This window comes from Bidens hawaiensis, unplaced genomic scaffold (genome assembly GCF_021521415.1).
Source record: "Bidens hawaiensis isolate Kalapana, Puna unplaced genomic scaffold, B.hawaiensis_p1.1 tig00001087_1, whole genome shotgun sequence".
Lineage (NCBI taxonomy): Eukaryota > Viridiplantae > Streptophyta > Magnoliopsida > Asterales > Asteraceae > Bidens > Bidens hawaiensis.
The window spans coordinates 558,578-630,666 of record NW_027491062.1 but is presented as its reverse complement, the minus strand read 5'-3'; the positions used below and the strand labels follow the sequence as shown (position 1 = coordinate 630,666).

The following is a 72,089-nucleotide window of genomic DNA, read 5'->3' as shown; positions in this document are numbered from 1 at the left end:
TCTGGAATTGTTAGAGACATCCGTTTTGAAGATATCATCAACAACAATGTGAATAACCGCGTGATTATCGATCAAGCATATTCTCCAAATAAGCATGCGCGATACGTATTATACATGATGAGGTGTTTGTGGTTATTTGTTTATTGCGTGTTGAAATAAGTAGTCAATTGGCAAAGGTTTATCCCTTACAACCAAATGATTTTGGGTTCTAGTCTCACTTGAGACATGTTGTGAATTGGTGAAAGTTGGAATAAAATGACTAGTTGTAAAAAAATGTATAACACGTACCGTGTATGCTTTTTTGGACAATATTCTTGATCGATAATCACGGGGTTTTGCATATTGTTGATGATGATATCTTCAAAATGAATGTATCAAACGATTCCTATGTGATAATTAGGCCAACTCTTAGTCCGTTTAGCTTTGTGATATAAATCTTGTCTGTATAGACACTGATTTCGGTGCATCAATGTTAGTATTTTCCAATCTGCTATTTTGGAACCCCGTAATTTTATGTGGAAGTTTTTGCTATTGATAGATGTCATGTCTTTAATTATATGTGGAAGTTTCGCATAGTAATTGTAAACAAGCATCTATCAATAGGAAAATTTCCACTTAACATTAAGGGGTTCTGACAACAGCAGATTGGAAAATATTAACACAGATTCACTGGAAAACAGTGTCAATACATATGAGATTCATATCGCAAAGCAAAATGGAATACACATCACAAAGTCAAAGATAGGAACATGTGATGATTGTATATCTTTTGGAAAAGGAACCAGAAACATTTATACTAAGAGAGTCTCGTGTGGACTAGGGCATGGCCACAGTATTGGAAGTTTGGGCAAATTCCCAAATGAAGAGACCATATAAGGAATCTTTTTGAAGAATTGCACAGTCACAGGAGCCATAAATGGAGTTCCGTTTAAGAGTTAGCCTAATTCTCACTATGGAATTGTTAGAGACATCCGTTTTGAAGATATCATCAACAACAATGTGAAAAACCGTGTGATTATCGATCACACGGTACTTTATTAGTTAAGTATCGAACTGAAGGCAAAAAAAATCTAAGCCATAAATTAGTTAAGTAATTAGGTTTAAATATAAAGAATACATATTCTTTTTCCAAATGTATATAATTTAAAAAAATGGGCCCATCGGGGTGTTTGTCAACCACCCGGCGTTGCCTCATAACTGACCGTGGGTACTTTAGTTGGTCTTTCGAAAGTTCTTATACTTCTAGCAAGTATGCCACCCATGCAAGCGAACTCATGCAAGTTTTTGGGTGACAAAAAAACTTAAGCTATCGCTTGCAGTTTTCATCGAACTTTATGGAGTTCGTTTGTAGGGTTGCGCACGGCCTAGAAGCAAATGAAGTTTCACGAACAACTCCAAATTCAAAACCATCTACAGATCCAGAGTATTTAGGCCTAATCACTTATGAGTAAACATATTGCTTTGAGTGAGCAATTTAAAGTTGGTTATAACAGACTTCTTATTAGATCAACACGCAATAAACAAATAATCACAAATACATCATCATGTATAATGTCGTGCAATAACAAGCTTAGTCTATTGGCAAATGTTTATCCCGTACAACCAAATGGTTTTGGGTTCTAATCTCATTTGAGACATGTGGTGAATTGGTAAAAGGTGGAATAAAATGACTAGTTGTTAAAAAAATGTATAGCTCGTACCGTGTATGCTTTTTTGGACAATATTCTTGATCGATAATCACGGGGTTTTGCACATCGTGATGACATATCTTTAAAATGGATGTCTCTAACGATTCATGTGTGATAATTAGGCCAACTCTTAAACCGAACTCCATTTATGGCTCCCGTGACGGTGCAATTCTTTAAAAGGATTTCTTCTACTGGCTCTTCATTTGGGAATTGGCCCAAACTTCCACTACTGAACCCATGCCCCGGTCCACACGACACTCTTTCAATATAAATGTTCTTGCTTCCTTCTCCAAAAGATATACAGTCATCGCCTGTTCCTATATTCGAGTTTGTGATGTTTAGTCCGTTTAGCTCTGCGATATGAATCTTGTCTGTATAGACACTGTTTTCGGTGCATCAATGTTAGTATTTTCCAATCTGCTGTTTCAGAACCCCGTAATTTTATATGGAAGTTTATGCTATTGATAGATGTTATGTCTTTAATGCTATGTGGAAGTTTTACACAGTAATTGTAAACAAGCATCTATCAATAGGAAAATTTCCACATAACATTAAAGGGTTCCGACAACAGCAGATTAGAAAATATTAACACAGATTCACTGGAAAACAGTGTCAATAAATATGAGATTCATATCTCAAAGCTAAATGGACTAAACATCACAAAGTTGAAGATAGGAACATGTGATGATTGTATATCTTTTGGAAAAGGAACCAGAAACATTTATACTAAGAGAGTCTCGTGTGGACCGGGGCATGGGTTCAGTATTGGAAGTTTGGGTAAATTCCCAAATGAAGAGCCAATATAAGGAATCTTTTTGAAGAATTGCACCGTCACGGGAGCCATAAATGGAGTTCGGTTTAAGAGTTGGCCTAATTCTCACTCTGGAATTGTTAGAGACATCCGTTTTGAAGATATCATCAACAACAATGTGAATAACCGCGTGATTATCGATCAAGCATATTCTCCAAATAGGCATGCGCGATACGTATTATACATGATGAGGTGTTTGTGGTTATTTGTTTATTGCGTGTTGAATAAGTAGTCTATTGGCAAAGGTTTATCCCTTACAACCAAATGGTTTTGGGTTCTAGTCTCACTTGAGACATGTTGTGAATTGATGAAAATTGGAATAAAATGACTAGTTGTAAAAAAATGTATAACAGGTACCGTCTATGCTTTTTGGGACAATATTCTTGTAACATCCCAATTTTTCGTTCGGATAGTAATAATAATAATAATAAAATATGATAGGATAAGTAGGCTTTTAGATGGACTTAATTATGGATCAAAAGGGAAAGATGGGCCTTAGGTCCATGGGCTTAAGGGAGTATAAATACCCCTTAAACCCTAATCCTTTCCATTTTTATCCTAATATACACACTAGCCTATACCTTAGAAAACACACACAACACCATCTTATAACCCGAACCAAGATCTGAAGGCGAAAACCCGAGCTTGTTGGTGCTCGAACGTCGTGACGGACCAAACAACATCAAGGCTTAACCGTGTTCGTAGTTCGACTAGTTCAAGGTACGTTTATAGTTAGAGATCGTTCGTATAGGTTCGGTTTGATTTGGGAAATCATAGATCTGTGTTAGTTTGTTATAAACGAACCCAAAACAACAAATATTACTGGAATTGATTAGCATTTGATAGGTTAATTGTTAACCTAAAAGAACCCGTAACCTATATGCCTAAATCGCACCCCTTAAACATCGATGTTAGGCCGATTTGATGTTTGGGGTTTGTAGGCGCTGTTCAGACAATTCCGTTGATACAAAAATCGTGATATTTGGTAAAGAAACGAAGGTTTAATCGCAGATCTAAGATCTGTTGACTATTTGCTGTTCTTGACGATTTTGACTTTGACCCTTGAGTCAAAGTCTGGATAAGAACTATGGGTGATTCGTTTTGGGTGATTCTTTAGCTAGTTCGTTATGGGAGCTTAGCGAATCAGAGGGTGATTCGTTAGCTAGTTCGTTATGGGAGCTTAGCGAATCAGAGGGTGATTCGTTAGCTAGTTCGTTATGGGAGCTTAGCGAATCAGAGGATAATTCTTTACCCAATTTGTTAAGGGCAAAGTAACGAACTAGGAGTTTAATATAAAGACAGAATGGTCCCTGGACTTAGAAAATTATTATATAATTACATAACAGCCCTTGGGGTTTGTCAATTTATGAAAGATACCTTTAAAGGTTAATGAGTAACGATTAACTAACTAGGTAATGATTTAATGAAGTAAAACAGCTTAGACGTGTAAGACTAATTAAGTAGCAAGGAGATGACTAGAGCGGTACTTAATACTGTAATTATTAAACAGTTAGATGTGCACAGCTCAAGAAGGAGTAACCGTTAGCAGAAGAAGTAACCGAGTTCAGGTGAGTTTCTAGCCCCATTTCCTTGTTATGTTTTCGGGGCTGTGTGCATACTCGATGTGATTAGTTAATACACTTACCTTAAGTGGTAAGTGTAAGCTATAGATGTTATACGAGGTAGCTATTATACAATGTTTGTCGGTACGTGAACGATCTTTGGATATTGCACGTATCGCCAAGGATAGTGATTGCCAAGTGGTTATTAGTGTGTATGAATGCCATGATGTGACTTGCTTATTATGTAAATGATATGAAGCGTGTTGTAGACAAGTAGAGGTAGTGTGTTAGAAGTGGCAAGAGTGTAGTAAGAGTGTTAGTGGCATGACGATAGTACGTGGTAGGGTAAGCCTATACGTGACTACGTCATTAAAGTGGCAAAGTGGTAGGTGTAAATAAGAGGCTAAGTGGTAAGGTAAGCAGGTTAGATAGTGGACTACGTGTCTTCGGATACGTATATGATGCATGTAGTGGTTGTATGATAAGTTGCTTGATTAACTAGAACTCACTCAGCGTAGCTGACTTTAGTATGCACGCAGGTGGTCAGACCAATGAACTAGCATGAGGATGGCACATGGCATGGATTGAACGGCTAGCATCTGAAGATGGAAGAAAAGATGTTTTAAATATAATGATTTGTTTTATGGTATCAAAGAAGAGATTGAATATTTTGTAACGAATGCTTCAAGTAAACGTTTTCGCGAAAGTTTTAATTAACTCTGATTAAAAGAACTGTGTTTATGAGTAAATCCGATGCTAAAGTAGGCTACCGGGAACAAGGCCTTACAATTCTTTATCGATATTCACGGGGTTTTGCACATTGTTGATGATGATATCTTCAAAATGAATGTATCAAACGATTCGTATGTGATAATTAGGACAACTCTTAAACCGAACTCCATTTATGGGTCCCGTGACGGTGCAATTCTTTAAAAAGATTCCTTCTACTAGCTCTTCATTTGGGAATTGGCCCAAACTTCCAGTACTGAACCCATGCCTCGGTCCACATGACACTCTTTCAATATAAATGTTCTTGCTTCCTTCTCCAAAATATATACAGTCATCGCCTGTTCCTATCTTTAAGTTTGTGATGCTTAGTCCGTTTAGCTTTGTGATATGAATCTTGTCTGTATAGACACTGTTTTCGGTGCATCAATGTTAGTATTTTCCAATCTGCTGTTTCAGAACCCCGTAATTTTATATGGAAGTTTTTGCTATTGATAGATGTTATGTCTTTAATGCTATGTGGAAGTTTCGCACAGTAATTGTAAACAAGCATCTATCAATAAGAAAATTTCCAAATAACATTAAGGGGTTCCGACAACAGCAGATTGGGAAATATTAACACAGATTCACTGGAAAACAATGTCAATACATATGAGATTCATATCTCAAAGCTAAATGGACTAAACATAAAAAAGTCGAAGATAGGAACATGTGATGATTGTATATCTTTTGGAAAAGGAACCAGAAACATTTATACTGAGAGAGTCTCGTGTGGACCGGGGCATGTGTTCAGTATTGGATGTTTGGGTAAATTCCCAATTGAAGAGCCAATATAAGGAATCTTTTTGAGGAATTGCACCGTCACGGGAGCCATAAATGTAGTTCGATTTAAAAGTTGGCCTAATTCTCACTCTGGAATTGTTAGAGACATCCATTTTGAAGATATCATCAACAACAATGTTAATAACCGCGCGATTATCGATCAAGCATATTCTCCAAATAAGCATGCGCGATACGTATTTTACATGATGAGGTGTTTGTGATTATTTGTTTATTGCGTGTTGAAATAAGTAGTCAATTGGCAAAGGTTTATCCCTTACAACCAAATGATTTTGGGTTCTAGTCTCACTTGAGATATGTTGTGAATTGGTGAAAGTTGGAATAAAATGACTAGTTGTAAAAAAATGTATAACACGTACCGTGTATGCTTTTTTGGACAATATTCTTGATCGATAATCACGGGGTTTTGCATATTGTTGATGATGATATCTTCAAAATGAATGTATCAAACGATTCCTATGTGATAATTAGGCCAACTCTTAAACCGAACTCTATTTATGGCTCCCGTGACGGTGCAATTATTTAAAAAGATTCCTTCTACTGGCTCTTCATTTGGGAATTGGCAATTGGCCTAAACTTCTAGTACTGAACCCATGCCCCGGTCCACACGACACTCTTTCAATATAAATGTTCTTGCTTCCTTCTCCAAAAGATATACAATCATCGCGTGTTCCTATCTTTGAGTTTGTGATGGTTAGTCCTTTTAGCTTTGTGATATGAATCTTGTCAGTATAGTCACTGTTTTCGGTGCATCAATGTTAGTATTTTCCAATCTGCTGTTTCAGAACCCCATAATTTTATGTGGAAGTTTTTGCTATTGATAGATGTTATGTCTTTAATTCTATGTGGAAGTTTCGCATAGTAATTGTAAACAAGCATCTATCAATAGGAAAATTTCCACTTAACATTAAGGGGTTCTGACAACAGCAGATTGGAAAATATTAACACAGATTCACTGGAAAACAGTGTCAATACATATGAGATTCATATCGCAAAGCAAAATGGAATAAACATCACAAAGTCAAAGATAGGAACATGTGATGATTGTATATCTTTTGGAAAAGGAACCAGAAACATTTATACTAAGAGAGTCTCGTGTGGACTAGGGCATGGCCTCAGTATTGGAAGTTTGGGCAAATTCCCAAATGAAGAGACAATATAAGGAATCTTTTAGAAGAATTGCACAGTCACAGGAGCCATAAATGGAGTTCCGTTTAAGAGTTGGCCTAATTCTCACTATGGAATTGTTAGAGACATCCGTTTTGAAGATATCATCAACAACAATGTGAAAAACCGTGTGATTATCGATCACACGGTACTTTATTAGTTAAGTATCGAACTGAAGGCAAAAAAAATCTAAGCCATAAATTAGTTAAGTAATTAGGTTTAAATATAAAGAATACATATTCTTTTTCCAAATGTATATAATTTAAAAAAATGGGCCCATCGGGGTGTTTGTCAACCACCCGGCGTTGCCTCATAACTGACCGTGGGTACTTTAGTTGGTCTTTCGAAAGTTCTTATACTTCTAGCAAGTATGCCACCCATGCAAGCGAACTCATGCAAGTTTTTGGGTGACAAAAAAACTTAAGTTATCGCTTGCAGTTTTCATCGAACTTTATGGAGTTCGTTTGTAGGGTTGCGCACGGCCTAGAAGCAAATGAAGTTTCACGAACAACTCAAAATTCAAAACCATCTACTGATCCAGAGTATTTAGGCCTAATCACTTATGAGTAAACATATTGCTTTGAGTGAGCAATTTAAAGTTGGTTATACCAGACTTCTTATTAGATCAACACGCAATAAACAAATAATCACAAATACATCATCATGTATAATGTCGTGCAATAACTAGCTTAGTCTATTGGCAAATGTTTATCCCGCACAACCAAATGGTTTTGGGTTCTAATCTCATTTGAGACATGTGGTGAATTGGTGAAAGGTGGAATAAAATGACTAGTTGTTAAAAAAATGTATAGCTCGTACCGTGTATGCTTTTTTGGACAATATTCTTGATCGATAATCACGGGGTTTTGCACATCGTGATGACATATCTTCAAAATGGATGTCTCTAACGATTCATGTGTGATAATTAGGCCAACTCTTAAACCAAACTCCATTTATGGCTCCCGTGACGGTGCAATTCTTTAAAAGGATTTCTTCTACTGGCTCTTCATTTGGGAATTGGCCCAAACTTCCACTACTGAACCCATGCCCCGGTCCACACGACACTCTTTCAATATAAATGTTCTTGCTTCCTTCTCCAAAAGATATACAGTCATCGCCTGTTCCTATATTCGAGTTTGTGATGTTTAGTCCGTTTAGCTCTGCGATATGAATCTTGTCTGTATAGACACTGTTTTCGGTGCATCAATGTTAGTATTTTCCAATCTGCTGTTTCAGAACCCCGTAATTTTATATGGAAGTTTATGCTATTGATAGATGTTATGTCTTTAATGCTATGTGGAAGTTTTGCACAGTAATTGTAAACAAGCATCTATCAATAGGAAAATTTCCACATGACATTAAAGGGTTCCGACAACAGCAGATTGGAAAATATTAACACAGATTCACTGGAAAACAGTGTCAATAAATATGAGATTCATATCTCAAAGCTAAATGGACTAAACATCACAAAGTTGAAGATAGGAACATGTGATGATTGTATATCTTTTGGAAAAGGAACCAGAAACATTTATACTAAGAGAGTCTCGTGTGGACCGGGGCATGGGTTCAGTATTGGAAGTTTGGGTAAATTCCCAAATGAAGAGCCAATATAAGGAATCTTTTTGAAGAATTGCACCGTCACGGGAGCCATAAATGGAGTTCGGTTTAAGAGTTGGCCTAATTCTCACTCTGGAATTGTTAGAGACATCCGTTTTGAAGATATCATCAACAACAATGTGAATAACCGCGTGATTATCGATCAAGCATATTCTCCAAATAGGCATGCGCGATACGTATTATACATGATGAGGTGTTTGTGGTTATTTGTTTATTGCGTGTTGAATAAGTAGTCTATTGGCAAAGGTTTATCCCTTACAACCAAATGGTTTTGGGTTCTAGTCTCACTTGAGACATGTTGTGAATTGATGAAAATTGGAATAAAATGACTAGTTGTAAAAAAATGTATAACACGTACCGTGTATGCTTTTTTGGACAATATTCACGGGGTTTTGCATATTGTTGATGATGATATCTTCAAAATGAATTTATCAAACGATTCCTATGTGATAATTAGGCCAACTCTTAAACCGAACTCCATTTATGGCTCCCGTGACGGTGCAATTATTTAAAAAGATTCCTTCTACTGGCTCTTCATTTGGGAATTGGTAATTGGCCCAAACTTCTAGTACTGAACCCATGCCCCGGTCCACACGACACTCTTTCAATATAAATGTTCTTGCTTCCTTCTCCAAAAGATATACAATCATCGCCTGTTCCTATCTTTGAGTTTGTGATGCTTAGTCCGTTTAGCTTTGTGATATGAATCTTGTCAGTATAGTCACTGTTTTCGGTGCATCAATGTTAGTATTTTCCAATCTGCTGTTTCAGAACCCCATAATTTTATGTGGAAGTTTTTGCTATTGATAGATGTTATGTCTTTAATTCTATGTGGAAGTTTCGCATAGTAATTGTAAACAAGCATCTATCAATAGGAAAATTTCCACTTAACATTAAGGGGTTCTGACAACAGCAGATTGGAAAATATTAACACAGATTCACTGGAAAACAGTGTCAATACATATGAGATTCATATCTCAAAGCTAAATGGACTAAACATCACAAAGTCTAAGATAGGAACATGTGATGATTGTATATCTTTTGGAAAAGGAACCATAAACATTTATACTAAGAGAGTCTCGTGTGGACCGAGGCATGGGTTCAGTATTGGAAGTTTGGGTAAATTCCCAAATGAAGAGCCAATATAAGGAATCTTTTTCAAGAATTACACCGTCACGGGAGCCATAAATGGAGTTCGGTTTAAGAGTTGCCTAATTCTCACTCTGGAATTGTTAGAGACATCCGTTTTGAATATATCATCAACAACCATGTGAATAACCGTGTGATTATCGTTTAGGAATATTCTCCAAATAAGCATGCGCGATACGTATTATACATGATGAGGTGTTTGTGATTATTTGTTTATTGCATGTTGAAATAAGTAGTCTGGTATAACCAACTTCAAATTGCTCACTTAAAACAATATAAACAATATATTTGCTCACTAGTGATTAGGCCTAAATACTCTGGATTAGTAGATGGTTTTGGAATTAAATGTGTTTTTAGAACTTCTTTTGTATCTAGGCCGCATCCCTACAAACGAACTCCATAAAATTCAATGACAAACTCTTAAGATATAGCTTAAGTTTTGTTGTCACCCAATCACTTGCATGAGTTCTCTTGCATGGGGGCACATTTGCTAGAACTATAAGAACTTTCGAAAGACCCCCTAGAGTACCCAAGGCCAGCTATGAGGCAACCGATAGGCCGATTTTTTTGAAAAAATTATTTATTTTTTGAAAAAAAGAAATACGTGTAGTTTGTATTTAAACCCGATCACTTAACAAATTTATGGCCCTAAGTTTTTTTCGCCTTTAGTTCAAAACTTTTTCATGATTATTGGAGACGGCCCTGAAAGTACCTACATGTATCCTAAACCATCGACTAAAATAAAAAGTCTACTAAAGTCCAATTAGTGAATACTCCACCGATTTAATAGTATTGAGCTAATTTAAATTCTTGTGATTACTAGAAAGGCACTCCTTCAAAGGTGAAGTTAACGAACGTGAGCTTTAGGAGGATCAGGGGAACATCTGCATCTAAGGTCGCGGTGAAGCTTATTTGCAGCATAGAATTACCGTGCGAAAATGTGGAGGTTGTTGATATCAACTTGATATTCAATGGAGGACCGACTAGCTCCTAGTGTACTAATGCCAAGCCTAAAGTTACCAGTCAAAATGTCCCCGAAGTTTGTGTAGCCTAAATCCATAAATAATAAATGTCCATTACAAAATATATAAACCATTTAACGCATAATATTATTTTTATCCCATACTATTTGTATTTTAGTTTTGAACTTACTATTCACATGGTATTGTATCAACTTTAAAGTAATATTTGTGTGCTTTACAATTATGATATTGGTTTTTGAAATTTTTAACAAAGGTGAACTTGTATCAAATCTAATTTATTCGAAATCGATACGTATTAGATTAAAATACGAATTGAATCAATCTTCGAATATGGTATATAATACAAATACGAATTCGAATCGAATAGTTCAACTTTTATTCGAATACGGATATTAGCAAAAAAATTAAATTATTCGGATTATTTGATTCAATTAACTTGAAAATTAGTTATTCGATTTGATAAACACCCCTAACTTAAACCATTTGTGGATGAAGAAAAGTTATTATTCAAGGAAAACCAGAAACTTACCTTGTTGCGTTGCGGCGGAAACCTGAAAATTCGCATATTATTTATTATTATCTCATACTATTTGTATTTTAATTTTGAACATACTATTCACATGGTATTTTAGCAACTTTAAAGTAATATTTATGTGCTTTACAATTATAATTTTGGTTTCTGAAAATTTTAACATAGGTGAACTTGTATCAAATCAAATTTATTCAAAATTGGCCCGTATTCGATTCGAATTCGTATTCGTATTAGAGTTCAAATACAAACTGAATCGAATTTGAATATGGTATATAATACGAATACGAATTAGAATCGAATAGTTCAACTTTTATTCAAATACAAATACTAGCAATAAAAAATAAAGTATTCGGATTATGTGATTCGATTAACTTGAAAATTCGTGATTCGATTCGATGAACACCCCTCCCAACACAATGTTTTAATTCTTACCGGTGGAGCCAACTACACAAATCTGGTATTTTGTAAGAACAGGAACCGATTAGGAACGGGTTTCGGGTATATCAACAAAAGTTAAAAGCGGGTCAGGTAAGAACCAGTTTCGGGTATAGTAGGGTATTTGGCCGAGTTTTTTCGGGTTTTGGGTAGGGTTTGGTGAGGTTTTGACCGGGTAAAGGTAGAACCATTCTTGCATATCCGGGGAGAAACCGAATACCACTTCGTACGCGTGGATTGGATAAGGGTAGTAACCAGTTTTGGGTCAGGTCGAGATCTGTGTATTTTATGCACTTCTAGGTGGAGGTATGTTTAGGCCTTTGGGTCAGGCAAAGATGAAAATGGTTTGGTCAAGTTTTTCATAAGAAATTTAATTATATATTTATTTTGTCTATTTATAAAAAAATATTAAATATCAAATAAATTAACTCAAAAGGTCACGAGCACTTTGAATACTTTTCTTGATAGTTCTTATGTTTTATTTTTGTCACCTCGATGATGTATTTAGTATTCTAGTTCTATATTCTTAGTTTCTTAAATGTTTAGTTCGATGAAATTCAATATAATTAAAATTTATTTTATGTTTTGTTTGATTATTTTGTAATTTGTTAGGATATGAATATGAATTCAAAGAATATCATATTTTGTTGTAGAATAAATGCATATTAAGATTGAATTTGAACTGAAATAAATTCTCAGATTTTTTAGTCATTCGTCGTTTCTATCATAGTCATCAACTACTTAATGACCACCCTTATTGTTGCCATCAACCGTGCAACCACCGCAACTACCGCCAACACTACTATTTGCTCACCGGTAAGTATTACCATCTCAAATGACGTTACACTCAATGTTGTCACGTCCTCACCGCCAACCCACCAAGCCATCATTACCCTCATACCATGTACTCATTACGACTTCTTTTAACAAAATAATAAACCAATCACAATCGAAGTTTTATATAATTTACTATAAAACGATTACAATAAAGTGGCAGGCAAACGGGCAACAAGCTGCGCCGCAACCCCCTTTTGAACAGCAAAGCCAATCCTGCTAAAAACGAAGCTTTGGGACCTAGAAGCTGAAGAGGTTCCGTGTACGACGCGCTGAACCCTACTAAAAAATTTCACAGCCTCTGGAGCCAGAAAACCAAATGTATCAAAGGCAAATGGTAGAAAGACATGTTGATTATCTAAACAAGCTTTCTCGGGTTTAACAACTTTGCCCGATTAAGCCTTCAACGCAGCCTGACCCACAACAAACCCACGGTCCCTGAGCCCAACAAGAGGAGACACTCCTGTAAGATCCACACAGGCGTGTTTCCCCCCTGCCCACCCGAACACAAGAATATCAGCTGGTCGTAAAGTAGACCTCCCTTCAATAGGATCCGTGAGAAAGTTAACAGGGGCCTCATTTTTAGCAGAAATCCCTGCCCGTTTAAGAACATCACACAGAACATCCCTAACCAGATCTTATCTGTATTTAAAGTCAGGCAATTCTTTGCAATGCACCGCATGGTCACCAAAAGAATCCAAACAGACCTTGCGACAAATTGGGCAAGGTTCATCCGTCGGGAACATAGGGATCATTAACCGGTACTTAAGGATAGCCCGATACTCCAAACCCGACATACGTTGGCCTATTCCTTCAATGGGGATGGCCGTTAGAAAATCCTGAGCCCGAGGAGCCCGAAGGCATTCAAACACCGCCTTTTGGCGAGGGGATAGATCAAACTTCACTTATAAACTCTTGACGATTCCACTAAATAAGGCACTCGCCACAACATGTTGGGTAGGGGTGGCGGTGTCCTTATTAGAGAACCCGCTAAGATCAAAATCTGGAAGTGAAGTACGTAAACGATCCATCGCACACCCATAATCAGAGTCCAACCCATAAATATCACAACCCCGAAGAATATGGTCTTGCAAACACCACGACTGTGCTCTCGAAGCCACAAAAGCATATGTAGATACATCCTCGGCCAAACAGAGACCCAACCCCCCATAACGGATCGGAAGTGATGCCAACCTCCATTGGAGATCCCCAAAAGAACGGACCTCCACAAACCACGATGTCCTCAATCGCCCTTCGAAGACCATTGTCAAATATAGAAACAGCTTCCCCCACATACATAGGTTGGCATGTTCTCAAACCGAACAAAAGCTTGGCGACTCCCATACATGAGCGAAGCAAAAGAAGCTCGCATTGAGGATCCCGAAGTCTTGGGAGACAGCTCATCAGTTCCACAGCGCTAGATGCCCTTTTCATAGTCAAACTGCAGATAAACCCCGCATCCTGGCTTACAGCACCACCAAGGAGTTTCACGCCAAGCACCGGCCTTCCAATCCCGCAAGGGAACAACCCCTCCTGTGCCTTCACCCCATTGCATGTTGGCCAAAATAACTCTGTTTTCTTAACGTTTAATTCAAGACCCAAACGAGGCCCCTCAGACCTGATAATATCTAATGCTTTGGCTACCTCTCTAGTATCCCCGATAATCGTGTCATCATCCAAGTACCAAGCATGAAAGAGAAGCTTGCACCGATCTCTGATTTGGTGAACAAGATGGTGCAAAGCTAAGGCAAAAAGGAGAGGCCCAAGAGGGTCCCCCTGTTGAACCCCAGTGGTGGATTTAATGAAAGTATCACCCACATATAACCTAGCCGACTGCCCATATAAAAAATCCACCCAAAGAGAAATGGAAGGACATCGACTCCGAACCTCATGTAGAAGGGTCGTCCTATCTACTAAGTTGAAGGCATTGGAGAAATCAACAGTAAGCATAGCCAATGACCCATCCGAATGAAACTGATTTAGAAACCTGTTCGCGCTATGAAGCACGGCCTCTGCCCCACTGGGGACTCCCACCCCAAATTGAAAGTCACCGAGGTATTTAACCATCTCCTTCCCGACACCCCTCATAGCCACCTTAGAGACCAACCGCCTCCAAATGGCCCCAACGGCAATAGGTCTAATCCCATTGTCCGGTTTAAGCAACGGCGTAAGTGGGGCAGACGCAACAAACTCTGCCAACACCTTAGGACACCTTCCCCCCAAAAATAAATTAACCACGGCAGAGATAGCCTTGAGCAAACCATCCGCAATCGGAGACCCCTCTCCGCACAACGCATCTAAAATGTGTTGGGCTCGCAAACCGTCCCGCCCACACGAAGTCCCTTTAGGGAAAGACCTAATGCACCCAAGCACACTATCGACGTCCACGAAAAAGAGAGACTCAGAAAGCAAGGAAGCAGGCATAAACCAATCATATTAAAAATGCTACTTCAAGTTCCTATTATTTTAAAATATCAATTCCTAGTATCATTCTTTTAATTTCTAGTTCTTAAAAGAAAAAATATTGACTTGTTTTTTAAGTTCCAACTAAATAAAAACATAAAATATAAACATCAAAACACGTTTAGCATGCAATGTTTTAAAATACCGAATACATCAAAACATTAAATATAAGTTCCAACTACCAGAAAACATCAAGAGGCAAAAACATATGCTACAAACACATGTTTAACACACAATGTTTTGAAAATAAGAAAAACAAGACAACTGGTACATGAAACAATAATCAATCTCCATTTGCACACCCCTTACAACCACAGTGCACACACTCAATCATCTTCTCTTCCCTCAAATGTTTCGACACTCTACAAGCACACGGTGTTGAAATTGTGATCGCGTGGTTGAATGCACCTTAAATAGCGAAGTCTTTCTACCTGGGCTGAAATTTAAACACCAAAACAAAATAATACATTACAAAATGTATGTTTGATTTATTGCAATTATATAAAAGAAGAAACAATAACTTACCTTTTTTACATTTGGCAATAATATTGCGATCAACATACCCTTGATCCAAACAAAGCTCGTATAGCTCGGCAGAAATTTCTTTCCGACGATGATAAAGATCTAAATTGGAACGACCTTTTTGGTGTGAAATTTTGAAGATTGGCCAAAAGGCCTCACGTTTTCTCTTTCCGTCGTGTGGATCATTCTCAGTTGTACATTAGAAAAAACAAGAATAAAACTTAATTACTCACTTCATCATATTAAATAAACCATATCATTTGATTTTAAACATTGTTTCATAATATAAGTTCAACTTACAACACAAATTGGGTTGACCCTAGGACTATAAATGAACCGCGTGTTCATTGAGCCGTTCGTCATGAAGTTCGTTATTTTCTTTCATCAATAAACGAACTAGCATGAATGTGACATTTGTCAAATTCAGGTCTCGATTGTATTCGTATTGGTGTTGTTTTATGTTGTAAACCGACCCGTTTTGTAAACCGAAACTCATGATATATAAAATATTGGATTTTTATGTTATCAAAACATTCCCATTTGTTTAATTTGAAAAACCCTTTTTACGTATTCGAAAACGGACTTAAAACGAGCAAAATACATCAAAAACGAACTTCCAGGCGCCCAAACGAACCACAAAAGACAAGCTGCCCCCCCCTGGGCAAGCCGCGTCGCACCATCAGAGGGCCAAGGGGAGGCCACGCGACACCTAGACACCCCTGTACACTATTTTTAGTTTGTTTGTTGTTTTGTACTTTGCTTGTTTGTTTAACCAATCTATTTTCATGCAAAACATAAAAGATAACCTTGTAAATAAGCTTTGACCCTTACCCTATATATACACACCCATCTCCTTCATTTTTACACTTTCTCTTACCCCAAATTCTCTCTCAAATCCTCCATAGATTCATGGTTGTTTATTTATGTATTCTTGAAGGTTTGACTTCTCAAGTCAAACTAACTATAGTCTTTCATTCTAACTTGTTCATCTAACATTACTAACACTTGAATATGGTGGTACAACGTATATATAATACACACCCCTTGTTCCCTTTGGTAGTTACTTCTCCGGTTTCGATCGGTTAAGTTTCGACCTCGTAAGGCAAGGCTTCATGGAGGACTTCGTGTTCTTGATATATACACACACTTATATAACTTGTTTGCACATACTAACCATGACTAACTTCTACTCTTTTTAGTTTACTTGTCATATTTATAAAGTTCCATGGTGGGGGGTTTGTAGAGACTAACCTCGGTTTAACCGTAAATAGTCACCGTGAACCGAACTTGTTACTAGTTTTGTTAAATAGTTGTTTAAACATGTTTAATGGTAAATTTGAGTTTCAAAAATCATTTTTACAAGTTCTTTGATATTAAGCATATGGAATCCATCTATGAACTCGTTGGGAGATGGAAACCAAACCAAACCGAAACTTTTGCATAAAAGACTTGTTGTTAACTTTTTAGTTGTAAAACTTAAATATTTCTCACTTATAAATTATTATACAAGATCTATGATATTTGGGCATGTAGAAACCATCAAGGAACATATTGTGATATAAAAACCGAACCAATCCGATTTTTACTCGCTTAAGACACACAAGTGTGTTTTTAGCGATCAATACTTGTATATTTCTTTAAAAATAGTTTACAAACTGATTTTAATTTTTATCTTAAGTACTTGGAATTGTTGCATCCAACTTGATCTCATAACATAGTTTGGACCGACAAAACCGAACACTCGCTTAACGTGCGTTGTTAGTTCTAAAACAATAGATCTACATACTTGGTTAAGTGTTATTGTATTTAGTGAGTTATATCATAACAATTAATATTTTGGAAAGTTGACTTTGGGTTTGACCATTTGTCAAGACCCGAACCGACAACCCGAACATTCGTCAAAACCCGTTTTAGTATCTTTGTCCCAAAGTAACTTGCATTTTTTCATTTTACTAACCTTATTACTGGACATAGGTTAAGTAAACATTAAGGTAGATACTTTAACCCGGTTTTGAGCAAACTTACATTTTTAAAGGGTTATTATTATAAACTCTTAAATAGTTATATTTTAAACCTTGAACTTTAATTATTTACTTTTTGCAACAATTATTTTAGTTAAATATCTTCAAGACAACCTTATTAAACTCAAGACTTTCTTTTATTTAGGCTTCATACGTTAAACTCGTCGTTCCGGCAAATCTCCAAATAATCAATCTTCCAAGTTTATTACTTGAACGTGAGTAATTTCATACCTCGTTTTTCTATCTTTTGTTTTGGGGGTGACATTTCATCTTATCTAAACTAAATGTTTTATACTTGGGTCTTAAACCACAAACGTTGTTGTATACTTTATTAAATAATTGCTCGATTTGGTGTTATATGCTTATATGTCTATGTGTTTATCGCTTTTGGATGGTGGAACTATAAATCTTAGACCATTTGGCAACCCCTCATGGCAAGGTGTCGTTAACGTAATGCAATTAACGATAACTATAAAATCCTAAACTATTTGGCAACCCCTTATAGTTGGGTGTCGCTAACTTGTTAGCGATAACTATTTTTTCCAAGTTTATATATATTATTTATGGTTTTGTATACTAGTTTTGTGGCTTTTCATACTATACATCTATTGTTCAAACTTATGAATTGCTCACCAACCTTTGTGTTGACAAATTTTATTTTATGAAATGTTACAGGTTTGCATCTAGGTTGATTTGATGATTGTGGAGGAAACGAAAGTCAAGACCTTTAAGTTATTAGCAAAAATGAACAATGTTTGATTTGCTATATTTTGTTATATCTTGTTGTTGACTATCTCTTGAATATTGTTATGTGACATTTTTGATGTTGTGAAATGAAATGAGTTTGTTAAATATAGTCGCTTTAAATTAGTGTCATGCGCTTATGGGCAATCGTTACACCTCGGCATTGTTCCGCCGCCTTTGGTCGGGGTGTGACAATGAAAATAACTTTTTTTTTCATTTAGTTAAACAAACAAACAAACATGAACACATGGCGTTTGTGAACGTTCCTTTAAGGTTGTTTGCTTATGTCTATTTATGTTCGTTACTTTACGTTTGTTTTATGCATTCATTTAAATTGTTAGGCCCATTAGAAATTAGTCTAGTTTTATCAATTCAAAATATCATCTATTAAATTCAGTCTAGTGTTATTAATTTTTTAGGCCCAACAGAATGACAGATTAATATTCCGGTTTATTTTTAACTGGTTTCGCTAAGTTATGTTCAACTAAATTCGTTCACCTATTTTCAGTCACACTAGTTAGTTTATGTTCATGAAGATGAAACCTTCATTTATACTATTAAAGAACAAACATAAACAAAAGTTTATTTTTAACTGGTGTTCGCTAAGTTATGTTCATCTAAATTCGTTCACCTATTTTCAGTAACATTAGTTAGTTTATGTTCATGAACCCTTCATTTATACTATTAACGAACAAACATTAACAAGTTCATTTTCTTAACGAGCAAATGCCAACAAAAAAACCCAATTCATTTAACCGTTCGTCATCGACCATTTGTTCGATTAAAGTTAAACGAGTTAACACAGAACTTGATTGAAAATGATTTATTTAGAATAGGGATTACTCCATAAAATAGTAACCAACTTTGAAAGTTGTTCCAATTAGGTCACTGATAAAAAATTTTGTTCCAATCAGGTCATTGAACTTTCATTTATGTTCCAATCCTAGATATTTTACCTGAATAGCAGGTAATCTAGGTTTTTTTTTAATTTTTCAATGTTTTTACTTTGCTTAATAACTTTTAAAGGTTGCGAAAATTAGTAAAAAATGCGAAATATAATTTTAAAATTCCGAAAATTTGCATAAAAAGTTCGAAAAATTGCAATAATTTGCAAAAATTGAAAAAAAAAATGCAAAAATGTTCATTTTTATTGGAAAATTGCAATAAATTACAATCCTTTTAGTTATATTGTTATTAGAGGTGGCAAATGGTTGGGTTGGTCGAAACGGGTCATGAGTCGGAACGGGTTAGGGTCAAAACGGGTCACTTAAAAAAAGTGTTGTTTTGGTTCCGGTCGGAACGGGTCAAAACGAGTTTCGGGTAAGTTTTTTTTTTGAACCAACGAATCAGCGCGTTTTCAACACGTTATAGCTCGTTTAAGCGATTTTTTCAGTTCGTTTAAGCACTTAACAGCTCGTTTAAGCGATTTTTCAGTACGTTTCAGCACCTAAGAGCTCGTTTAAGCAATTTTTTTAGTTCATTTCAGCACCTAAGAGGTCCTTTAAGCGATTTTTAAGTTTGTTTCAGCACCTAACAGCTCGTTTAAGCGATTTTTAAGTTCGTTTCAGCACCTAACAACTTGTTTAAGCGATTTTTCAGTTCGTTTCAGCACCAAACAGCTCGTTTAAGCGATTTATCTGTTCGTTTCAGCACCTAACAGCTCGTTTAAGCGATTAGGTGCTGAAACGAACTGAAAAATCGCTTAAACGATCTGTTAGGTGCTGAAACGAACTGAAAAAATCGCTTAAACGAGTTGTTAAGTGTTGAAACGAACTCAAAATCGTTTAAACGAGCTGTTAGGTGCTGAAACGAACTTTAAAATCGCTTTAAACGACCTATTAGGTGATGAAAGAACTGAAAAAATCGCTTAAACGAGCTTTTGCTGTTAAAACAAGCTGTAACGTGTTGAAAACGCGCCGGTTCAAAAAAAAAACTGACCCGAACCCGTTTTGACCCGTTCCGACCTTGACCCGTTCTAACCCGAACTTGTTGACCTTAACCAGTTCCGACCCGAACCAAACAACTCTTTTTTTAAGTGACCCGTTTCGACCCTAACCGTTTCGCAACCTTTAAAAGTTATTATGCAAAGTAAAAACATTGAAAAATTAAAAAAAAACTTAAATTACCTGCTATCCAGGTAAAATATCTAGGATTGGAACAAAAATGAAAGTTCAATGACCTGATTGGAATAAAAGTTTTTAAGAGTGACCTGATTGAAACAACTTTTAAAGTTGGTTACTATTTTATGAAGTAATCCCTTTATATCAAACCTTCTATCATATTCGCTTGCAATTTGTTAAGAGTGGCTTCCCAACCCTCCGGGTATATGAGCTGGTTCGTCTTCACCTTCTATATGGATCCAACTGCAATAATAAACCCAACTCATAAATAGTTTTAAGTATTTTATAACTTTAATCTTCAAAGTTTGAAACTTAACATTCTTAACTTAAACTTTATATGAGCTAATGAGATGTCAATATTTGTATCTCATAGTCTAACTTTTCTTCTCATTTAAGTAGTTAAATATCCCAATATTGGAAATATTCACTAAATGCCAAAAAATAAAAACAATCTCATTGCTAGAATTGTGTCCGCAAACCTTATGGGGTAAAGGGAAAAACAGTAACTACACCCTAACATGTTATGTAAATAATTAAAATTTTATATACTTAAATGAGTAATAGAGTATGATAATGCTGTATCTTTCACATACAAATACATAAAAACAAATTTAAATTGCTATCCCTTACCTAAGTTGACTTTTTTGCACCAAAATATGCCTAAAAACTAATAGAGATTCATTAAACATACTCATGAAAATACACCCACTTTTAAAAATAAATCCAAACCATGATTTCTTTCGTTTTCTAGCTACACAATCAGTTATTAAACCACCTTCATGTTATTCCATTCTTTGACTCGACCCATATTTCATCTCCCTGGATCAACCACTACATATAACCATTATCATGTGTATAATATACATGGGTTGATATTGGGGTGTTTTTCGGGTTAAATTTTCATATTATAGGTTTTTCGGTCAGGTTGTTCGGGAGAAAAAAAGTAACCCAATAACTGACACATGTAAAGTCGAGTTGATCGGGTTTGGGTTAGTTCAGGTCTGTTTGTTCGGTTTTCAGGTTTAAATGTAAAATAAAAAACAAATACTTTTATTTAAAATACATCATCATGCTACTAAATAAAATTTCATTTAAATACAACCATCTATAATATATATAAACGAAAACTCAAAAATCCTACATGTCGCGATGTGGTCGTTCCCCCCTTTTTTGGAAGCCACTAGATTGCTTGATTTTTAAATGGAGGCTTCTCATGCATTTGACCCGAATTCACGGGTATGGATCTTACCAAACCCAAATATTCCCTAACGGGTTATAACATCTCATTAAATTAAAAATCAATCTACCAAATTATTGATGTGAAAATCATATAAAATAGGGATATACATAAAATTATTATATGTTTTTTTAAAGATATTATTTATAATTAAGAAACAATTTTATAGTAAAAAAATAAACGAGTCTTGGAACTTACCAAACCCAAATACTCCCTAAGCGGGTTATAACATCCCATTAAATTAAAAATCAATCTCACCAAATTATTGATGTGAAAATCTTATAAAATAGGGATATACTAAAAAATATTATATGTTTTTTTAAAAGAGATTATTTATAATTAAGAAACAGTTTTAAGTAAAAAAAATAAATGGGTCTTGGATCTCACCAAACTTAGATAACTTTTACACTGGATTATTACATCTTAGTTATTTGTGAAACACTTTTATCATTAAACTCTAAGTATATTATTAATTTCCTTACAATAAGTAAAGTTAAACTCCAAAAATATATATAAATATTATAAACGAATAATGTAAAACAACCCCTATAATACGGGGGGACAAAAACTAGTTATATGATAAATATGATACGCTAATGTTTAAAAATTCAAAAACTAACTATAAAACACAAGATTTCAAATACCAAATACTCCAAAACCAAAACGCATCAATAAATGAAAAGAAAAATTTATGTTTAGCCACCTATCGTCATCCGACCAAGCGATAATGGAGGTAGAAAAAGATCGTATTCAGAAGGAAATGACAAAAAACGCTATTTTTATGTATTTTAAATTTATGTTTTTATTTTCCTTTTTATTTATGTATTAATGAAATATTTTAATTTAGTATTTTTGTGTTTAACCAAAAAAAATCAATCAAGCCTCGAATCACCTGAACCACTACACCCGGGGCTTGATCCTGTGCGTAGCGCCTACGTGTCGTAAATATATTAGATTACTTGGGAGTGGATCAAGCCCACTACCCTTAGAGCATCCACAACGGTGCCAATATGGCACCGTCCGAATCTAGCTGGAAACGAGCGGACAGAAGGTTGACGGACTTTACCGCTGTAGAGTTGGTTCTTGATTGCAGCGTGGAAAGTAAGTTTGCAGACACAAACTAGAGACGGACTCCATGTGGCAATTAATATTCTTTTTATATTTTATCATCCCTGAAGAAAAATTCCGGAAGGTCGATTTACAGTCAGATCCGAGTTACCTTCAAGGTCGATTTACCGATGGGAAATTCCGGAAGCAATACAGCTTTCCGGCGAAGGTAAAAAACGGATAGATCGGGTGTTGTATAATCAGATCTGACCATATTATTAGATTTGCGATGTTTGTTATTTCAGAAGAACACACCTGCAACCCAAATATTAATTTAATGCTTTTTTTCGACGAAGAATACACCTGCAGTTGCTTATTGCTTTGGTATGTACCAAAACAAAACCATTTGTATATATTAATAATTATAATTTAATGTTGCTGGAACCCACTAGGCCATGATGATAAATATATATATAAAAAAGATTTAGTTTGTTTTTAAAAAACGTACATTTTTCATAATGATTTTTTTTCATTTATCTATTAAAAACAATTTGTATACACACAAACTACACAATTTTAGAAGAACAAAAATTAGCAACGAGAAGATAAAAAAAATGTTTTGATTATTCATTAATTAAAAAAATGCTTTGTTAAAAAATTGTAAAAGTATATGATGATGTGGATAGTTAGGTGGAAGTTAAGAAAGTCTGAGTTTTTAAGAAAAATTTAGAATCTGATGTGACGATGATGTATCAGTTTGTGCATGTTTGTTGTTGTGGATGCTCTTAGCCTTGGAACGGATCGAGTATTCAGGTACATTTAAAAAACACACCCCGGGTTTGATTACATGATTTTATATCAAACTCCCACATTTCAAAACCCAAAATAAAAGAGCCAAATTTTAAGAGCGCAGCATTTTAAACTTCATCACACACACTCTCTCTCTCTCACACACATCATCGATGCAAAGTGGTAAAAGATCAGAAGTCCGTAAAATTAAAGACAAAATGGCGGAAATTAGAATGATTTGCGGTAAAGAAATCGAGATTCAGCAAACCAAGTTCAAAAACGCAGAGCTTTCGATCCAAAAAACCCTTCAATCAATCAATTCAATCGCACAAGAAACTGCGTTGAATGAAGGTATGGTTTTGTGTTACAAACCCTTAATTGAAACCCAAATTGGGTTTTTATTTGGGGTTTAATTGGTTTACTTGCTAAAAGTTAAGACCTAGGGTTTTGGTAGTCAAAATCAATGTTGTAGAACTAGTTACGCGCTAGTTGGGCGGTGGGGTACAGATTAGCGATTAATAGGTACTTGGTTAAAAATAACGCGCTTTAAGCGCACCGAAGCTTAGGCAAAGGCGCGAGAAAAAAGTGCTTATGAGGCGCATGCTTTTTGTACATGGGTTGTTTTTGTGATTTGTAATGTTGTACATCATGCTTTATAGGTTGTATTTGTGAGTAGAGGTGTACAAAACCGGTTTGGTCCAAACCGGTTTAGGAGCAAGAGAGGTCGACCTGGTCCAGCTCGGTTCGGTTTAAAACCGGTTTTTTCTCAAAATGGTTCGGTTTTAAAACAGGTTGGGTAGATCATAAGGGGAACCGGTCCTAGAACCAGCGGTTTGGGTGAAACCGGTTTTATTGTCAAACTGGTTTTTTTTGTAAACCTCTACTTGTGAGTCATTTTTACACTAATTCCTTATATAAAAAAAGTTTATATGAAAAAATTGCGCCTCACATAGGGAAATTGGTGCGCTTTTGTGCTTCGCTTTTAGACCACGTCGCTTTGTGCGCTTTTCGCTTTTTAAAACCAGGAATAGGATTAAGCGGGATTGATCGGATTGGAATTTTATATGTAATTTTTTCAAAATTATACACACACGCGCACACAATTTTTATATAAATTTTCAAAATTAGTATAAATTTGAAGTACTTTTAGACCGATTGTTTACCAATTTTGACTGAATTCACCGATTTGGCCCGGCTTTGAACTACCGCTTATAGGGTCCGATTACATGAAATCGAATTAGTGTATAGTTGCTGACTAATTACGAATTCTACAACATTGGTCAAACTTTGTATCCAATATCACAAAATCAAACAACTTATAATCTTAGTTAATCTGCACCTCTGCAACATTTGGAAAGTGCTTTCTAATTTTAAAGCTAAATTACGTGTCTTTCTGGATTGAATATACTCGAGTGAAGAACAACCATAACGTTGGTATATAATTTGGTTATTTCAGGAAAGATAGGGACGCTTAAAGCTCAACTAAGGGCGGTTGAGGACGACTTGGTGAAAGCTATTGCTGGTAATCCTTTATCATACTTCTTATTATGTGATATATTTCAACATGTAAAGTAACAAGTTTACATCAGCTTATATGTGTTTCTCTTTGCCAATGGATGGCAGCAAAGACTCGAAAGGAGTCACAAAAGATGGCTATTGCAGATTCCATTTCTGATGCAAAAGCTAGAGTTGAAGAACTTAAAAAAATTGTGGTCGACCAGAGGACCCGAAAGGAGCAATATGCAGAAATCATATCACACCAATCTGAGGGTATTCCCTATTACCCTTTATATTGTTCATTTACTGCGTAAGTGTCTGGAAATCAATTATTATTATTTTTTTTGTTAAAAGCTCTGAAAGAATGTGAGGAAAAACACGAGCAAGACGCAGAACGTAGAGAAGAAATAGAAGAGGCAATTTCATGGTACAACAAGGTGCTCGGTTTCAGAATTGAAAGGGGACGCGGTAAATAACTTACTTTATAATATTATTGTGAAAAATAAAAAATCTTACTTTTGATATTATTCTTTCAGGAATAAAATTTATATTCACAAATATAAATATGAAGAAACCGGTTGAGGAGTATTTCTTCACCATTCGCCTTGAGAATGATAGTTATTGTTGTAAGTAATACCACTCGCTTATTTTTTTAGCTTTGATTAAGGTTTATATTATTAACAAGATTCTAATTTCGTGCTTCTGTTTTCAGTGCTTGAATGCTATCCACATGTGACCGAAATCGAGGAGCTTAATATTACTAACGGCTTGTATAGTTTTGTTAGAATTATGAGAACAAAATTTCAAGAGATGGCAGCTGGCGGTATTGTCTTGTTCTCTCTTGCACTCTTTCCATTTACCAATACGGGTCGGGTTGGGCTGACCCGATACATTTTTTGTCTATTTTTGAAAATAAAAAAGTTTATATGTCAAATATGATTATATATATATATATGGGGCTGGTATCATTTAAGAACTCTAAAAAAGTTAAGAACTCTTAGGAACTCTACACAAACAAACATTTTTTAAATTTTTTTATATATATTAACATTATTTAAGATTAGTTTTATCATATTTTATATAAAAAATTTTGATTACATATAATAATCACAAGTTTACATACGCGTAAAATTTATGTACTAACAAATTTACATAGGTGTAAAACTAAACAAAGATATGTATAAAAACTAATTTTCAAAATTGTAATCGTAAATTTAGATATAAAAAATAATAAAACTACACTCAAATAACATTAACATACAAAATTTTTTATAAAAAACGTTAGTTTTCAAGGGTTCCTTCAAGTTCTTAAATAATTTAACAGTTCTGTAATGATACTCATCCTGTATGTATATATATATGTATGTATATATATATGTGTGTGTTACACTTTGGTTGACTTTTGACCCGTTTGGCCCATTTTCTTAGTCTGTTACTCTGTTTTGCAGGAAATTTACATGAAATTGCTTCGCATCCTCAAGAAACTATAATATCCATGTCAGCACCGATATCTTCAGTCTCCACTGACAGTGGAAGCGCGTCCTCTGCAAAGAAGAATAACCTTAGACAAGCGGATAGAGTTAGCAGGAAAGCTAGACATGTTCAAGGGGTACAATCGTTCATTCAGTCTCCTGCATCTGCTTCATCTTTTCGTCGATCGCCACGGTTTAAGGTACAACTATTAATTAATATAACGAGATTTGAACTATTAATTTATGTGTCTACTGCTGTGGTTGTGACAGGTAAAGAAATGAAGATGAATGTTGCTATTATGTCGTTGTAGTCTAACTTTTGCTTCTTGTTATGCGCGTTTTGCTATCGGTGGCAAACTCTCGTGTTTGCTTGTAATTAAGAATCTTTATGAAGATAATTACAATCTCAAGTGATCAAGTTCATTAGATGTGTGCAAAAGACAGTGTGAGCTAATATTTGATATCAATATTGATTTTTATTTATCTTTTTTTAACGGTTGCTATATTGTCAAGTCATGTCTGCTAACTGAAACTATCTATTCGGTTCGATCTAATCAAGCATAATATGATTTATGAGTTTCTTGATAATAAATAATAATGCTTTGTGCAGCTGTTTCATCTTCCATCACACAACCCACTAAACACTTGACTTGACCCACCAAGTGATGCTTCCCATTCTATAGAGGCCATCACAATTTGACCCAATATTGTGACCACATTGTGCATTTTGGGTCTATTAGCCGGATCTTCACTCATGCACTTTAAAGCCGTTTCAGCCATCTGACACGCGTGCAAATTTTTATGTTATTGGAAATTAATATACGGATTTAGTATACGGATTTACTTACCTTATATACTTCTTCTATAGGGTAGCTTCCTTTTAGATTGCTGTCAATTTGAGCTTCCAATGCAGCAGCTGAATCTTGATCTTTGAATATCGCACGAATCTGACCGATATGAAACAGAAAATGGTTAACCGTTACCAGTGAAAATCAAACATTTACCACTGTGCCACCCTAGAAGGGTTAGCGAAAATAACTTTTTTCACGCTAAAGACAAAGTTGTATTTTTTGAATCTTGCTTGGACTTACCACTGAAACTAGTGTCTTGAGCTTGTTTGGTTCTTGCTTATCGCGTGCAAGTGCGTGTTGACCGGTTATCAGCTCCGCTAGAACCACCACGAATGCAAAAACGTCGGTTTTTGATGTGGTTTGCATTTCACTTATTGACCTTGCATAAACAAAATTGAAGATAAAGTCATTCCAAAACACACATCCAAACACCACTAATATCCATTAGACACTAAGCAAAGATCACAAACATACTCAGGAGCTAGATAGCCAGGTGTACCCACAACTCGCGTGGCTATTAACTCGTCTTCATTTGCGCGTTCAATGAATTTAGTAAGTCCAAAATCTGCAATCTACACCACCATGAAAAGTTCAACTTCTTCGAATAAGAAAAATAATTAATAATTAATAAAAGCAAGTATATGTTCAACTAATGTTAATATGATTTAACACATACCTTTGCCTTGAGTCCCAAGTCAAGAAGTATATTACTTGTCTTAATATCTCGATGAACATAACGATCCTTTGTATGATCATGAATGTATTCAATTCCCCGAGCAGCATCAAGTGCAATATTTGCTCTTGCTATCCATGTAAGCGGTTGGTGACCTGATAACCATAATGGGCAGGTTAACTAACATGTCAAACTGAGTTTGGGTTAGAATAGGTAAATTTTAATACTGGTTGGCTGACACGCAAACACTTTTTGTCTTTTTTTCTTTAATATTGTACACAGTTAAGATTTTAAATATGATTCTAGTAGTTTGAAATAAAACGAGTTAGGATGAAGTATAACCCAAATCAACCCGTTTAGCTAGTTATCAGGTTAGATGGATTTTACCTTTTAGCAACGGGTCTTGAAGATGGTCGCTAAGCGTTCCATTTGGGACATATTCATAGACCAAATAAAGATGGTTGTCACCACTTGCATATCCAAGAAGTTGCACACCTACAAAGCAAATGGCATAAACTAATCATGCATTTTTTATAGTTGACAAAACTAAGCCTGACATTATAGACCGGTCAGGTTGGGTAACGTGTCAACTGGGTTCAAGTTAAAACGTGTTGGTTTAAAAAATATCAATATGGTTCGGAACAAAACGGTTCAAAATAGGCTCAGACTGAAACATGCCGTTTTAGAAAAAAGTTGATCAAAATGGGTTCACCCGCTATAGTTATGTTTATGATGTTGATAAAACCAACCAAATATTTTATTAATGATTTCCTGCAATGGTTAAATTCCTTAAGTTTTGCTAACATTAATCCTTGTTTTTAGAGTGAACTGCGGTTTTCGTCCCTGTGATTTGTTCAAATCTACGGTTTTAGTCCAATTGTTTCAGATTTGCGATGTTCATCCCCGTGGTTTCATTTCACTTGCAATTAAACCCGAGTTTACTAATCCCGTTAATTCTGGTCGTTAAACCCATCAACGTGCTCTTCACGTGAGAGACTGTCCCCCCCCCCCCCCCCTAACACACCCCAGCCTCTCACGTGAGGGGGCTTGCAAATTAGGGCTGGGGTTTATTTGGGGAGAAAAGGACAAAATTGTCCTCAAGTGAGGGGCACCCTGATGGTTTTAACGGCCAAACTTAACGAGGTTATTGAATTTGGGTTTAACATCACAAATTTGAAACTATTGGACTAAAACCGCATATTTAAACAAACTATAGAGACGAAAACTGCAGTTTACTCTTGTGTTTATTATAAAGTTCTTACCACATTATTATGGTGTATCCTACAATGAACCTTAAGTTCTGCAAAGAACTCCTTTGACTTGTTAGATCTCATTTTCTTTATTGCAGCTTCCTGTCAAACATATAATTCAACAATAATGTTAAACTAATGTATAAAAAAAGTTATATATTATTAGACATGTTATTATAACTCATACCCTTTCTCTTATTATGCCAAAGTACACACTACCATATCCACCTTCTCCTATTTTTCTAGCTTCATCAAAACTATTTGTAGCCTGCTCAATCTCCTCCAAACTGATTATAACCGGATTTTCCGACTCGATGTTTGATGCTGCCTCTGAATCATTGAAACACATTATCAGGTTTTTTAATATTTTTATTTCAGAAGCTACTAGCATTAAACTAACCTTCCATGTCCACATTAAAAAAATGATTTTCGAGTGTCGTCTTCCCAACATTTGTTGTCTTTCTGATGGTTTTTGATTTGCGAGCCCGTGTTTTTCTATGAAGTAACAAGACCACGAAAACCGTCGTGACCAAAACCAAAGCCAAGACTACAAAGAGGATTATCTTCCAAGTCTTCATATTTGCTGTTATACACAATCATAAAATTTAAGTTGATATGCAAAATAGTTAACAAAATGGGTAGGCCATGCGTCGAAAGAAACGGGTTGGATTGACCTGAAACACTTTTTTCCAGCCTTTTTATATAACCTTTTGTAAATAGTTAGTGTGATGATTACAAAAACCATATTATTAGTAATAATATAGTTTTTTCAACTAAAATAGCATGCATTAGATATGAGACATATGGGCCAAATGTACGATTTCTTGACTGACACATAAATGGCTGATGTAACCACTGACAGACCATACAGCCCGTATGACCTTTTTTCACCATGTCATATTGCCCATATGGTCTGGCCCATAAGATGTGACAGTTGGGCTAGTGTACACTAATGTGGTGGTGTATTTATAAAGTCACCCTTAGATATACACTTTGGACGCAATATGCTTCATTCGAACCGTTTCCTTATTAGCTTAACTTTTTCTTGATGCGGGCCATTTGACCCGTTAAAGATAAAACATAGCCCAGCATGGGGATACTCACATTTCTTTGATGCTCGAATCTTGTTATCCGCTTGAGGCACAAATAGTACCCACCCGACATCCATATAATTAGGATCCTTTAGTCAAAGCCTTGTTCATATTCTCAACTTCATTCTCTTTAGCAGAAAGAAGCTCAGAGATTCCGATTAAAGTATCTCCAGCTTGAATAGTATACGTAACAACCTTTTTAGATTCATCATCAAAACAACCACAAACAATATGCACATTAAGTTGTTCATCATCTTGTTCACTAGCATACCACACTTGTCCACTATAATACTCATTTGATATGTATCCAACACTCTCTCCTGGCTTCCGTTTATAAACCGAGTCATACAAATAATACGCGTTACTATTATTATTATTATCTTTCTCACAACGACATCGAATGGAAACTAGATAATCAATATTAGAATTGTGCATAATTGGTGTGATTCTTGAAGTGTTGACTGAGTAGAACGAGGCGATTTCTTCGAGTTGTTGGCCTTTGGATATGTGGTAAAGATATGAATCACATGTGTGTGTGTAATTGGAACAAGTTAATGGGTACATAAGTGATGATTTTATGACCTCATTAAGGGAAAGAACTTGTGTGAAAGATGCGATGAAGAGAGTAAGATAAAGAAGGTGAGTTGATGAAGCCATTAGCATCTTTCAAGAAAATATTGTGTTGTTTGATATGCAAAGTAGCATATAACTATATAAGTATACTTGGCTAGAGTTTGTACTTGCATGTTTGTTATCTAGTTAATAAAAAAGAGAACAAAAATGGATCTTTTTATTTAAAAACACCAACTTGAGAAAATAAAGGTGACAAAATGGACGGGTTAGATAGCAGACCAAATTTTTAGGATGGTCAATAGGGTTGGGTTGACCCGTGAACGCTTTCTGTATCTACACATATAATGGTGTATATTGGAAAACATTTGTAAGTCCCTCCGGGGCGTCGCTGATCGATACGAGATCCGCACGAGGTCTAGGAGTGCGGAATCCTCCTAGACTCGTTTAATGGTGTAGAAGACGAAGAACACGATTACACATAAGCAAACACACGAACAAACACACGAACGAGATAAACAAATCTGCAGATCTTTTATATAAAACCAAACCACGTTACAAACCGAACACAAACAAAGACACGACCGACCCGAGGTGAGCTCTACCTCGGGCCGTCTCACACGACTCTCCCTCGCTGTTTCTCTCTAGACAATTTAACTGATCACAAAACACTCTGACTTTTTTGATACTAAACCCTAAACAAGACACACATATATATAGTAAACCAACTTTGCGGGCTTGGGCTTGGGCCAGTAGGCGAAGTTGTTCTAACTTCGCCTATGGAGAAGTTGTTCTAACTTCGCCACTTCGTCTCCGCTGGTCAGAATTGCATAGCGACGGTCAAAAAATGCACCAACAGACTCCCCTTTGACCGTTGCTCTCAATTCTAACAAACACAAAAGATCATCTGTTACAAAACATGCACCAACAGACTCCCTCTTAACTGATGATCTTCTGTTTGCTCCTTCTTGTAGGACTCGATTGCACTGTGATCTTCAGACTGCAACATCCATCCTGTCTTCAACCAGCCGTGTCTGAAACTGTCTTGTAGCTCCACAAATCTACCAATCACCCAGCGTCTTCCATATCAGATCTCCCCTTCAGTGTAAGCTTCTCCGACAATATCGATCGAGGTCTTTGACATGCATGCATCCCTGTGCCTAATTGATCATCTCAACCAATCACGTGAAGTTCTTCTAACTTCACCAACACGTGAAGTTCTTCTAACTTCACCAACACGTGAAGTTGGGCTCCCTCCACAACTTCACCAACACGTCGGAATTGTATAGTAAGATAAGGTTCAATCTTCAACTACTCAACATCAAGTGATCAATTTCATCACAAAACCACCTTGACATAATCTAACACTCATGACCATTAATTAATCCGAATCATCTTCAATCACCATGGATAACGATCAAGAACATAAACAAATTAATTCCCGATTAAATCCAACTTGTTCCAAAATCGAAACAGGGTCCAATTCTCGAACGCCTTGAAAATAACATAAATAATATGCTCTGACCGCAATCCAGTAATGACGAAAACCTTCAGTTTGATTTGACTTTCTTCAGTTGGTCAACCTCGAACAACAACAATTTCTTTGCCCACAAACACCCAAATATGTGTCAATATCCAGTTTCAATCAATATCTCATTCACAACTTCAACTCCATATCCAGAGTCGACCCGTATTTGTTCACACGTAAGACCAAGAGATACCAAGTTTCACTCGTTATCGGAACAACACTTTCGGTCTCACAATAATCGTGTACACCTGGCCATACAGACGAAAACTCCAAACAACAATTTTTTTATTTTATTTTTTAATTTTTTTTTAACTTCGCCTAAAGTCAACTTCGCCCAAAAGTTAACTTCGCCCCTCATTAACTTCGCCTAAAAAGTCAACTTCGCCAAAACCCTAAAATTTTAGCGACAACTTCGCCTAAACCCAATAACTTCGCCTACGGTGGCTGTTCGGCCAAAAACTCATCAGAAACGTGCCAGAAACACCAAAACGCAGATCTCGAACCATAGCATAAGAGCCTAAGGCTCTGATACCACTTGTAAGTCCCCCCGGGGCGTCGCTGATCGATACGAGATCCGCACGAGGTCTAGGAGTGCGGAATCCTCCTAGACTCGTTTAATGGTGTAGAAGACGAAGAACACGATTACACATAAGCAAACACATGAACAAACACACGAACGAGATAAACAAATCTGCAGATCTTTTATATAAAACCAAACCACGTTACAAACCGAACACAAACAAAGACACGACCGACCCGAGGTGAGCTCTACCTCGGGCCGTCCCACACTACTCTCCCTCGGCATTAGCTTCATATCTCTATCTTCAATCACTTGTCTTGTAATCCCAAAAATCTCGAGTCACTCGTTCTCTGAAACAAACGGAAACTACTCTCTGATATTTCTTGGCTTCGTCTTTCCATGCAGGAATATAGAATATCTTTTTCTCGTCTAGCACCTGCAAGTCAGCTTGAGACAGATTTACCAAGTGCATAGGGTCATATACTCTCAGCACCTCTTGTTCATCTTCATCCTCCATAACCGCTTCAGCTGTTTGACTGTCGACATACCACCATTTCAGATTCTTTAAGACATCCTTGGGCATTTGTTTCATCGGCACTTCTTTTAAACACCGGATAGGCTTATACTTCATTACCATCCAAGGTTTGCCATCAGCTCTCATTCTCTGTCTTTATCTTCAACAAGCTTCCCTTTCTGCGGCTTTAACAACTCGAACTTTCTCTCTTTTATACTTTCTTTCCACACGATCTTCCCAATAATCCTAGCCATATTATCATCACTCCTGTTTATTAACCCCAACTTGGCCAAATCCTTCACCTCACATTCAGGTAAGGTATTCAACGATCTCAACAACCTCTTAAAGTACTGAATCCCATCAAAGCGTTTAATCACAAATAGCCTCAACTGCTCATCATATAACCAGCATATAATACCCTTTTTCGATTCAGCATACCCTTTGATATTATAACTCTTTTTAAACATAGTTGGAACCGCTGGCTTCTTTGTCTTTACGAACCATTGAGCGTAGCCTTCTTTCCATCTCTGCTTCTCTTCCCATTCAGTCTCATCACTTCCCATATCTTGACCCACATTTGACTTATCAACATCTGGAATTTCATGTTCTACATTATCCTCCACAATCTCTCCCTCTTCAATCTCACTGTCAATCACAATCTCGGCTCCTATCTTCTCAATCTCTTCAACCGGTAACACATCGTCGTCACCTACAATATCGTCATCCAACATCTCCTCATCATTCACTACCACCACATCATCACCCCCTGATCCACCTGCTGCACCAGCTGACTCCCCCTGAGATGTGGAAGTCCCAAGAGTTTGTTCAGTTCTTGGCAACTCACCACCTGCACCTTTCGATGCATTGGGATCATCGTCTCTATCATTACTCTTCTTCGTCCTCAACTCATCGCCCTTGCAGCTCGTCTCCCCCTGAGATGCTAAGAACTGTTTTAAAACATCAAAAAGTTTACCGTGCTCAACCAGGAGGGACGACTGAATCTGATTTTCTGCAACAAGGCGCTGAATGGCGTGAGTCTGGATCAAGTTGATTCTTGACTGTTCTGCCACGACCCTTTCAAAAGTTGCTATCCTTTCTGAGTCAGATAAAGTTGCATCAAAATCAAATCTCATATGAGAAAAGTCTTGAGCATACGGTGGAGGGATTCCCAAGGTAGCCGGAACATCAGAAACAGGCTGAAAAGTAACCGCAGGTGGTATTGTAACAGATAAACCCGCGGTGGCAACCAAAGTCGACTCAACAAATCTTGCCACAACCTCCGATGGAGTAAGAGTAGGAGGTGGCAAGGAAACAATTTCTGGAGCCGAAAACTGAAAAGTAGTGGGTGGAATGCCAAAGGAAGATGATGTAGATATCATGGGAACACCCGAGGTGATCGGTCCTGACACAGTCATCGATGCAGGGACCATAGTCATACCAGATAAGGCGGGTGGAGAGAAACGAACCACCCTCGAGCTTTCACCAGCTCCCGAGCCTTCACCTGTTCTGACCCTTTTCGATCGACGAATCAACCGATCTAACTCCTCCTCAAAGTCAGATTCACTGTCATCTGTGTCTTTCTTTCTTTTTCCATGAATTCTTTCTTGGGCGACCAGAATCTGTCTTGCTTCAGCAACATCATCAGCTGAGGAGTCAGAGTCGGTTCTTTCAGAATCAGCTACAGACTTAGCTACCATCGACACATCAACACCAGAAACCTCTGCTACTGAGACCTGAATCTCTGCCTCAGGATCAACTCGCTCTATATCAAAGAACCCTTGGCCACCAAAAGCAGCTTCAAGGTCTACCTGTTCCTCCGGTGCCACAACAGGAGCAGCAGGCAATGCTTGCTGTACCACAGGTGGTGGTTGAGAAACAACTGCCTGTTGCGATGCTAGATCCCGAAACTCGTCTCCACGAGGAGCAACATACGCCGGGTTTATCAAATAACCAAATAACGGAGTATGTCGTGGACGAAGCTCTGGTTTACTTCGAGCACTCGACGATCTGCATTGTGCGAATATCCTCTTGCTGACACTCTCTACATATCGAATTGGACGGCGCTGAGGTAGCGTAGGAGCCACATGATTCAAGATCATTTGTAAGAATCTTGGATACATCAAGAATCTTTCACGAGCTACCGCACGTCTCTGACGATCTATTTCATAAAACACTCTGACTTTTTGGATACTAGGTTCCCAGCCGGATCTACACGGAAGTATCTCGTACTACGTAGGTGCGGAATCCCTACGTAAAACGATACGAGCGTTAGATGCGATATACGTTAAAACCAAGCACAAATACACGTTACAATACCCAAAAGACACTTTGTATTGCAACCCTTCAACACGTGATGTTCAATCACAATTACACGTACTGGAATCACCTTACAATACAAGCCGTAACATAGGTATATAAATACTTCGACAACTTCGCCTAACAGACTAGGCGAAGTTGTCAATAACTTCGCTTGTCCACAAGTTCGCTTATCTCAGGCGAACTTGTGAGACAACCTATACAAACCAAAACAAAACACACTAACACGATTACAGACACTAGATACTGAACTACAGACATAATGCACCAACAGACTCCCCTTTGACCGTTGCTCTCAATTCTAACAAACACAAAAGATCATCTGTTACAAAACATGCACCAACAACATTCAAGCAACCATGAACCACGGTATAATATGTAGTTTATGTTAGCCCGAATCATGTAGTCTGTTAGAATACTTTTCATGAAATCGAGTTTGCATTCTGACTGTTATACAACCGTTTTTTTCCCACTATATGCACGATATGCACATATGCCATTATTTGAAAAAAGTAAATGCATCATTGACTTTTATGTGTTAAAATGTTCTATGTTTGATCATCTTGTTAATGACTTCTTTTACTCAATATCAGAAAATGACTTTATGATGTCAAAGTCAACATCTTCATGAAAGTTTTCTATTGAAGTTCTTTGGCTCTTGGCAGAAAGACATGAAGAAATTCCAACATATACATTTTTTCTGAAAGGCTCCAACATATGCATACATACATATACTACAAACACATATCTATATATAGATATGCATATTATAATGATCAACATGTCTATATGACTATTTATATTTTGTATATTATATGCATGGCCTGCTATATGTCTCCATCATCATTGGAAATTCCTCCTACAATCATGAGAATGTTGAGATCATACATATTTTTGGGCCCATGTTATAGGGCTGAAGGTGACAACATATTTGGGCCCATGAGGATTAAATAAGATAATTAGGGAAATTAGATATTTAATTTTTAACATATTGAGAATATTCTTTTTGGTTAGCAATATATCTGAAACACATATTAGATGTGATAATAATGTTTATTTGTCTCAATCAAGTACACCTTCTATATGATATCATTACTGAACCAAACGTTGAGATAGTTAAACTCGGTTCTATTGATTTTTGTACATAGATCGTATTGGTAGAATCGATCTTATCTACAACTGGGATTGACTCGAGGTTGAGACTGAATGTCACATTCAGTCTCAATCTCGAGCACTGTAAGGTAATTTATCGGTCTTGATGCAAGAACTCAATATTCTCAATTAAATTAACATGTTGAAATGCTGTGTGTGAGTATTCATAAGTAAAATATATATATCGAAATTTGACCTCATGCATGTGTGTTTTGAACAATATAGTGTTTTAATCATCATCATTCATCAATTGAAGATAACTAAGCAAAAATACTATGAAAATGAGTTGAAATAAAACATGAGTTTATGATGTCAAAATGATGATTTATACTGGAATTGTTTTTTTTATCGCCTATGCTAACAAATGATGAACCGGCAAGTTTTATTGATCAAAGTTAGCCTTAAAAGATCACTTACATCTATATAAGTTTGTTGAAAGTGTTGGTAGTGCAAGTGGAAGTGATAAAAAAAAGAGTTATGAAAATTTTGGATTAGGACGGGTCAAACGGGTCGAAATAAAAAAGAGATTCATATTCTATAATAAGTAATTCATTCGAAAACAAATGATGCTCAACGATAAGTAAATACTAATGTAGTATGTGTATTAACTAAAGATGTGAAAATGATCAAATGACAAGAACTTATGCTTCAAACTCAAAGAAACACACTAATGGTAAGCCAACTTTTATGAAATCGACAAGCGGAGGAAAGATGCTTGCAAATTGAAGATCGAAAAGGGAAAAGCGAGTTTACACATCATTGAGTTTGAAAGTATATATAAACTATCTGACTGTTTATATGGACTGTAAATTATGTCTTTAATTGTCGGTGTGAGTTGTGATTATATATGTATTAACTCATAGTGCATACATATGATAAATGGTTCATACTTGATAGTGAGATAAGTCAAGAGATCACAGAAAAGAGGTGATACAGAAATGAGAAACAATATTATATATACAAAGTACATAAGTAAAAATATGGTGTCCAAATTGTTTGAATGAAAATGGTGTGTGTCTTTAAAATCTATGAGTTATATATTGGCATGATATTGTGTAATGGTTCCCAAATAAAAGAACAAGAGATTTTAGATTGGTCCTTTTTTATGAAATTATTATGTATCAAATTAACACAAAAATTTCTAAGCAAATTCCTTCACCACATACTATATTTTAAAAAATCTGAGACCAATTTGTGAAAATATTATAAAAAGTGTTTTAACAAAAAATCAAGGTTTTTACACGTGTAGAAATAGTTCAATGGTCCCAAATACATAAGCAAATTCCAACTTGAAAAGTGTTATGATAGGTTTGTGAAACACTAAAATTCTATGGCCTCTATGCTATCCACATAAAAGGAGTGTAAGCCGTATAATTATCTATACTATATATAATGTATGAAACATGGACAAATTAAGACATCAACATTTTAAGTAATTCATAACTTGTAAAGCTTAAGGTATACCTTCTATAGCATGTAAGATAGGGACAAACTTGTCTATCTATACTATATATAATACACCAAACAATGGAAAATTAAGACACTTAGATTTTAAGTAATTTACAACTTAATTAACAAATGGTACAATTTACATAGCATATTGAAGATGGGCAAAATAGTAAACTACAACTTTTTAAATATAGTTACAATATTGTCCCCTCAACTTTAATCAAATTTTATAAATTTAAGTAATAGTTACAACCTTAGCCCTTTAACTTTTAACCATATATTATTTTTAATTTCACATTTAACCTAACTTCCACCCAAAACTTTTAAACGATCATAATTTTTTCATACATTTATATATATTTTTAAAACGACACCATAAAAACAAGAATTTTATTCTCTTTAATTAGAGTATGATATTGCCTTAGCTTTTATTAGTTAAACAAATTAACATTTACGTAGCGGTGTTTGCGATCCGGTTTTGATGGCCTTTAAATAAACAATTAGTAGCGGTTTTTGATCATGTAAACCAAAACAGAAAGGTTAAAAATTGAAACCAAATCACTATCAACGATATGTGTTCCCGCTGCATTGCGCGGGCACCCGTCTAGTTAGAAAATATAAATGAAAAAAGTTATAACATGCCCCCTCAACTTTACTCAACTTTTGTAAATTTAAAATAATTATTACAACTTTGAACCTTCATCTTTACCTATGTATTCTTTTTTTATTTTAATTGTAACCAACTTCCCACCAACGATTTTTCAACGGCCGTAACTTTTTCATACCTTAATAAATTTTTTTAAAAATTACACCATAAAAACGAGCATTTTATTGTCTTTAATTTGGGTATGGTATTGCTATAGTTTTTTTCAATTAAAAAAATTAACATGTTACATATTGCGTTCACAATTCGGTTTCTAAGTTAAATAGTGAGCTAAACAGTTGGTTTGATTTTTTTCATTGAAAACGAGAACTAAAGCGTCGAAAATTTAAACTGAATCGCTACTAATGGTTTGGTTTCACGCATTGAGTTTCAATAATAAGTTTACAGTCCGGTCCAGTTTTATATGGCCTATTTTTGGTATAAACCGTAAACCGAACTGTTTTCTATTGTTTGAACATTCAGAAACCAGCGAATCAAAAGTGGCAATTGGTTTAAACGTTTTCAAGATTTCAAACGAACTTTGAACATCCGTAATTGTTACATGATTACGGGGATTTTGGTTTCCCGCAACATCGCGCGGGCACCCGTCTAGTTTTTATGATAGATAAAATGGTAATGTTAAGGTTTACTATGAGTGAACCCGAAAAGGAAGCTTGATTGAGTTCATAAAAAAAGTACTTTTGTAACAAACAAATATAATCAAGACGCACGAGGTCTTTATAAACGGTAGGCTAGGCGGATGCATGTACACAACTTCCTTTAGTTCTCTTCGTAATAAACATTTTTCACATCAAGTTGATGTACATAATATGTTTTAGGGAGTCATGAGTGCTAAACTTTGATAAATTAAATTTCACCGCAATTTACGCTTACCTTTTGAGTCTTATCATCACTTTTGAAAATTTACACTTACCTTTTGATACGTTATGTGTCATGTTTTATGTCCGTCAGACACATTCTTTTTTTTTTCTAGAATCCACATTGATCGCATTTACACTAGGTGGACGGGACATGCACCAAAGCGTAAAACTTTATATTTGAAGGATTTTCCACTACATAAAAAACTTGAATCATATATACGAAATGATCAACTTTTTGACTTTGAATCCCTTCCTTTTGCAAGCTCTTTAAAATTCAATTTAGCTTTAGCTTCTTTTCATTTTGATAGGAGTAGGTGCTTGCTCCTCGCTCGTTGTCTAATAAATGAGTCTGGTAGGCAATGAGTAAGAGAATGAAGCCCCCACCGAGCCTCTGATGAGAAAGAGTCTGTTGCAGTGTTCTTGTAAGCAAATTCAACCATTTCTTCAGAAGAATGACAACCTGTAATAAAACACACGCCCCACCTCTTATTTTTGATAAAGAAAACGTTAAATTTGTCATTCATAATCTAGGTCATGAAGAATAGACACCAACATAAACACGAGTTTACATTATTCTTCTGCTTAATTATTAACACTAATCAAAGTTGTTTGAATGAACGTGACCAAGCCACATAAAATTAGGTCGAGTTAAACTTGAGTGTTTTATTTTCAACAATTTTTTTTAAAAGAAACATATTTTGAATTTTCTTCAAAAAGTTAGCTAACATTTAAAACAACTTATTTATTTATTTTCCAACAATTTCTAACAAATTAAAGTCGAAATCAAAATCAAATTTAACACTCCAAAACTCACCACCACATCTCATATTCTTGGGTTAATTTTAACCACGAATAACAATAAATAATCAAGTAATAATCAAGTGTTATCTTATGCATTATTGATTATTGAACACTTATCATGAAGGGAAATATATTGCTATAGTTGGATACTTGGATGCTTGTTTATAGTTACTAAAGAATTTTTTTTTGTAAGTGAAATCATAATGTGCTAATGTTGACAGGCTTTTAAAAAAGTTGTTTGAAAGCTTTTTGAAAGAGGAAAGTATTCATTTCGACGTTTAATTCTGGATTTTGTTTGTTTTTTTATGCCACAAACTATCTTGAGTTATCCTATGGTCTTGTAGTTTGTGATTGAAATGTGACGATAAGGGTTAACCTGCGTGTTGGTGTGTTATCTTATGTATTATTAAACAGTCATTATGAAGGGAAATATATTGCTATAGTTGGAAGATTGTTTAGAGTTACTAAACGTAATTTATTTTCATAGTTTTGAGGCTTGTGCACATTAACAGAGTTATGATATATTGCACATCATCAGATTTTCATGCAAAATTAGTACTAGAAGCTTATGTTTGGCTTTTAATATCTATTCTTCTGAATATTATAGAAATCTGTTGTTTTTGCAGAATTCTCTGGCTGCAATCATGGCAGGGGCTTTGGTGCAATCTACCAGCTTTCCTTCAGCAGTTTCAAGTGAAAGCAAGGTCCGTTCAAAGCGATCTGGTAATGCAAAACGAGCAGTCAAGAAATGTAACGATTCCGACAAAATTAGGTATACCCTAACCGGTATATACTATTTATGTGTTATCTAATAATGAATATATTAATTATAATGTGTTTATACGAGTATGTATGATTCACAGTACGGATTATACTCGATTATACAGTTAATCGTATTGGAAATACGATTAACCGATTAACGGTTATTGAAGCCCGAACGAATCGAGGATTACATTATAGACGAGATATATAATATTTAGTGATGTTTACGAAGTGTTAAAGCTTCGGGATAAGTGAATTAAAGCACAGAGAAAGAATTTCGATTTAATGGTACGTCGGTACGTTAAACGAAACCTTTAATACCAAACCAAGCAAGAGACGATCGATCAAGCCGAAAAAGATGCGCAATTATTAATAATATGATGTTTTAAGATAATAAATGTCATGGTTTAAGTTTTTAAAGTTTTTAAATCGGTTTTAAATAAATTTCTTTTTTTAAGCCGAAAACGACCATTTTAGCCTCGTTTTAAGTTAGATTAAACCTTTAACCGAAAAACGAACTGAACCAGATTATCCAAAACGTTATCCAGATTTCAGAAATCCAAATATGTGGCTAGAAATGGAGAGGTGGGTCCCACCCCACCCCCCTTGAGTTCCGATCGGCAAGGGGATATACCCCTTTGCCTTTGTTATTTTTTTTAACAACACATTCAACATTCTTCCACTTTCTCTCCAAATTATGAACTAAAACCTGAGTTTGTAGCAAGAAAATCAAGGTAAAAATCGTGTTATTTAAGTGTTCATCTTCGTTTCTTGAGTTTATTTGCAAGAAAATGAGGTTTCAAAGATGAAAACCGATTCTTGCATGATCAAGTGATGTATACGGGTTATACAAGGGATCTTGGTCCAAGAAAGGAGTTAAACGAGCCAAAAACGAATTTTTACGGTTTAAACTTTAGTTTTGAAACAATAACCGAAACTTGCTTGGTATTGTGGTATGTTGGTTGTAGGTTCTGTAATTAGTGGTAGATAAGGCGGAAAAACGAGTTTGTAGCTTGCAGTGGCGGAGATCGAAAGGTATATTCGGTTTTTATATAAGTATGAGTTTTTGGACAGATTGTGGTATATTTAGAGTTAGGCTACGAAATTTCACAGAGATGATCTACACATGGAAATATGAGATCTGTGAAATTTGGTAATTTTTGGACAAATGATGAATATTTGGTGAATTTAATGCTCGGTTTTGGCTAAAAATGGTGAAAAATAGTTAAATATCATGAAAATTCTGGAAAATTCCAGATAAGCTTTTTATAACATGTATAAGTCATACACAAAATTTTAGGTTTGTTGGAGAAGTCTAAGTAAGCTTTTCGGTTAAACGAGTTCTAGGATTTTCTAGCTCGGTTTTAGTGAAAATGGCATGTAAAAAAAGATTTTGGTTCTGGAAAAAATTACAGGGGACTATGGAGATGGCAGGGGTCATCCAGGAAAAATTTGGGATTTTTCTAAGGTCGTTTGGTAATTACGACATATTTAGTGTTTAAATGGTGTTTAAAAATAGATAAATAAATTTTACATATAAAAATTAATTCTGGAAATATTTTTATAAAATTCCCCACTGTCAAAAAGTGATTTGTGCAAAATTTCAAGATCCGAGATTAAACGGATAATTATTTGTGCTAAAAAGAAAATAAAAACAAACTTTTAAAGCTTAAAACGCGTAAACCGGTAAAGTTCGCCTAAACGAACTGACTGGTGTATAAAAACCCTAAAAATGAACTAATTTCATATAACTGAGTTAAATGTAAATCATCCGAAAATAATTCGGATGATTTGAGTAATTTTATTCGATTTAACAGTTTCCGGTACACTAAAGACGGAAACGGGTCCCACGGCCAATCGGGGCGTCTAAACCGAGCTCTAATTTCACAACTTTAATTAAATTATCAGTCAACAACTATCTTCGGGTCGTGTGTGACCAAACTTATTTTTGAAACGTAAAAACGGATAACCGTGCTGGGCACGCAAAAACGGGGAAAACAAACTAATAGTAATTTTAACTATTGAACTCTAAACGATATCACAATCTGAGTCCGGAGAAGTGTTTCTGGGTTCACATTGCCCCCGGAACGGATACAGTACTGGGTTAACAGTGTCCCAGATGTACCGGTTAACACGGTTAAAGTTATATTAATAGTGATTGTATAGTAACGAACTTAGGGATCGTATTACAGATCCGGATTAAAAGCTTGCGTACTGTGTTATCTGCTTGTTTACGATAAGGTGAGTTTCACGAGCCTCTTTTTCTGAATTTTTTTAAATATTTTCCCGGGGCGGAAAGCATGTTACTATTGAAATGTTTAAGTACATACCGAACGCATGGATTTGCGTGTATTTATATATGTTTTATTGTACGGGAATCGTACGGAAATGTACTAAGATGGTAATTGTCTGAGTTGCTAACATTGTAAGGCCCCGCAACATGAGTGATTAGCTGAAAGCCGGTAGAGTGTGAATAGTACTATTGGTCTGACAAACCCAACTGGTCCGGCATGGATTTGCTGATGTTTCCCAGCCAGTTGCACATGTCTATTTTGTTGTTAATTATTTTGCTATGTAATGTTAGGCATAGCGGTTTGGGGCAGGTCCGTGGGCGGAGTATGCCACGGGGTTGTGTGTGGATAGTCAAAGGTTTCACTTGTGGGCTCAGCATAATTACATCGCTAATATATGATTATTATAATGATTTGTCACTGTTTATTTAAATTAGTGAAACTCACCAACTATTCGTAGTTGACCCGTTTTCTTTACATGCTTTCTAGGTACTCCCAAACTGGAATAATTGCTTCATGCTTGATGATGCGTGCTTTTTGTGGAAGCTTAATGATCTTTTTGTATTAAATATGTTAATGTAATGTTGGTAAAACTTATGTGCTAACGCCTAGACGATAACTAAACTCGGAACAATGTAATATGGTGTGATCTAATGTAGTGGTGTTTTCTTTATAAGCAATGCTGTTGATATCAGACGTGTCTGTTGCATCCCGTTTACGTTTCCGCTGCGGTTACGGCGTGTTACCGAACTTGGTATCAGAGCCATTGGTTATAAAGAATTAGGATGTCTATAAAAGATACCTAAAATATAACCAGTAGCTCAAGTATTATAGGATCTGAATATCAACTAATAATTTATAGTGACGAGATCTGGATGAACTTGGATGGACAAGTGAGTTATTATGGTCCGGAACATAATAACAGACTTGTCCGCACGAGGGAATTCAGGGGAAGTCACGGGGAACATTAATAGGTAAAATCGGCAACATATGTGTAAGTATATGATAATATTTTTATGTGACAAAGTTGTATAAGTATGTGTATATTAATCATGATTTACATTATGGAAGAAACTATACGTTTGCTAACTTGTGTACAGGTAGGGATGTCGAGATCACGAAGTCTGTCCGTGGAGGAGGACCCGGAGGAGGTCAGTTCCGGGAACTCCAGGAGCTTACGCCTAGCATCCAGCACTGAGCCTAGTGAGACTAGCCGTAGGAGTGCTAGCCTGTCCTCCCCTACTAGGGTTGCCAGATCCCCCACCCCACCCGCACCACAGGCCACCCCTACCCCTCCCAGACCTGGACCCCGCCTCACGGCGCGGATCAGTGTCCCTTATGTCCCACCTACCTCTACCCCACCCAGACCTACTTTCCACAGGGGCGAGTCCTCCCGCCCCCAGCCTGAGCCTGTGCCTCCACCCGTGTGGGGTACCCCTAGGCTGGAGAGGGATGAGCGTCCCTCCTCCGAGGCTGCATGGCTCCGAGTGCTCCACGAGCAGGTGGTTGAGCACACCATCGCCTTGACGGTGGGGATCCAGAGGAGGAGACACTTGGCGGACTGCGTACTGGACAGCCAGTACGCGATTGGCCAGCTGAGGAGGGAGGGCGCATACTCCCAGTGGATGATTGACCGGATGGAGACACGGATCCGGGGTTTGCTAGTGGTGTTGGTGGTGATGGTGGCAGTGTTGGTGTGGTTGGTATACCACCATGCTTAGATTATGTTAGGGTGGTAGTAGTCAGGGTCCGTTTTTTGATACTCTGTGTAAGCAGTTAGTGGCGATGCTAACATAGAGTGAATCTTGGGTAGTTATAGTACAGCCACTAGCCCATAGGTGTGTGTCTTTAAAATCTATGAGTTATATATTGGCATGATATTGTGTAATGGTTCCCAAATAAAAGAACAAGAGATTTTAGATTGGTCCTTTTTTATGAAGTTATTATGTATCAAATTAACACAAAAATTTCTAAGCAAATTCCTTCACCACATACTATATTTTAAAAAATCCGAGACCAATTTGTGAAAATATTATAAAAAGTGTTTTAACAAAAAATCAAGGTTTTTACACGTAAAGAAATAGTTCAATGGTCCCAAATACATAAGCAAATTCCAACTTGAAAAGTGTTATGATAGGTTTGTGAAACACTAAAATTCTATGGCCTCTATGCTATCCACATAAAAGGAGTGTAAGCCGTATAATTATCTATACTATATATAATGTATGAAACATGGACAAATTAAGACATCAACATTTTAAGTAATTCATAACTTGTAAAGCTTAAGGTATACCTTCTATAGCATGTAAGATAGGGACAAACTTGTCTATCTATACTATATATAATACACCAAACAATGGAAAATTAAGACACTTAGATTTTAAGTAATTTACAACTTAATTAACAAATGGTACAATTTACATAGCATATTGAAGATGGGCAAAATAGTAAACTACAACTTTTTAAATATAGTTACAATATTGTCCCCTCAACTTTAATCAAATTTTATAAATTTAAGTAATAGTTACAACCTTAGCCCTTTAACTTTTAACCATATATTATTTTTAATTTCACATTTAACCTAACTTCCACCCAAAACAGTCATTATGAAGGGAAATATATTGCTATAGTTGGAAGATTGTTTAGAGTTACTAAACGAAATTTATTTTCATAGTTTTGAGGCTTGTGCACATTAACAGAGTTATGATATATTGCACATCATCAGATTTTCATGCAAAATTAGTACTAGAAGCTTATGTTTGGCTTTTAATATCTATTCTTCTGAATATTATAGAAATCTGTTGTTTTTGCAGAATTCTCTGGCTGCAATCATGGCAGGGGCTTTGGTGCAATCTACCAGCTTTCCTTCAGCAGTTTCAAGTGAAAGCAAGGTCCGTTCAAAGCGATCTGGTAATGCAAAACGAGCAGTCAAGATGATGAGTGGCTTACAAGCTCCACCAATGAGGGTGAGAACCTTTTCTGGTTTGCGGGGAGCTAATGCTTTAGACAACTTGGTCCAAAGAGGCCAAGATTTCCACTCAAAAGTTGCAGCTGCCACCTCAGTTAGAAAAGCAAAGCCTTCTAGAGTTGTACCAAGAGCCATGTTTGAACGTTTCACTGAAAAGGCTATTAAAGTAATTATGCTTGCACAAGAGGAAGCGAGAAGGCTTGGCCACAATTTTGTGGGTACAGAGCAGATTTTATTAGGTCTTATTGGTGAAGGCACTGGTATTGCAGCAAAGGTCCTGAAGTCAATGGGGATTAATTTGAAAGATGCACGTGTTGAGGTGGAAAAGATTATTGGTAGGGGCAGTGGATTTGTTGCTGTTGAGATTCCATTTACTCCTCGTGCCAAACGTGTATTGGAACTCTCATTAGAAGAGGGCCGACAACTCGGTAATTCCCTTGTCGAAACATTACATATGTTTTTGAGTATCTAAATCATCATAAATTAAAAAATTTGGCTAACGTATTTTACCATGGATTGTTGTTTCAGGTCATAATTATATTGGATCAGAGCATTTGCTTCTTGGTTTGCTTCGTGAGGGTGAAGGTGTAGCAGCTCGTGTTCTTGAGAATCTAGGTGCAGACCCAAATAACATTCGAACACAGGTGAATTATCTCCATTATATATATACTAATCTCTACTCTATTTTTTAATTTCATTCATCAAGATTCATGCTTTATATGTTTTAATCTTTAACCGTTTTGAGTAGGTTATCAGAATGGTTGGTGAGAAGCTGTGGGTGCAGGAGTTGGTGGTGGGACCTCTGGTAACAAGATGCCAACACTGGAGGAATATGGTACCAACTTAACAAAGCTAGCAGAAGAGGTAGCTACTGTCATGTTATCTTTAGTTGTGTACCTTTAAGCATTTTTTTTTGTTTTTTTTACAATTAGCTACTGTCATGTTATCTTTTAGTTGTGCACTAGAGAGACGGTTCCAGCCCGTAAAGGTGCCCGAGCCCACAGTTGATGAAACCATACAGATTCTTAGGGGGCTTCGTGAAAGATACGAAATTCACCACGTTACACTGATGATGCACTTGTAGCTGCTGCCCAGCTGTCATATCAGTACATAAGGTATACAAATTTTTTATTTGTTTCAGATTATCATCTGTATTATTATTATTATGGTGATACACGTATCTGATGATTTATCTAAACATGTAGTGACCGTTTTCTGCCTGATAAAGCTATTGATTTAATCGATGAAGCCGGTTCTCGTGTTAGACTTCGTCGTACGTATATGCTTTGTATATCTTTATATTGTTTTCTTTACTTTAATCAGCCATTAATTATGATCTATGTATCCTTTTCAGCTTCCAGAAGAAGCTAAAGAGCTTGAAAAAGAAATTAGGCAGATAACAAAAGAAAAGAATGAAGCAGTTCGTGGCCATTAATTATGGAACGACACACCGTGTCAAAACTCATCAGTTCAACCGAATCAAGAGCCTGGTGACCGAAGAGCTAAAACAATATTTCCGGCCCGAGTTCTTAAACAGATTAGATGAAATGATCGTGTTCCGACAGTTGACCAAACTGGAAGTCAAAGAGATTGCTGACATCATGTTGAAGGAAGTCTTCGAGCGGCTAAAAGGTAAGGAAATAGAACTTCAAGTGACCGTGTGGTGGAGGAAGGTTACAACCCGAGCTATGGTGCACGTCCATTAAGACGGGCGATCATGAGGTTGTTGGAAGACAGCATGGCGGAGAAGATGCTTGCGCGTGACATTAAGGAAGGCGATTCGGTAACCGTGGATGTTGATTCTGATGGTAATGTGACTGTGCTCAACGGTAGCAGTGGCGCTCCACCGGAGGCATTGCCGGAGCCGATATCTGTGTAGACAAAGGTTAATCTTTCGGCTTAAGTTATGTATGTTGTTTTTATACTGTGCTGCTTTTTATTAATTGCTTTTCGTATAAGGACATTTGACACTGCCTTGTTGAGGTGGTGATGAATTTGCATGCACAGTCCAGCCACGTCACAGGGTCAATAGATGTTGCAGATTTTTTCTTTTCATAATAAATGATCCTAGTAGAATGTATGTATATCTGCCTTGTTAAGGTTTGTGTTTATGTTAGGATGTTTTATGCTAGTTTAATCATGAATTTATAAAACCGCCCGGTTGTCAATGAGGAAGCTGAGTCTAACCAGCGTTGACTCGGATCTGAGAAAAAAGTTGACCTCGTATACGACTAATGGCTATCAACTATTCGATTAACGAGATATATGTTCAATGTAACATACAGAGAGACTGCTGGTTTAGATGAAGTGTGAAATGCTGGAAACAGTAAAAAACTGGCAAATGTTCAACTGAAGATTCGTGTGTTTTAAAATACACAAAACATCACACATTTTGTGTCTTAACTAACTAAAATAGTTATCTATACGTTTGTCAACTATTGCAAGCTACATTGTTGAATGTCGACAATAATGAGTTGTTTAAGATGGTAATCTATACGTTTGTCAACTATTGCAAGCTACATTGTTGATTGTCGACAATAATGAGCTGTTTAAGAAAAGCAATAATGGATTATAACTTATAAGATTGTCAAAAACACACAAATTTGATGTTATTTACCTAATATATTATGGCATATAATTCTCTTTAGTCTTACAAAATTACATACTTTTTTAAAATGATAGCTTTTTTTCCCCGTAAGTTATGTTTACCTCATAAGAGGATCCAGTTATAAAATAATACTCTCTCCGTCTATTTGAAAGTGTCCACATTTCCTTTTTAGTTCGTCCCATTACAAGTGTCAATTTTCAAACTTTATAATTAATTTTCAAATTTACCCTTAAAAGTTCAATAATTCAACTTTATTAAATTTTGTTTTTTTATATATGTAAAGGGTATTAAAATCATTTGTTAAAAAAAAGTGCAGTCATTCAAACTTTCATAAATTTTGTGTTTTCCAAACCATGACACTTATAGAGGGACAGAGGGAGTAGTTTTTTTTTATTTTATAATGCTTTTCATACATAATTTGAGAAGGGGATAGCAGCAATTGTCTATTTTTTCTTTTTCTTTTTTTTCTTATTTTTCAAACGTCAAAGAGCTATCTTCCAATTTATCATTCACATCACTATTCCAACCTACCATTCACATCACTTGGATTGGAATTCTTAGACCCTATTATAGGGTTATCATAGCGCTATTGGTGTGATTTACTGAATACGATGACGATAATGATCACTTAGAATTCTTAATTTTCACATTTCTTTTAGATTGCAATGCATAAAATAAATATAACTATTAGTAGTATCAAGGACATAATGGCAGAGGCTTATGAATTTCCAGTTACATCTTCAACCCAAATCCAACTAATAAGTTCATATAATCATATATTTAGTAAAGCGACACTAACGATAAAAAAAAGGTAAGACTGAATTGATATGAACAAAATTTCCCTTAACACTTGTTGAATAGGCACAGTCATGCTCTTCATATTAGTTCATCTTTTCTTCACTTTGTAATTAAGACGAAAGTAACGAACATATCAAATCTTGAGTGCATGTTGACTATTTAGGTTAGTGACTGCAAGGCCGTTATTACAAAACCTCAATCCGACACTGAGTACTAGCGAAGAAAATACACATGCTGCCGATGAGGCTTTTGAGATTGACTGGCGGTTGGTGTTTTTAGTGTGTTACTGTTAGGAATATAAGCAAAAGGAGATGTGTTGACACGTCTGATGGAGGTAGATGAGTGTCAAATTTTTAATGGATGTACGTGGCACAAATGATATCCATGCACTCATACTTCAGGATGCTTTTCTTTTAAGAGATATTGAAAAAAATAAAAAAAATAGAACTTTCAAGATACAAATGTACATACTATCTAAGCTAGGGATGAGCGAAATCGGTACGAGTATCGGTTGGTACCGGTACCGAACCGGTACCAGTACCGAAATCGGTACCGATTTGATACTGTCGCTACCGATTCGGTACCAAAGTTTTAATTTTCGGGACCGGTATTTCCCGAATTTTTACCTTCAATCACGGTACCGTCCCGGTCTCGTACCGGTACTGGTACCGAACCGAATATTTCGGTACCGGTACTGGTACCAAGAATTCGTGAATTTCGGGACCGGGGTTTTCGAGACCGGGACCGGTCGGTACCGGTACGGTCCCAATCTCATCCCTAATCGATATTGACGCCTTTTATAATTTTCGTTATTCTAGTCACATAATATAATGCTTAATACAAAATCATAAATAACCGTTGCGATGTGTTTATTCGTTATTTTAGTGATTACAATGTTGTAAAAGTAGGGTTCCAAGGCTGAGTACTCCCCGAGTACTCGCTACGAGGTATGTTGCTGATGCGAGTTTCTATAATTCCGCCTAGTTACTAAGAGTTGACTAAAGGTGGTCAACCTAGTCAGAATCGCAACTAGTCGGTGAACTTGAGCCGATTTGGCTTAAAAAAATAAAACATAACTCGTTTTTCTTTAAAATTAAAGAATAAATATCATTTTTTTACTTAATGACTAACAATTTTTAGAATAATTTATTATTTAAAACTATATTTCTCTTATCTTTACCTATTTTATTATAAATATTAGTAAATTTTTGATATTCGACATATATATAATATCCAAAAACTAATTTCCTTTATATTTACCATGTCCGAATACTCTCCGAGTACTCCCCGAGTACTCCAAGTACACCCAACTCCCTAGTCGGCCGCCTAGCGACTTTTGCAACCTTCAGTGATTATATGAGTAATGAATGTTAACTTATGCTCTATATAGAGCTCTTGGTTCATCATAATCTTGTATACACTCTTTTAATGATTGATTATATGAGTATAGGTATATTCTTCTAACAAAACTTTTACTCGCAACTCTAATAAGATATTGACAATTGAAAAAAAAAAATCTGCGAAAGAGAATATTGAGTTGATCCATCCATTTTATACACGCACATTTACATGTTAATTACCTAGTAAATGCATCTATATATCCACCAAATATATTGCTCTTATAAATTGATGGTTACAAAGAAAACGAGCTTAAAAGTGTTATAATTAGCCATTCCTATTTTTGTGGGATGATAAAATGGTTTGAGTGTAAAATACGAGGTCAATGGATCTTATCTCTATGATATAAAACATTTAGCTTTTTAAAAAAAATGTTATAGTTAACCGAAACACAATTAGTCAAACGCCAATGATCACATTAGACAAATTGGGCTTTCAAGTATTCATATTGAGTTTTGCTATTCTGTCACTTTTATATTAGTCTATGCACTTTATAACCGGTTCACCAAGACACTATTAAAGAGACTACATAATTGTATTATGTCTCTATGTGATTAAATCGTTATAATATACTATTGAGCCACTAAGATGTCATCCATTATGGAGAGACTTAATTGTGTTGTATTATGGCCTATGCCATTAATTGACTGTAATTAAGTTGGTTAATATGAAAGGTGTACATTATATGTCTGTAATTTGTCTAGCATTTACTTGAAATTGCTAGTTCTTGTTTCTCAATCAGATTCTAGTTTATTTAACATTAGTTTACTTCAATCAAACAATATATTTGGTTCTATTTGCATCATCAGAAAAACTACTCGTGGATACAACACCATATTTACCTTTGTTATTTATGTTGATTAGTTTTTTCAATAGCTTGAGATGTCTATCTATCCAGAAAAAGAAATGATTAGACGATGATATTTGTAGCATGAATAAAAAATATTTAAATACAAAAATCTACTCATATCATATATATATATATATATATATATATATATATATATATATGTTACATATATTGATTTGTTATATATATAAAAATTGAGCATTGTTTATAAAATTCTATTTAAATCAAAGTTTAGTTTGATCGACAATATCCGCACCTAACAACACACTAATATATTGCCATATTTAGAAAATAGGTTCTTTATGATGTAAAGGTCTTAATATATGATAACTTCCATCATTGGCGGCCTACTAAAAGGCCACTTTCGGCTTTTATATAAGGGCATGTAGCATGGCACCAAGTTATTGAGGATAATATATATAAGTGATTACGTTGGTTTAAATAAGATTACAATATCATATCATATGACGATCTAAATGACATCTCCCAATGATTGTTAGTCCACTTAAGTTTAGGTTCAATTTATTTTGGGTAAAATTCACAATGAACTCATTGGAGAACATGCTTATAATCATCGATTGGGTATCATTTGCTTCCATTATATAATACTTCCGTTTTAAATAGTTAGCATGGATGCAACAATTTGATGATTGCAAGTAACTAGAACCGATGATTACGATGCATGGTTGTGTATAAAAGCATACATAAACTGACGTAATCCGATTTTTACGTATAACTAAGAAAACATACATGAATTGATGTAATACGATATAAAAACTTTTATTACAAGGATTCTTTTATTAAGACCTTACGGATAGATAGCCTACTAAATTAAGGTTGAACACCATTCCGCCTAGAAAGCTAAGAGTCTATATAATTCAAATCTATTAAATATAAATTTTTTTATTTTTCTATATCTTACGATAATCCTATTTTGACTAAGAATCCCTGCTGGATGGGATTCTAACAAACCCTTCAATATAATTCAATATAAATAGAATCTAAATAAGTAGAATCAAATTCATTTTTAATAAGATTTTTGCTTAATAACGAATTTCGAAGACAAGAGCAAAAAATGAAGAAAAAAAATATCATCCATATCCTTTTAAATCCTTCATGTAGAAAGATAAAAAACTACATTATATACACACTTAGATAAAAGCTAGACTAAGCAATAAAGTACATAGTATTTTTCCTTCCGCCTCGGGCTAGCTGTCTCGCGATACCTTCTATAGCTTGACCCACAGCAGTACCTTGACCAACTCCAGGTCCAATAGAAGCAAGCCCTACAACCAATCCAACAGCAATAACGGAAGCGGCAGAAATGGCATTGAACGCCAAATGAGATTGATTCAAAAACTCTTATCCCACGACCAAGAGTCTTCCCTTCCTCATGCTAATTTAATCGCATCTCTCTCTATTTATGGCTTAGCCTACCGAGTCGTGGGCTCAAAACTACTCTGGAGCAGAGCAAGTAGAAAGAAATGGAAACTGCAGATGCACGAATGGAGTATGCACATGGAATAACATAAACTATTAAAATCCATAGCTATATTTATATCTATACCAGCTTTTGAACCTGTGTGTTACACGAGATTTATCGAATGATAAAAACAAATAAGGTCCGTTAGTTGAAATAAAGCAACAAAATTAAAGGTAAAAAAGAAATGAGATATATAGTACAAACAATAAGTCTAAAATCTCAAATTAATAAATTTGAAAAAATCTATTTATATATAACATTTGTTGTTTTGTCACAAGTATGAATATCGACATTCAATATTAATAATTTTAGACCACGTCTACTAGTTAGTTTGAATATTGCAACATATAGTGTTCATGGAAAAAACTGAACATCAAAAGAACAAAACAACCTACGAAAATTGTTCTTTGCTATTTTCATATCTCTACTCATTTGATCTTCAATTATTATTTTACTTTTAATTTTCGGATTGTTTTATAATTCAATTGCTACAAATTATTTTGACACATGACCCATGGATAGTTATGATGAATGAGCTGATGAGATATTAGAATATTAGGAGGAAAAGTTATGCTAGAGTTGAATGTGAACTTGACATCTAAGCCTCGTTATTTTACTTTATTTAATTGTTAACATTTCAACATTTTTATCCTACACAAATACAATTTATTCATACTTTAAATTTATTTCTTTCCAAAATCATTTTCTTTCAACTCAATATATCAATATCTATTAACACATAGTTACATTGTAATGAAAACACATAACCTACACACGAAAAACACATAGCATACACACGAAATACGACATCAGTAAATTAAACATGCCACGAAAACATATAACCTACTCACGGAATTTTTATCTTACATAAATACAATTTATTCATACATTAAAATTTTTTTCTATCCAAAACCAATTTCTTCCAACTAAATATATCAATATCCATTAATACGTAGTTACAATTTGATGAATAATATAAAAAACTATCTTACACATGTTTGCATTAAATATCAATAAAAATTATACAACCTACACAAACATATAACCTACACTAGTTCTAAAAATAAGAAAACATATAACCTACGCATGAAAAACATATAACCTACACACGTGTAGGATATGTGTATCTTTGTGTAGTTTATATAATTGTTGATGTCGAATTACATATGTAAGCTGTATGCTTTTTTTGCATGTTATACGTTTTTATTGTTCAAAACAAGTATATGTTATATAATTTTGTGTAAATTATATATTTATTGGTTATATTTAATGGACACATTTGTATGATATTTCTTTTATTATTATCTATCACAATAATTTTTCGAAGTATATAAATTGAAAAAAAAATATTATTTTTTGATGTTTATTGTTATAAATTACTCGTTGATATATGCTAATAAAGTGAGTAAAAAAAAATTATTTTTTATATAAAGAAATAGTATTAGATGAATAAATTGTATTTTTGTTTGATAAAATGAAAAGGGGTAAATAATTATAAAATTAAATTAGTGTTTTTATCTTTTTAATGTTTATAATTAGTTAGGTATATTATTTAGAAAAAGATTTATAATGGTTATAATAGCTATATGTATTAATTGGAGAGAGAGAGAGAGTGTGTATTTATTGTTGCATTTACATCTTTTTTATATTTTTAAACATTTAAAACTTATAACTATATTAGTGGTTCATATTGATTTCTCGCAATTATCGCATTAAGTGTGTGTATATATATATATATTAGATAAACATAAAATATGTCCTTAGTCAACATGGTCACATATGATGACACAACAATTTTCTTTCAGGTCGACAATACAAAGTAAAAAAACAATACTATCAAGTCCAAGCAAACAATATTAGAGGCTGTTTGGTTCATTCATATTTGAATGAGTCAGATCTGAATGAGCATCTGTCCCATTCAGTAACAATAGTAAGTCTGAATGATTCAGACATAATTTTAGCCATTCAGATGTTTTTCTGTTTGAAACCAAACAGTTTGAAGTCTGAATGAATCAGATGTTTACATCTGAATGGTTCCATTAAGATGTAAACAAACAGCCACTTAGTCTGTTTACAACCAAATACAATGATTCAACACACAAACATACACAAGAAGCACCAATTTAAAAAATAATGAAGAATTACCCATACTATTCTCTGTTAGGATATTACAACTTTTAGTACTAATGACCTAGGTACCCTTACCCACCCATAAGCTTAACAATAGAGAAGCGGCTCACAAGCTAGGAAACTTAGGGAATAAAGGAGTAGCAAGCATAAGCTATCAGATGAGAAAGCTTGACACTTGTTCAACACGATTCATAAGTTGACCAAGAAGCTCATGCTACTGTAATATCGGAAAAAGCAACTACAAGACAAAATAAAAGCTTAGCGTGGGTTACACGGAAATAACATATGTACAGTCTGCATGAGCTAAATAGGAGAAGTGTTCTTTTCTACTTAAGAAGCTTCATCTTCCCCGGATAAGCTTCCAAACTATCTATAAATAGAACACTCCACCAAATGTATTATTCATTATATTCTCTCTAAACTCTATATACATACTCCTACAATCTCTTTTGTATTATATCACTGATTCTCATGTCAGGGGTTGATCGTAGGAGGCCCCCTCCTACGATGAGACTAACTGGTCATGTTTTATTTGATTTTTAGTAGGTTAGGAAGCTTTGATATGATCACGCTCTTGAACCGCCATACTATCATTGTTCGCTATGCTCGTTATAGCAACAAATGCGATAAAAATATGTTAAATCAAATATCTAATCAAAAGCTCCTCTAAATATAAGTTTCTCTCCATAGTTCTTTCTTGTTTTGTTTATAACAGTCAAATATTTTTTTAGACTATGCATAAAGTTCTCATCTTGTCTTTTATTCGAAAAAAAAAGGTGCGTACGTTAATCACCCGACCAGAATACAAAATTTACCTTAGATGAGTGTGCGCTGAACTTAGAAGGATTGAAATAAGAGATGTTAAAGAATAGGGACTGAAAGAGGAAAACGCATTATTTGATGGCCCCAGTGCAAAAAGAGAGTAAAAAGCCAAAAGAACAAAGCCTGGCAATTTACAACTGCACCCCCTTTGCTTCTAAAACACGTCAAAACAGACCTACAAAATCTCTGCTACTTTTACTGTTGCTATATCCTTAAAGCTTTTGCTGCATAATTCATTCATGATTTGACTTCTACATTAATTGTGTCTGTTATTTCTATTCGAAAGAAAAAAGCAACGTTGTCCTTTTAGTAATAAATAAATAAAATATATATATTTACTATATTTAAAGAAATCTCAACCCACCTTATATATGTATTTCATTATGTAAAATTGTAAACAAAAAAGCTTTTATCATATGTATGTTATTGATAGCTTACTAATGTTATATGTTAAGATCTTCGTAGTGTAATTTCTTGTTTTTTGATTATATATTCTTAATATATTTATCTGGTCTAGTATTGATTTTTGGAATTGAGGGTTTTTCTAAACGTCTTTTATCCTTTAGGACTAGGGGTGTAAACGAGCCGAGTGGAGCTCGAGTTCGGCTTGTTTAACATACAAAGTTCTTGAGCTCAGCTCGTTTCGAGCTCTATTTCTAAAGCTCAAGCTCGGACCAGGTTCGATTCATTTGTAGTTGTTAATTAATTTATATATATTTACTATTATTTTTAATTGTGGTGGTTGGTTTTGAACTGGGAAGACATTTCAGACGGTATTGGTTTTCCGGGATTTGAATATTAAGCTTGAGATTACGAGAATTATAATCGGTTCTCTTTCTTCGCATCACGATCATGATTGTTGTAAAAGAGTGTAAAAAAATAGAGAGTTATTGGTATTTGGTAAGGAGGGGATGGATTTTTTGTGTGAAAAGTCTTAAAAAGTGTCTTAAATTACTGGTTAAATGTTAATTAAAAAGTGTTCTTTTTTCTAAAGAAAAACAATGACCCTTCAACAGGCTTGAAGCCGTTAGCAATGTTAGGGAGATTTGGCGTGGCCATTTCAATTAGAAACAAAACTAGTTGATTTCGAGATGGGCTGAGTGGTGTTCCCAACGGCCGGTAATGAAGCCATTCCACCCCGCCCCCTTATTTTTAGGGATAACAAAATGAGGGGAATTTTTTGAACGGCTTTTAAATAAAACAAACTAGTTAAAGCTAGAAAAAGAAAAAAAAATGAATGGAATTAAAGCGTTCTTTTCTAATTTCTAATGTAAATATAGAAAATATATAAAATAAAATCTTGTTGATGTTTTAAACAATTCATAAATATTGAATCCAAAAAGATTTTGAATTCAATTTTTTTAATTAACATAATGCTTAAATAGTGAAGTTACTAAATCAAGCTATTCAACATTTCAACCAAATTACTTTTACACCATTCTAATAAAACAGTGACTGCTTACAAAATCAGTCATTTTGAAGAGCTTAAAACAAGAAGAAACCTCAAGGACCATGCTAGTCAAAAGTGTGAATAAATTATAAAAGAATAAATGATAAAAACATAAGCACATGCACGTGCAGTACTTGGTTTAAATTGGATGGTGTCCTTTAGTTGGATGGATGAAACCTACACTGTAACCCTAGCTAAAATTATTGTTTTGAGAATTTCCACAAACCTTCTTCATGCCTGCATTAGTGCATGCGTTGTCCAGCAAAAAGGTACGGTGGGGCCTGCCTGAGGGAGGGAGGCGGTTGAAAAAGCTGAAAAATCCTTACATGGGAAGAAATTGAGGCATACCTCAATTTGATCTAATTTATGGTTTCAATGAAACCTGATCAGACTTGTGTACATATGGAAAGTGATGTTGAAATTCACTATGAACATATAAGGAACATCACTTAGGGTGGGTGGGGCATCTAGCTCGTTTTATACGAGCTCATGTGGTTTAGTGATGTCCTGGAACACCGTCTTCTCTCTTTAGTTTCTCATTATTTATTAGTCTAGTAGTATGATGAAACGAGTGGATGTAGTTTTAAATCCTTGCAACTGTAAGGTAAAAATAGAATTTTTGCCGTTAAAAAAATGAACTTGCTAGTGGAAGTTTAATTTTGTTTAATAATAATTTAATATCTATTCTTAACACTATAAATACTCATTTGAAAACTTACAAAAATTTACACAACATGCTATCATCCTTTGTATTTTAAAAATGCATACTTCCAAATCATGAATTCAAACATCCAAGTGAACCAAAACAACAATGTCAACCGAGTGGGTTAACACAATGTTTCACGCAAATCATGGACGGCGAAGGAGGAAACCATCTTCAATAACCGGTCAAAATCTTCAGTCTTGATTAAACGTTCTTGATATTTTTCATACCCGCACAGGTCGGGAAATGTACCTTTAGGGATGAGCAAACAGGTATGGGTACCGACCTTTTAATGTTTCGGGATCGGTATGGTCCAGTACCGTATTTCCTGAATTTTGTCTTCGGTACCAGTATCGAACCAAGATTTTTGGTACTAATACCAAGATTTTGGGATAATTAAGATCAGGATGATACCAGTTTGATACGAAGTTCATTCCTATATGCCGTTAGGAAGATCATTAATAATAAAAGTTATTGAATAATATAACCAATTTAAAATAGCGGATTATTTAATACTGGCTTTTTAAAATTTAAGATTATTTATGGGTTTTTTTTTCTTTCTAATTTTAGTTTTTAATTTGTATTGTTTTTTGATTAACTGAAAAATAACCATATTTATAGTTGTGGGTTAAAGAGTTTCAAGGGTTTGTATCATAGGCCGGCAAAAGTACACTGAATCTACTTCGCAAGTGTGGAGTAAATAAAAACGTATAGAGGAAAACAAACATCAACTAACACACGTGATACGAAACAAGGAAAACGATATTGAATAGAAAACTCAAATAACTTGAAACTTTAAGTACGAAACCATGGCGATTTTGTACTTGCTAATTAGTGCTCCAGAAACTCTACAACTATATAACTTTGTGCTAATCTTTCCTCTCATAGTCGCTTATGATGGACGTATATGTAAATTAAGTTTACATGGTTGTCATTTAATTAGAATTGATCTCTACAAATTAGAATTCACAAATTTCCTTCTTAGCTTACTAGTCTCTACGGGTTCGCCTTACATAATCTCTTTATTGGTATAATCAACACATGACCATTTTCATAGTGGTGATACATCTTCTTCTATCATCCTCTAAAAAATCTATACCCTTATCACTAAGTTCTCAAAAATGAAACATATCTCTCTTTGGCTATGAACCATTTAAGACACAATATATATTGTTTAAACTTTTGGAGATGGAACAACTCTTACAACCACTTATGCATACATTTGCATGGGTGTAATATATCATAAAACCATAAAAACTAGTTTCTTAAGAAAAAAACATAAGCTTTCTCAACTCAAAAAAATAATAAGGTAAAGATATGTACAAGTGAACCATTCACAATAGTGGGCAAACCACGAACAAGGAACCACTTTCTAGAACTTTATTTGGTCTTGGCTACATGCGTAATGTGTTTTTTTTTAACGAGAAATGTTACCTCTAATCCGACTCACTCCTAAACTACAACAGTTGCCCTAGATTGAACCCAAAACCTCCCACCTAGCTAAGAGACTTGCACCTCTATCACGTAGGCTAGTCTCACAATGGTTACAAACTTTTGAGCTCTAAAATATTGACGTTGTACGTGTTGAGTTCTCTCCTCATTGATCAATAAATAATAGACTTGTTTATGTTGTTAGAGTATCATATTCAATCTTTAAGCAGTTTGATGCATATCTTCGATATTCATATTTACCATCGTGTAAGGAGATGTACTTAAATAAGAATTTGAGATTTACTCGAATCCAGTTATCGTTATTTACCATCCTAAACCTTTTGAATGCGAACATAAAATCCATATATCTTTCGACAAATCTTGAAACTTATATATATGAAGTATGAATTTGGGCTTTTATTTTTCAAAATTGTGAAACCAATTTTGAACAAAAGATGTATAAGTTGAGAGAGAATTTTGTGATTTTAGTTCATTCATCTTGTAGCAATTATCAACTGCCTAATTAAGCAAATATAATCTCATATGAGAATCAGAATATGGACTTTTCCTCTTTGGTGCATGCTTTTATACATCGTATATTTGCTGACTTTTCTGTTACAAAATAAAATTGTTTTCATGGGAACTTTAGCAACCATTGGCCTAATTATTAATCAATTAAAATAATAAAGTCTGAGTTAAAGGAGAAGGTGGTGCAAACAGAACAACACCGATGAAGCTTAAAAGTGAGAATATTTACTAGTTAGTGGCTAATGGGGGGACTCAGTCGTAGACCCTCTACTTCAAGAGAATCCTTCTTTAATTAATCTTATAGTTATAAGGTTTTTTAATTTATTTTCTTTAGTACGTTCTTTTAATAAGTTTCATTTTTTTAGTTTAAATTAGTTTTGCATTTTTCAAAATAATTTGAGAATTATATATATGGTATATACATGCATCCACTAGCTAGACTCTTATTTTCATGATTAATGATTCCGTTGTGTATAATTTTTTTTTACGATGTTTTGAATACGCAGTAAGTAAATACCCGAGCTCGAGCCTTGAGATAGATCAATTTCAACCGTCAAGTTCGACGCTCAAATGATTTGAAACATGGATATCATCAAGAGGAAACCCTTAAAGAAAAACCATCTGACCACAACATACCATACCATAAGTCTGACGACTCCGTTTTGTACAATTAATGATCCACGTCAATAACAAAACATACGATTGATAAAAATTTTACCATAGCTATCTTCATTATAACCTTCAAACTTTAAATATTAGATATTTTTTAAAATTGTTTTAATGAAAGGTGTATAATCCGCGAATAATCATGTTGATAGAAAGAAACTATATGTACCAAAATTGAGTAGTTAGAACGTGACAACATATATGCATATATTTATGTATGAGTGTTTATGTACGTATGATATTATATATATATTTGTACACAGTTTGTATAAAAGTAATTTTGATCTCTGAAATGATATCTTTCAATAATATGCAACTTAAAGCCCTAAAAACCCTAAACTATTGATGAAACCAACAAAAAAAAACTCAACACAAGAAAGTTGCTAGCATTAGAAAGAAAAAAAGGATCCCAATGTTCAATCTTAAGACCACCGAAAGTAATATTATAAATAATTATGATGATTATGGGGAGGAGTAGGGATTGGTGGTCTAGATGACTCGCATGTGATGATATACACTCACACACATATCATAGCTTAGCCAGCCATAGAGTTCAGCTAGTAAACCACATTGTCTCAAATATAAATAGTAAATATGTTGTTGAATACATACCCAAAATATGGTTTTATAATTATGTGAAAGAAGAATTTCACATGTTACCTTGTCCTCCACCACCACCACCTAAATTTCCACCTGATCCAGATGGGTTCCATTGATGGTGATTAGCATAAGGGTAAGGATAAGAAGGTGGTGATTGGTAGAATCCATCACCACCACCACCATCACCACCATCAACATCTCCAAACCTCCTAGTAGAATAATGACCCATGGATCTTTGTGGTGGTGTAATTGGTTGAATTGAACTCAAATGAGGCAAGCCAGTAGGAGCCTCATTATAATATCTGATCAAATCAGCATTGGCAGCATCAAGCTCCTTTTGAAGCCTATCAACTTGTCTTTGAAGAAAAGAGATGGCTCCAACACACCCGTAAACAGGATCCCTAACGCGAGCCTCGGCTTCGTATGCAAGTGAATTCACTGCATCTTCTCTTTGGTGAGGCAGGATGTCATTGAGAAGCTTGGTGACATTGCTGGCACCAAAAATTTTGTGAACATTTGCGAATTTTTGCGGCTCCTCGGGCGGAAAGTAGGGTGCAAATATGCAACCAGGCATGCACTTTCTCCTCAAGAACTTGCAAGCAGCACACGGAGAGTTGTAAGAGTTTGATGAAGACATTATCCCTCTCTTCTGAATATCTGTTGAATACATATTTTATTATGCAGTAATATAGAGAGTGTATAAGTTGTTGTTCAAATAACTATATATTTTATTATGCGTAACAATTGCAATGTTATCCGATATTGTTTTAGTGTTAGAATATACTAATGTTAGCCGTAATAAGGGTTAGACTCATTAGATTAGCCCATCAAAATTAGGGTTTTGTTTTTCGTCTAATATTTATACTAGCTACTTGTAGATTGTAATGGTTCTTAAACAATATAATTAAGTTTGATGATCTTATTTATAGTGCTTCAGTTTTTCCTAGTAGGTTTGTACCTGACTTTTGAAATTCAAATAAGTTTAAACTTTAAGAAGAAAAACTATTTTTCTTATAGATTAATAGTAGATTTACATTAAATCAATCAAGAATATTTTGTGTAGCCTACTATATGCAGGTTTTTAAATCAAAAGTAGACTCTTTAGTATCAATATATTTGTCATATCAATAAATTGGAGTTATATTCTGAGTGTGGTTTCATATAGACACAGAACAGCTTAAGTTAATCATTAAATGCTCAATGAAGGATGGCCTTGATTAGTAGTGTGTTGTGTGTTTGCCTGCACACATGTATGAGAATTTGAATATTCAGTAGATTAGATTGCTTGCAGGATATATTTGCTTCTAGGAGACCCAGAACTGATGAATCAAAGTTTTCCACATCAGTCAATTACAGAATTTCCCAAATCAAAAGCCCCAATCTCTCTCTCTCTCTCTCTCTCTCTCTCTCTCCACTTCTGACCTGTATACGAACATGCATACTTAAAAGCTGCTCAACTCCACATGTAATAGTTGTTCAGATTCTGATTGGTTGAACTAATATTACTATGATAAGTCATCAGAGTAATCTAAACACATCTCTCTCTCTCTCTCTCAGATTGGAATTTTGTTTTAGGCATGAGATCTGAGACATTTGTCAAATTATTCAACATAATGCTTCATTGTATTAACTTAAAAGTATTTATTATACTCTCACAGAATTAAAGAAGAGAAAACCCTAGTAGATCACACACTTCCAAACTTTGCAAGTAAAGACAGAAAAGAGAATTATTACCCAAAAGGAAACAAACATAAGGAGCTTCATGTGATTATAGGTTCTATTGAATTATTAGCCAACTATGTCTCTTTCATCTTAAGATCACAAAAGATCAAAAAAAACTCAAGCATTTTTTTTTTCTTCTCTCTTGTGTTCAAAGAGTCTTTTGATTGATCATTGGTTGCAGAAGTCGTTAGGCAGTGCTAGGCCGGTCGACTGAGAGTTATGATTACCCTTTCTAGTCACAAAGTACTCTGGAATTACTCATTGAGTACTCATGGATCGATTACTCGTCTAGTACTCGGCGTCTAGAGACGACTTTTTGCAACCATGGTTTATTTTCAATTCAAGATAAGAGAAAAGAGCTTTATATAAAGAAGTTTCAACCTCAATAAAGAAACATCTAGGAAACCCTAATTTGAGGGGGGGGGGGGAATTAGAGACAGACCTGAAAATTGATGAGTAGCTTCTGTAGCTTGCAAAAGGTAAAGGAGATGAGAGAGAGAGAGAGAGAGAGAGGAGGAGAAACAAAGGGTATTTAGTGGATGGAAGAAGGGAATGGAGCCAAAAGAACAAAGGTAATAAATCTAAATACAAGAGGTACGTTTCAAAATATTAAAAAAGATATGACTTGACACAATGACACGCTATCTAAAATAAATTGTTTGATATTATTATGATAATTAATATGCATAACCTTTGGCCATAGAGATGTCACCAAATTCTTTTCCTGCTGACTAGTACACTACACTCCTTGGACTTGCTCTTCAACATGCAAAAGACCACAACTTGCAATAGTATTAAATATTCTGGTTTTAGTCCAAACATTGTTTGGTATCATGGTAAAGAGACTGTAGTTTGGAAGAATAAACAATCCAGGAACAGAATTATTGTGGCTCAGTACTGTAATAATATAAAAAAGCTAGCTAGTCACTTCTTCATATTTTCTTTTCATTTCCGGTTGCAATTCCTTTTATACAACATGCAATAGTTGCGTCTAACCTTCTTTGTGGGCTATTCTTACTAATTTATGACACTATCTATCTCAATGTTTAAAAAACCGGTATAAAACCGTACAGGATCAGTCTCGAAACGGTACAATCAGTAATACCGACCGGTTTAAAATTGTTTTTAGAATATAATTTACTCAATTAATAATCCAAAACAACATAACTCAATAATCAAAAATCAATTTCCAACATTTCTTTTAAATAAATTGTCTATAAAGGTTTATGACACTTAAGTGTTGAATGAATCAAGCTCGCAATCACTTAAAAGATTAAATTCATTATTATCATCATCCTCATCAACAAGAAAATAACTATTTTTATTTCCTACAATATAAAATAAGAAGTTTTAGTTAGATCATAATATATTAAAATAGAGCGATAGAAATTGAAAAGCCGCTAGGTTATAATAAAGAGTTTAAAATTTAAAACTCACAATTGACCATGGGTATAAACAAGTCCATCACTGATAGTACTGAATTTTCTAACGGTTCGAAAACTATACCAGCAACCTAATTAGACAGGAATGTATCATACAGGTGATGTCCCCGCTAGTTGGTAAAAGATTAGTAGCTCATTTGAGTGCATAATTAATCCCCACTTGTGGCATAGTTGTAGGAAGGCTTGGGTTCTCCAATGGATATCTAAGTTCGATCCCACTCGTGTCACTTTTGGTGGGGAACATGGAAATTAATGATTTAAGCGTTCGAAAACTATGCCAGAAACCTAATTAGACAAGGATGTATCACGCTGGTGATGTCCCCGCTAGCTGGTAAAATATTAGTAGCTCATTTGAGTGCATAATAAATCCTCACTTGTAGCCTAGTTGTAGAAAGGCTTGGGGTTCTCTAATGGATACCTAAGTTCGATCACACTAGTGTCACTTTTGGTGGGATTATGGAAATGAATTTAAGCTAGGCCATGCGATGTTGTCTGTTTGAATCCCGAGCTCACCCTGGTTTTCATACCATCGTGCGTTGCCCCAGAGAGTTATGCTTTGGTGGTGGCACAACGACTGTCAAGTGGCAACTGACGGTATAGTTTTTCGTGTAAACGCCCAAGCCAAACTCTGAAGCCAGCGTATGCCCGGTTAGAAAACATAGTCTGACAGGCCTGAACAAGACAAAGAGGCTCTCAAAATCTAAAGAGTACAGTGACTTTACACATGAAAAGTCATTTTAAAAAAAAAATAAATAGAAATTAAATGAATAGTTAAATGACCTTTTTAGGTCATGTCAAATATAATTATTAATTTAGAGTAAGAGAAAGTGACTTAAGTGTTGCAAGAATAATCTATATTTGAAAGCGATATTTTTGACCTCTAGTTAATTTGTGTTCCACAAATCAACTCTTACATTATAGCATCAATTCTAACAAAATAAAAATCGGAATAGGACCATTCAACACTTTTTTAAATTTGTTTACTATTCCATATATTATATGTGTAATATCCCACATCTATTGAGAACGAAAACAATATCTTTTTATAAGAAGATGGATACATTCTCTATCACGATGTGTTTTGTTTGAATGAGCAACTCGTCAGGTGAAATAAAAAACCATGAGCTCATTGATTGACAATTCATCAGCCGACAACAAATTGAATTGAAAAATATTTTGGTGCGGCCGTCCTAGACTTATACAATCTGAGTATGAGTTTGAATTATAGGATTTTATAAGTATAAATCCTATACCAACACTAAATGCTTTATTCTACTTGTAGTAATTAACTAATTTTGAAACTTAGCTATACACTAACAAACTAATTAGTTTTGTTAATTAATGAAAAATAAATATTTTACCCCAAAACCATAAGTTATGACATGCTGCTTTTTTTTAATATTACACTAAATGTTTTATTCTAGTTCTAGTCTAGTAATTAACTAATTATGGAACTTAGCTATACACTTAACGAACTTAGTTTTGTTAATAAAAAATAAATATTTTACCCCAAAACCATAAATTATGACATGCTGCTTTTTTTTTTTAATATTACGTGTCGGTTGATTTAATATATATTTGTTTTTTGTTTTATACTTAGTATAACAATAATAATACAATTAACAGTATTAAAACCAATAAATAATATAACACCACCATCATGTTATTTTTCAACTTTTTAAAAAGTTCAAAATATGTTTTAAATTCTAAAAAATGCTGTAGCTGATTATCAGTAATATAAAATAATTAAAAAACCCTTAAATTATTTGAGCTTACGTGTCGTATTCAGTGGCGAAGTTTGGACATACACGTCGAGGGGGCCGGACTCAATATTTATAAAAAAGTTCATAGACTAGAGGGGGGCGGGTTCAAAATTTCGGTCGGAAATAGGTGATTTTATACCATGTAAAAAAAAATTTTCGGCTGAAAAATGATAAATTTACATTGCCGAGCGAAAAAAAGGAGGTGGGGCTCAAATTTTCGATCGGAAATGGGTAAATTTACACTATGTATACAAATTTTTGGGCAAAAAGTGGATAAATTTACACTACCGAGCAAAAAATCGAGGGGGCCGGGCTCAAAATTTCGGTCAAAAACGGGTAAATTTAAACTATGTATAAAAATTTTCGGCCGAAAAAGAATAACTTTACACTACTGAGCGAAAAACGGAGGGGCCAGGGCACCCCTTGCCTTATAAAAGCTACGCCCCTAGTCGTATTTAAAGAATGTGTTTATAAGTAGTTAATCATTCTGAACCTCCTGTTGGTTATTAATAACTTATTATCCTTGGATAAGGTTTTTTTGGCTTGTTTTTCCATCAAGAATAACTTATTATCCTTGGATAGCTTGAAACGAGTTTTCGTAGCAAAAGATTTCATAACTAATTAGAGCTTTTTGAATGATAAATCAAATCAAAGATATATAATATACCAAATGGTATGTATTGCAAGAACACCTCAACGCATGTTTTTGGATAAGAGAGGAAGATGAATTTTCGTTGAAAAATGTTCCGAACTAGATTGTACGACAAGGAAGGGACGGTTTTGTAGCTGGGTATGGGTGGGTAATGATGATATGATGACTAGGGTCGTACTTAGTATGTTGGGATTAGTGCATTCGTCCATCATAATATTTTAAATATATATATGCATTTTCATCCGAGCCCATTCTCGTAAATTTGACAACGACCCCTTGAAATATCACCACCATTATTTGCAGAAAATAATTTAAAATTTAAGAACTAGGAAAATATAATTGTATTAATGTATTATAAACTAATTAACAGATATAAAAATGACAACCTCGTTTAGGCTTGAGAAACCAGCTCAAGCTCGACAATGAAGCTCATACCCTTTTATTAAATGATTTACTTTTAGGCTTGAGCTCGGGCTCATTTAACGTTTGCATCCCTATATAAAACACCTGAGTGTAAAATAGATATAAAGGGTAATACAGAGAGAAAACCCAACAGTCAATTGGTCCCGGGTCCAACGATAGACAATAACTTCTTTTATGAGAGGCCGTATGTGAATTGGATTTTTGCCTGGAGTAATTTGTTCTTGGTTGAGGTAAGGGAACAGAGGATCACCATATTCTGTTTTTTGAACAAAAGACTAATGTATTTGTCAAAATGATCCAACTATTCATCATTTTGCTATTAAAAAGATTAAAAAATATAGAGAAAAGAGAAAAAACAACCCGACTCGAAGTCATTCCCACCTGTTAAAATAATAGAATTTGTTTCATAATTTCATTTCCTTAAACATAATTTAGAGATAGAAAAGATAAAAAGTCACCATTTATAACGGCCCTATCGATCTCCGATAATATATATGGTGTCGTGAAACAACGACCTAATAGTTATATCATATACATATAATCATAAGAAAATTAGATTGAAGAAGTGGAGAAAATTAGAGAGTTCTTATTCAGTTTTATGTGTGTGTAATACAAAAGTCAAGAGCCACGTTACTCGCCAACATGGCATTCATCTTTTATAGTTCCATCAAAATCCATTTGTAATTTTCGTTTCCTAAACGTATTACGTTTAGTGAAGTACAAAATACGAATTATAACTATCATCTTATGACAAGACGAAAAATACATTTTTTAAAAGTTTTATTTAATTCGTTTCTATATTAATATTCATGTTTTTCTAAACATGAAATCGTCTTAATTGAAGTTAAGCATGACATTCATATCTATAATAACATAATTTCCTATACATAAAACCATTATCATGTCACAAATTTTCTTTACAAAAAAACTTCTCAAGAACTTACTTTAATATGTTATCTATACTATATATAAAGCATGAGTTTTGGACCTCTTAAATTTTAAGAGATACAAAACTCATTACTTTATGTACAACACACATTGCATCTAAAATATAGTTATTATGGGCAATTAAGCCTTTACACACAAGTATTACGTAAACTAATATTTCCAAATATACTTACAACTTTGGTCCTTCAACTTCATTCATTTTTTGTTATCTATAATCTATAATATAAATAAAACATGAGTTAGGGACCTCTTAAATTTTAAGAGATACCAAACTCATTGTTTTATGTACAACACACATTGCATCTAAAATATAGTTATTAGGGGCAATTAAGTCTTTACACACAAGTATTTCACAAGTATTACGTAAACTAATCTTTCCAAATACACTTACAACTTTGGTCCTTCAACTTAACTCATTTTTTGTTAAATTTAAAAAATAGTTACACGCATAGAAACGAGAATTATATTCTCTTTAATTTGCATATGATATTGCTATAGTTTTTTAGTTTTAAAAAATTAACATGTTACGTGATTAACATTTACAACCGACAACATGTCGAGTCGGCGAGCCCGAATTAATTATAAAACTGGATATAGGTTGGAATGAGTCAATACAAAAAAGGGTTAATAAGGTTTGGGTCGGTACAAGTTCGATTAGAAAGGGGCCAGGTAAGAATGTTGTCGAGTCGGAACGGTTCTTGGCCAAAACAAGTTTGTTTAAAAACTAATTTATTTGAAATTATTGTATATTTCAGATTTGCTTCTTGATTTTCGTCATTGGTTACGTATATGTTCTTGTTTACATGTAACAGGGCCGATAAACGCTTGTCCAGCACCACGTAACGCACATAGTCCAATCTTGGTAAGCGCTCAACCCCACGCTTGTAATCGGCATGAATTACACAACTGGTGTTGATTAAGCATGTTTTAATTTCGGTAACGTGCTTTCCGGTCCGGTTACACGTGTTCAACCTTTGGTTACACGCAACCGGCCTTGCACGAGCTACACGTCAAATTTTGGTCTACGTGCACACCATCAGCAGATGGCTTATGTACTGACAACGACTGTGTATTCAATGTCGAGTTGAACGTGCACCCCGTCGCATTGCGCGTACATTTAGCTAGTATTTAATAGCATATATGATAGATAAGGCTATGTGTAGTGGAGGCTACAAAATGGGGCGTTTTGCGTCATGTAACGCCCAGTCAGCAAAGGGTGGTTTTTATTTTTGGGGTGTAATAGTGTAGGGGCTACAAATAGTAATATATATATATATATATATATATATATATATATATATAACACAACATATTAAATTAATAATATTCTCCACACCAAATCGCCGGACAAGAATTTGTCGCCCCCATCAAATCGCCCCTTTTGTAGCCCGGGGGGGGGGGGGGGGGGCGGTGTTCCACTTGAAAATCGCCCCTGTTGACCCCAACAAATCGCCCACTACACACAGCCTAACATATTGAACACAAGGTATATCATAAAATTATATTATACAATATGTAACATCATAGCATGCTGCCATATATATTATGTAAAGTATTGAAGAACCCTTATTTGGTCGCTAATTTTATGTGAGTTGTTTGTTGGTTCAAGTCTTGGATGTTATATTATTTAATTTTGAAGAGACGTTTGATACTTGTTCAATAATAACATGGTTGGAGAATTTATTTTATATAATTAAATATGAAGAATCTCAATCCAAACATGTACAAAATACCAAATGTACCCGTATTGTACACGTACCTGTACCCGATTATACATGTACCTAAATTCAACAAAAATGAGTACCAATACCTGTACCGAATAAGCTAAATCGGTACGGGTAAGAGTACGGTACATGTACGAGTACGGATATATGTGACAAAATGCTCATCCATATTCCCAACCCGTCTCCCATCTCCATCTTTATAATTGCAATACATTTCTCTCTCTTGATTAATTAAATAATATTTTTTTATATCTTTATCATTACCGTTTTCTCTCTCTTATACAACTAATTCAACAAATATTAAAAATTAAATAGAGACAAACAAAGTTTCCCCAAATTTACAAAAAAAATAGTATCTTTTCTCTTTACACCTTATAATTTACACTTACGACCATTCAAAAACTCACCCTACAATTTACAAACTCTCTTTATATAAATTTAGGGGATGAGTTGGGAATGTTCTAAGAACATGGATTATAGAGTTTATGGAGAGAAAGGGGTACTGAAATAACTCATTTTTATTGACGTATTCAATCAAATACCACACACACACACACATACATACATACATACATACATACATACATACATACATACATACATATATATATATATATATATATAAAAGGATTTTACATTAATACAAGGGTAACAAATTGATGGAGTTATGAAGAGTGATCATATTATAATGTATTCATAACACATGGAAGGTTATTATAAAAATAAAAAAAATGACTTATTTGAAAGACGGTGAGAAGATTTTTTTGTTAAAACTTTTGAGAAATTCTTTTATCCAAGTGTTTCTAAAATTTACTTTTTGTTTCATCATTAGACTTAAACTCTTAACATTTAAGAAATATAAATATTAATTCAACATCTTGATATCACTAGTTCAAGAACTTTTTCCTACGCTGTCACGTGTATTGTCTTTAAATTTAGTAAATATATTTTCAATCAAATTTGATCTTAGATATTTGTAAGTGTATTTATCGGATTTTTTTTTTGCTTGTGAGATTGGTTTTTTGATGCTAGGATGTTTTTTAACTCGACATCCAAATTTTTGGTCTGGGTCAAGTCAGATGACATAAATACCGATAATTTATGATTTCCATTGATATAATTAGGAGTTATGAGTTTTTGAGATAAACAAAATAACGAATCGTTCAATAATCGTTTTGAAAGAATAACTAAATGTTATTTAATCGAATTCGAAATTCTTTATTCTTATTTTTTTCACTTTGTTTTTCAAATACATGCAAATGTAATGTTTTTTCTAATTTCTAAATAAGTTTAAGAAAACTCTAAGGTAAGAATCAAGTAAATCTCAATGTTGAAAACTATATATAATATACGCCATTTAAAAAAATTGTGGGGTTGGTTAACCTACCACTCTAACCTACACACATACATACTTTATAATAAAAAGCTACAA

At 34.7% G+C, this 72,089-nt stretch overlaps 1 protein-coding gene, 1 long non-coding RNA gene and 4 pseudogenes across 5 annotated transcripts; 4 read left to right on the top strand and 2 right to left on the bottom strand.

Annotated features, from left to right (window-relative positions):
• Positions 1-23,440: 23,440 nt before the first annotated feature.
• LOC143558283 (kinetochore protein SPC25 homolog) lies at positions 23,441-26,748 on the top strand. Of its 2 annotated transcripts, XM_077047148.1 has the most exons (8): positions 23,441-23,638; positions 24,744-24,809; positions 24,911-25,057; positions 25,139-25,252; positions 25,321-25,410; positions 25,497-25,607; positions 26,233-26,456; positions 26,527-26,748. In XM_077047148.1, the coding sequence occupies exons 1-8, from the start codon at positions 23,461-23,463 to the stop codon at positions 26,536-26,538; spliced, it is 942 nt and encodes a 313-aa protein (XP_076903263.1). In that variant the 5' UTR covers positions 23,441-23,460; the 3' UTR covers positions 26,539-26,748. The 2 variants fall into 2 exon arrangements, with proteins under 2 accessions (XP_076903263.1, XP_076903257.1); XM_077047142.1 differs by having other exon boundaries at positions 26,233-26,748.
• Positions 26,749-26,772: 24 nt separating this feature from the next.
• LOC143558272 (lysM domain receptor-like kinase 3) lies at positions 26,773-31,039 on the bottom strand (annotated as a pseudogene). The gene is made up of 10 exons (XR_013139710.1): positions 30,135-31,039; positions 29,431-29,613; positions 29,218-29,360; positions 29,044-29,132; positions 28,168-28,274; positions 27,784-27,935; positions 27,582-27,679; positions 27,348-27,486; positions 27,105-27,203; positions 26,773-27,036 (listed from the first exon to the last, which is right to left on the bottom strand). The product of XR_013139710.1 is annotated as a lysM domain receptor-like kinase 3 (transcript).
• Positions 31,040-46,278: 15,239 nt separating this feature from the next.
• Positions 46,279-47,419, top strand: LOC143557603 (ATP-dependent Clp protease ATP-binding subunit ClpA homolog CD4B, chloroplastic-like; annotated as a pseudogene). The gene is made up of 3 exons (XR_013139602.1): positions 46,279-46,944; positions 47,045-47,160; positions 47,265-47,419. The product of XR_013139602.1 is annotated as an ATP-dependent Clp protease ATP-binding subunit ClpA homolog CD4B, chloroplastic-like (transcript).
• A 67-nt stretch (positions 47,420-47,486) lies between these two features.
• LOC143558266 (uncharacterized) lies at positions 47,487-47,947 on the top strand. The gene is made up of 3 exons (XR_013139709.1): positions 47,487-47,631; positions 47,722-47,804; positions 47,878-47,947. It is a non-coding gene; the product is annotated as an uncharacterized LOC143558266 (long non-coding RNA).
• A 116-nt stretch (positions 47,948-48,063) lies between these two features.
• On the top strand, positions 48,064-48,395 carry LOC143557594 (ATP-dependent Clp protease ATP-binding subunit ClpA homolog CD4B, chloroplastic pseudogene; annotated as a pseudogene).
• Positions 48,396-61,653: 13,258 nt separating this feature from the next.
• On the bottom strand, positions 61,654-62,628 carry LOC143556998 (LOB domain-containing protein 25 pseudogene; annotated as a pseudogene).
• Between the last annotated feature and the right edge of the window lie 9,461 nt (positions 62,629-72,089).

Bases quoted from the DNA above. Each gene is read 5' to 3' on its own strand.
- LOC143558283 (XM_077047142.1), top strand. From the start codon at position 23,461: ATGCAAAGTGGTAAAAGATCAGAAGTCCGTAAAATTAAAGACAAAATG. The intron at 24,810-24,910 runs GTAATCCTTTAT...AATGGATGGCAG, and splicing joins CTTGGTGAAAGCTATTGCTG to CAAAGACTCGAAAGGAGTCA. The intron at 25,608-26,232 runs GTATTGTCTTGT...TCTGTTTTGCAG, and splicing joins TCAAGAGATGGCAGCTGGCG to GAAATTTACATGAAATTGCT.